Raw genomic sequence first — 72,089 nt, forward strand, 5'->3', positions numbered from 1 at the left:
CTGTCTGTTTGTTCCGGCTAATCACTGGAACCGCTGGACCGATTTTGACAGGACTTTCACTGGCACATAGCTGAGTAATAAGGAGTTTCTTAACAATAACTTTTTGTTAAATTCAAACGCGCACGAAGTAGCGGGCACAGCTTGTATGAACTAATAAATGTATAAACATTATCAAATTAATAATTAAATATTTCCTTACAAAAAAATACACACGAAGAAGAAACGATCTTTTCCTGGTTATTTCTTTGTTATATTATTACAATAAACCAGTTGAGTTTCTACTATCTATAAATAAATGTAATGTTTTTTATATGAAAAGTTTGTTTGAATCTGTATACTTGTTTATCCTAAATAAACGTATTCTTATTCTTATATAAAAGATATGTCTTGATAATAAAAAACCTCACCTATAACATTGAGACGGATTTGGAAATTTCTTGTAGGAGAGTTCTTAAAATCCACTCGGCATCGGTACACTCCTTCATCGTCTAGTTGTACAGCGTCCACAGTGAGTGAAGAAGGTCGAGACATTGTTACGAAGTGCGCTCGCTTCCCAAAGGCCAAAGGGTCGGACCAATGTAAGGCTTTGTTGAAACTGCGACCGCGGACATCGAAGCTGCGAGAAAAAAATATGTCATTAAAATATTGTAAAGGTGATAAGGGTCAGCTCGTTAAATCACGCATTATACTGTGATACAAGGATAATGTACTACGGCACCTTACCTTATATCACAATGAATTATAGTTGCAATAATTTTATTAAAAAAATTATTCACCATTTTGAATGATTAGAATATCAAGTTTTGATGAATCGAAATTTTACCTGTAATACTGAAAGCTTTTGGACCAGTTTAGGGTCCATTTACCAGATACAATAGAAGGTAAACCTAATATACTTTGGATAAAGATGTAAAAAATTGCCTCCTGACACATGCGGGCCAACATTCACCACGAATTTTTCCTTCACCACATGAGAATTCAGCGGTACTGGGTCACTGACCTGAGTTACAGTTTACATCCGAAAACCTTGGAGTTTTTGTGCAAAAGAAATATGGAGTATTAATCAGCTGTATTAAATGTTGCTATTAGATATGTTTATACCTAAAAATTCGGAAATGTGATTCAATGAAAAAAATTTTGTTAGCGAAATGGTTTACACGCCGCCTAGTGATGTAAGTTTCTTGTTCGATTCTAACCCCTTTAGCTATTGTTGTCCCCAATCCTAGCATAAATTTTAGGTTCAATGAGAGAGGTAAATAGTTATATTAGTAATTCCTTAAAATGGGGCATTATTACAATCATTTTAAAAGAAAACAAAAAAAAACTTAATTAATTCTGGATACATAATAAATTCCCTCAACCATGAGATATTTCAATCGTCCGACTTTTATTGATTCCTTAATAATTTAATCTATTTTATTAAAGGCACTAATTAAAAAATAATTATTTTTTAATTAGTGCCAGGGATGTTATGGATATAAAATTACGAATCCGGATATATGAATAATAGTTTACCATTTTCAGATACAGTTATTTACATACGGATATGAAATTATTACGGATTTTCGATTGTTTCGCATTTTTCAGTACCGGATAATATATTGTTTAAGATTTCGAAAAAGGGGAAATACAAATAATTCTTAGTATTAATTATTTTAACAATTTGCCTTTATCTCTAGGTTACATGACTTCATACTTGTTGGTTAGACTGTGACAATACCGTATGGGTCTACCATATACATATAAATTTCTACCGTCAAACAGCAATATATAGTATTTTTGTGTTCCGGTTTGAGGGCTGAGTGAGCCAGTGCAGATGTAAATAATGCTATTCGATTCACTTGTTTAATATTGATATAATATTTTCGTGTGAATTTTGATAATGAAATATTCGGGTATGTTGTAATTAAAGGCCTATAATTAATTAATTTTATTATAACAAGTCTATATCATTATTTTTCAAATAATTGAACCTACCTACGAAATGAGTAAATTTTGTTTTTTAATGCCTTAATAAAAAACTGCTAAGCCAATTTGTATAAAACTTTTGAAGATGCATCGCGTTCAGGAGAAGGTTTTATAATATATAACATTATTGAACAATGTTGTGCTTTGCAGTTTCATTCGCTTTAAAATTTGTCTATTGACGTGACAACGCTGAATTTTATCTCATATTAGCTATACACATAGGCTGACTACTTACTAATGACTAGATTCAAGGTCCTTGGTTAAGATCCAGGGTCGAGCCGATATAAAGATTTTGGGTTTTTCTGTAGAAAAAATCACAATAAGAGCTCGGTGTCTGGAAGGTGTGAGCGTGAAGCCGTTTCAGTTTCGTGCACCTCTTTCCGGTTGTGTCAGATTTTCCATTCCATTGGATTATGGGAGTGACTATGTGCACCGGTTTCTGCGCACACATGTGCAGTTTTAATTACATAAATATGAAATAACATTATTAACATTACTTAAAATATCAAAAATTATTATGAAGCTATAGGCTACATTTTTTTCTATATTAGTTTTCAGGCGCAGCCTTGCCCACGTGTGAGATTTTATCTATAATAAGTAGCTTATGTCCTTAGGTTTTGGTTTTACTTCGTACCAAATTTCACCAAATTCGCTAAGACAGTGGTTAACGTATATGGTTCAATGGTTTAACCGCAGTACTTTAGCAGTAAAAGCCTTATTAATAGACAAACAGACAAAGTTACTTTCGCATTTAATAGTATATACATAATTTGTAATTTTGTTTGGGTAGAGGTACCGTCAACATAAAAAATATACGATTTTTTAAGAATATAAACTCATACACAAATAACTTTCAAGTTTGTCTTTTATAAAGTGAGTTTTGTTTATTTTAAGGATTCACACAAAAAACTTTAGAATTATATAGTTATGGAACTCCATTATGATATGTTTAAATTTGAAAAGAAAACTGAATTACATTTTTGTTCTTTTATAATAGTTAAATATTTAAAATATGACTAAGCTGAAGATTAGCTAGAACTCTCCTGAATCGAAGATTCCGGGTTCAAGGCCGGGGTAACTGAAACGAATTTCGCGTAGAAGAAAATTGAGACAAATCGTATGAAATTCTGCCACACGTGTATCCACTAATATGCGTTGGTGTAACGTGATGTAATTACCTGGCCGAGAAGTGGACACTTATCCCGCTCTGGGACATTTTAAGTGTGTTAAATTTTTCATTTACTTGTCATCGTTCAGTAACCAAGTATTTTAATTTATAGCAAATATTTAATTCCAAATTAGCACAATATATTGTCTAATAACACAAACATAACATATCATTAACAGCCTGTAAATTTCACCCTGCTGGGCTAAGGCCTCCTCTCCTTTTCAGGAGAAGGTTTGGACCACATTCCACCACGCTGCTCCAATGCGGGTTGCAGAACACATGCAGGTTTCCTCATTATGTTTTCCTTCAATGCTGAGCACGAGATAAATTATAAACACAAATTAAGCACATGAAAATTCAGTGGTGCTTGCCTGGGTTTGAACCCGAAATCATCGGTTAAGATGCACGCGTTCTAACCACTGGGCCATCTCGGCATTGTCTAATACCTACTCTTAATTACATTCATACTTACAACGATATTTGTTGTGTACATTTAAAATCGAGAACAACAAATACCTTCATAATATTTTCCTTATAAATTGTGAACATTTCGCATGTAAGTGAATAGTTTGCATTTTTGAGAAACAAAAATGTCCATAAAGCTATTTTTTCACTGAATTTCTTGCTTGGTTCTCCATTGAATTTTCATCAACCAGCAGAAGGGTACATTAAAAATATATAAAATACCGACACAAAATAGTTTGTTGGATTCTACTTAAATATGTGACTAAGTGACTTGCTATTATACTTAAACTAGGTCATAGGAACTAATTGAAAAATACCGCCGTAGAGGTTCACGATGAAAGAATTTGCGAAGTCTTGATATTAACGATATTGTACTGCAAATATCAACGTATCACTTAACTTACTAATATCAAATGAAAACAATGTGAACGTACATCCCAAAAAAATATTAACCAATCAGGTCACACTAAATAAAATTAATACGAATAATGTTGATTAATTAATAGCCGGTAATTATTATTTACTAGCTGTGCCCGAGACTTCGTGCGCGTTTGAATTTTAAAAAAAAGGTTATTGTTGTAACCTAAGTTACTCCTTATTACATCAGCTATCTGCCAGTAAAAGTCCCGTCAAAATCGGTCCAGCCGTTCCAGAGATTAGCCGAAACAAACAGACAGACAAAAATTTAAAAAAATGTTTTTTTTGTTTATGTACCGTGTATATAAGTTACATATGGATTAGGTAAAAGTAGCTATTTCAATATTACAAACAGACACTCCAATTTTATTATATGTATAGATAATATTTATTTATGTAATGGAAATTCAATAAATAATAAAAGTAAAATTTAAATAATAATAAATTAATTTTAATATCACAACTAATACTACGACTACATTTATATACTACTCTAAAACTTTAGAACAGTGGTTTATAAATGTGCAATCTAATTTAGTCTAGCCCAGTCTGTTTACTTGGTGGCAGGGCTTTGTGCAAGCCCGTCTGGGTAGGTACCACCCACACATCAGATATTTTACCTCCAAATAACAGTACTCAGTATTGTTGTATTCCGATTTAAAGGGTGAGTGAGCCAGTGTAACTAGAGGCACATGTGATATAACATTTTAGTTCCCAAGGTTGGTGGCGCATTGGCGATTAAAGGAATTGTTAATATATCTTACAGCGTTATTGTCTATCGACGGTGTAGACTTACCATCAGTTAGCTTATATGCTCATCCGCCAACCATAAAAAAGATTATATTAAAGATTTCATTAGAAGTATAATATCATTGTATTAGTTGACTTTAAATAAACATAAAGTTTTTATTTCCCCACGCTTAGGAGTTACGAATATATTTATAACATTTCGTCGAATTTTACCCTCAAAACGTCAAACGTAAATCATATGGCAACACTTAATGTAAGCGAAAGATGTTTTGAATTAAGTATTACTTAAGTTGTACAATATCCGATACGCTGAAACTAAGTTAACAATTCAATTTTGTTCTTTAGTTAATTTACTATTCTTTACTTAATAGCTGTGTTAAGTTGGAATAGAGATAACTACTTTGATTATTAATAAAATTATTGACTGTCATGTTGTTCGAGTGGATGCTTGGTATAGCTGTGGTTTACAGGTTGGATATATCTTTACCAGAATTACGAAATAAAGGTATGTCTTTTATAATTTATTTAAAATTTGTAACGATACTAAACTGAAAGCTTAAAGTAATTACACTAGTTTCCTATAAGTTAAACTAAAGGTTAAAGGGAAGAATTATAGAACTGGAACGTTCTTTAGTAAGACAAATAAGAAATAATTCAACTTAAAAGTTTTATTGACGAGGCCGGTAATAAAAAATTCACTGCCTAATTTGAGCAAATTTTCCTCCAGCATGCGCCCTGATTGAGCAAACATTGTTTTCAAACGACAAAATAAAAAAATATTTTGATTCAATCGCGTGTAGGGTTGCCATACTTTTTTTGTAATGATAAATAGGAAAATTTTATTTTCATACTCATAATGATAAATTGTCTATTTAGTATAGTAGTTGCTTATATTACTTTCAATCCCGAGATCCTGGGTTAAATACCGGGTTAGCCATTAAAAAGATTTTCTTTTTCCTGATAAAGGTAAAAGGCTTTGTGTCGAATCACCTGCCAATAGAAATATGATCCTAGGGAAATAAAGTATGCGTCTGTCTTCATGCATATAAAATTACTCTGAAAATGTCATTTTAAAATCATTTTACTGACTTTATATATGATAGTAAAAGTGTCTTATATGGAATGCGCTTGACAAAAAGATTCATATTCACTCTTAGTTCAGTTCTTTGTTTCAACCTGGTGTTCAGCTTGATCCTTACCTAAAATCAATGCTATACTGCATACATGAACAGACCTAAGCGTATTGTTAACAGTGACCTAAAAGAGTAAAACTACAGGTCTGAAGTTTGAAGAAACTCTTTCCTGATTTAAGGATAATTTGTCACAAAATAAGAAACTGTAATACGTCAATAATGATGATAACTTTGATATCAGACGTGCTTTGGAAAATATACCGATGATAAAATATCGCATGGTCAACCTAGCCGTACTTTTTCGTGGTTTAAGGAATAATTGTCACAAAATAAGAAACTATAATACGTCAATAATGATAAAATTTTGATATCAGACGTGCTTTGGAAAATATACCGATGATAAAATATCGCATGGTCAACCTAGCCGTGATCCGAATATTTCCCTCAAACAAACGTCAGCACCTTTCGGTAAAACGGAATGCCAGATTTCAACATACTGCCTGATATCGCATAAAACTTTTGCTCGTCTTCGACAATTATTCCAAAATTCGAGGAAAAATTGCAAAATTGAGTTAATTATTGGTGGAGGCTGTATAAAATTGTCCATAACCTTGTTGAGTCCTCAATAATGTATATTTTAAATGTCCTCGCGTCTACGCGATAAGCCAATCATTGTTTTTGTACGCCTTGTAATGTGGTTATTCAAACAATGTGTTGGTACATGCATGTAAAAATTATGACATACATAGTAAAGAATTAAAGAATTTGGTGTATTAAATTAAATTTCTATACGTTCTGTTTTTATTTTTAATATTATTTTAAGTTGTCATTATTTGTATCACTTTTAAGTGGTAACTTGGTTGATTCATGTTTTTCATTGTTTTTTTTTTATTATTAGTGATGTCAATTAAATAAAAAGATAAGTAATATGAAAATATTTTAAATATAGACTTCAGGAAAACAGTTTAGAACTTCTAGAAGTTTATTTCAATCGAGTTATCGATGAAGAAAGATTTTAAACTATCAATTCGTTAAATATTTGATATATTTATTGAGGATTGTTCCGTAATTACAATTCGTCCGATTGAGAATTAAAGGTAACAGGTGAGCTGTCAAAATGTCCGCAATCAAAATTGATATTGACAACGATATCTTGTAAGTTTGTACTTCGATTGACATTGACAGCTGTTAAGCGTAGGGTTGTCATATCGAAAAATCATTTATCCCTAGCTACAGCTTATTATCGAAGGGAATTAATCCAATCTTACTTACCATTTTGGCATTTCATTTGAATGACTAATGAGTTGTGAAATTAAAAAAAATATATGTTGAATTTGTCAGTAATTGTAATTCGCCAGTTTTGTCAGTTCTGTATATTTTCTATTCTGGACCAGCGGTCGATTTTAAGACTATCAATGAATAAGAATTAGTGACTCCGATAAAGCTTAACAAAAACATTTTTTTTTTATTGGCGGACGAGCATTTGGGCCACCTGATGGTAAGTGGTCACCACCGCCCATAAGACAAAGGCGCTGTAAGAAATATTAACCATTGCTTACACCACCTATGCGCAACCAACCCTGGGAACCAAGATGTTATGTCCCTTGTGCCTGTGATTACATTGGCTCACAATGCTATAATTGTTATTTATTATATATGTAACGAAAGAGAATTTATCATCAGGATTTCTGTGCTTAGGTATAATCTTCCTAGTGACGTTAGATAACCGTAATAACACACAGCTGTAGCATCGGTTGTAATTACATTTTCACTTAAGAAACGCGTTGATCTCAGCAGAAGGTAATAGCTGTACGACCGCTCAAACTGTTCCGCTTTCCAAATCGACTCACATTCATTCAACTCACTCACATCAAGCCGCATTTAACATACACTTCATTTGTTGTTTCTCTGCTGACTTTAGCCAATTGCTTTGAACTACCCTTTATCAATTTCTTCGGAATGTTAACTTAAGTTGCTTAACGAATAACATCTTTTCTTAAAGATATTGTTTAGAAGGTGATTTGTTAAAAAATGCCGTGTCATCATAATAGCAAGATTGGAATCTATGTAAGTAATCAACGTTAAAAAAATATATTAGTTTCCTTCGGCTTCGTTCACGTGTAAGGGTGGGCTTTGTGTTGGCTGAAGGTATTAGGTTTATTTTTCAGACTAATTTCTGTGCCAATATTTATTTAGAATTTTAGCTGTTAGTTTATTCAAACTTTCGCATTTAAAATATCAGTAAGATTCTATAACTAAACAAATCATAAATAATTTAGTAATTCTACAACCATCTCTGTCATATCTGTACGAAAAGACAAAGACAAAATAGTTCAACATCTTTTTCTCCTCTGTTTGTAATCCGATTTTTTTTGTGTATATAACTGACGAGTTATAGTCTTATAAATAAAAAAAAAAACCACGAGCGAGCCTTACAGTCTCACGTATGATGTAACCTCTGACATCACACCGTGGGAATAAGCAAAATTAACATCTGGCTTCCTGTTACACAATTCCGTCCCTTTTCACGAGGTCACTTCCACAAATTGCAGGAAAGCGACAGGATGTTATACGAATATTTCCTCAAAATTAGTTTATAATAATGATATGCTTGTATTAACAATAGTATCAATACATATAATAAAATTGGAGTGTCTGTTTGTAATATATAACCCCGTTTTACTAAATGCATGTGTATGTATACACGGTACATATACCTAAATAACATTTTTTACAATTTTTGTGTGTTTGTCTGTCTGTCTATCTGTATGTTCAAGCTAATATCTGGAACGGCTGGACCGATTTTGATGGGACTTTCGCTGGCAGATAGCTGATGTAATAAGGAGTAACTGAGGCTACTTTTATTTTAGAATTATATGTAAATTAAATAATAAAGTCACGTTTTTTATATATATATAAATTCAAACGCGCACGAAGTCTCGGGCACAGCTAGCATAAAATAATTTTGTTACCGACTACATTGACATAAAACTTTCAAGTACTAAAGGAATCCCAAATTTGAAGTGCAAGAATTTCTTTTTAATTTTCACACTACAAACCTCTTGAAAGATATTAAAATAAATTTTGAGAATTAATTTTGTCAATAAAGTTTTCTTTTAATTTATCTAAGCGAGATTACATTACGTGTTTACGTGGAAAACGTTCTTTTTTTGAAATCCATTTTATTCTAATTCGTTTGAGATAAGGAAACAGTTCAAGTACACATAAAACAGTAACGGTATGTAATTAATTAAATACTACAGACAAATTCTACTTGGATAGAATTCTTTGCTTTTGTCTATACATTTTATAGCCCAATGTTTTAAATATAATGTTCTTGCGACCCGTCCCGGCATTGCACGAGTGCAATGCTGATACTAAATGTACTACAGAATGTCTTACAAGGTTCACAGCTTTTTGTCATTAGACAATACAAGCCGTACGTCTCTGCATTTTAAATCTGTAATATCTTCGAAAATATTCATTTAAATTACATGCTGTAAAGGGCCATATTGATCTACATTAAATGCACAATGTACTTAAGTTACTTAATTGGATAAGGATTGATGCTGTATTGCTTTAAATTGCTTCGAAAATAAGGTATCATTTCTCGTAAAAAGTAAAGGATAAAAATGGTTATTGTTGGTTATCCCTAAGATAGACATATACCATTACATTATTTTGATCTCTCGTAGGGTTCAGTCAGCGCTTGCAATGTAAGCGCAAAAAATGTGGTTATTTACGACATCACTTCAGAATCGTCTAAAATGATCAGTGTATCTCTGCTATATTGTGCATGTATTATACATATAAACCTTCCTCTTGAATCAACTTCTCAACTTATTGTATTAATTGTGGTTTTGGTTTGGGTTTATAAAGAAAACGTCTTCTCATATATTAGCACATACAGTCAGATTTTGACTTCGATCATACTTTTTTGTTATTTTACCCGACGTCCTGATATTAAACATTGGCAACTCAGATGTTATTATAGTTACACTGGCTCACTCACTATTTAAACTGAAACACAACAATACGAAATATTCCTGTTTAACGATTGTGAGTGGATGGTACTGAGATGGTCTTGCACATAGGCCTACTAAGTAAATCAATTGTGTTAGATAGGCCATATTTTCTGTATGTGTATCTTAGTAATATTTGTATTAGTAAGAACTGAAATGGCCCAGTGGTTAGAATGCGTGCATCTTAATCGACGATTGCGGGTTGAAACCCAGGCAAGCATCACTGAATTTTCATGTGCTTAATTTGTGTTTATAATTCATCTTGTGCTCAGCGGTAACGGAAAATGTCGTGAGAAAACCGTGCATGACGTGTCTAATTTCAACGAAATTTTGCCACATGTGTATTCCACCAACTCGCATTGGAGCAGCATGTTGGAATAAGCTGCAAACCTTATCCTCAAAGGAAGAGGAGGCCTTAGCCCAACAGTGGGAAATTACCAAGCTGAAAATTAATTAAGCTGGTAGTGTAATATTATTATTATTTTTTGTCGGTTTTCACTTAAGATTAAGACAAGATTATGTTAATCAAAAAAATAAAGAGGAGACCTCTTCTGGAATCGAATCTATACCCTCAAAACGGTAAAGTGTTAAGCCAGTGTGGTGTTGTTTGAACTATGTGCGCCAAATATCACGGAACTATTATTTGTACTTGCTTCATTAAGCCACGTAGCAATTTAATCCACTGGAGCATAATTACTTAGAAACGTACATGTTCTATTTAAACCGTGATTAAACAATTCTTAGATATTAATTAAATGGATATAATACTGCCAAATTAGGACTTAAGCTTAGAGATAACATTTTCTAGTATATTGCGTGTGTATATAACTTTGTGGGTTTTTAACAGTGAACCGAGAAATATGTATTATAAAAGCTTGTTTGCTTAATAAGCGCTTTATATCGCGGTTTAAGTCGTGTTTGAATTGTACATCTTAAAAGCTTTCGTTACGAGAATGTTTTGTTTATTATATAGTATGTTTGTTTTAATTTTATGGTCTTTTTTTCAATGATAAGTAGGTGTCTGGTGAAGGTTAACATTGTTCAGAGTTATTTGTACTGTTAATTAATGATTACTGGAATGATTAATATTCCTTTTTTTTTCGCCAAGATTTGGTGCAACAATCTTGAGAATTGATATTATAGCCACACTGGTTCATTCATCCCTTCAAGCCGGGACACAAATATATTAAATATTGATTTTTGGCGGTAGAATTATAATGAGTAGGTAATGCTAATGTCTTTGAGCAGTGGTGACCATTAACTATCAGGTGGTAGCCTTAGCCTATCTTTGATATATATATAAAAAAAAATATGAAAGTTAACCTGACTGTATTCCTAATTCACTTACACGACAACGCCACCGTTTATATATACGAACCTATGATCATTACGACGCGTTTTTTTTTTTTATAATATAAAGAATGTCTTACATGTGACTTTGGTCTTAGTGCGATTTTAAAACGAACGGAAGATGGAAACCGCGGAACATTATAGAGATGGATTAAAAACGAATACAAATTCCCGGAAGCGTCTACGAATTTTTTAGTTGATACGTATTCTTCTATCAACCTTTTAGCTTATAAAAGAGTCTCTTGTAATACTAAATATTGACGTATTAAATCGTTTATTAGTCCACACACTACCGGGAAGCGCTCGCTTTTTATTGCTTTTCTGTAATGTTCCGCTTACGAAAAGCCTTTTGTATTATAATCTGTGGTGTCTAAGATTAAGCTATAGCAAAATATCTCTGGTTTACCTATAGGTTATTAAAAATCTGTACAGAAAAGTGACAATGTATGGGGCTCAAAAAAAAAACCATCCGGGATCACATTCAAGTAATTCATTTTGTAGTCATTAAAAAGTTCGTCTATCCATCCTGACCTCATCATCAAATCAGCTCAATGTCGACCATTTATACTACCATAAACGTATATCGCCATCGAAATTACGAGGATATACATGCACATGCAAAGTTTCAGATCGATACGCCAATTAGAAGTAGGTCAAAATCGTCTTCCTAGATATACTGACATATCGGCCGATAGTTAATAAACAAAAGAGGGAGAAAAATTAGAAACATCCGTAATTAGTACTGTTGTGTTCTAGTATGATGGGTGAGTACCAGTATAATTAAAGGCACTTAGAGAATTTAAGAGATGGTTGCTTTTCCTGATAGTGCCGATGTCTTTCAGTAGGTGTGAATTCTTACCCAGGTGGCTCATTTTCATACTGATTATATATATACAAGTAGCAACCCGCCCCGACTTCGTACGGGTGCATGCTGATACCAATATATACTACAGAATGTCTTACAGCTTTTTTGTCATTAGACAATACAAACCGCTATGTCCCTGTATTTTAAATCTGTAATATCTTCGAAAATATTCAATTAAATTACATGCTGTAAAGGGCCATGTTAATTTATATTAAATGCACAATGTATTTTAGATTCTTAATAGGATAAGGATTGATGATGTATTGCTTAAAATCGCTTTGAAAATAAGCCATTATTTCTCGTAAAAAGAAAAGGACAAAAAATGTTTGTTGTAGGTTATCCCTAAGAGTTAGTCATATACCATCGCGGACTTTTGTGAAGACCTTTTTAAGGTGTACAATACTGCGGTACATTATTTTGCAACAGCGTTTGCAATGTAAGAAAAAAAAAATGTGTTTATTTTTTACGACATCACTTTTTCCTTCCTCTTGAATCAATCTATCTATTAAAAAAACCGCATCAAAATCCGTTGTGTAATTTTAAAGGTCTAACTATACATAGGCACAGACAGCGGTAAGCGACTTTGTTTTATACTACGTAATGATAAAAAAGATCATCAATCTGTGTGTAACGGGATGTTATATAGTATATTTAGTCAGAATAGGATTGTAGTGTGACTTCTGGTCATATAACGTTCTTGGGTAACTTACAAAATGAGACAACTTTTCGACAAGGTCACTGTATTCAAAATCAAAAATCATTAAATCACAAATCACTTTAACTTTGAGCAGTTCCTAGATAGGTAGTGTCTCGTCAACGTTTGCTTAGGCAAGTGTACTAAAAGCACGCAAACAACTCACCACAGTGACTGCTCAGCGCCACCTGGTGATAATATATAGAGGACGCTTTACAATATCCGTATTAATGACAATTTATCCAAGAATTTTATAAATCAAAAAAACCCTCGAGAACAATTCCATATTGCAAATATACTTTACGAAAAAGAGCATATTCTCTGTGAGAGCGAATCTTAGCTCACTTTATATCATGATAATATTTGAGAATACCACTTTTAACTGAAGTCCATGATAAAGGACGTGCTTAGTGGCAGGGAAAAATCTTTAATGCTTTCTGGTATCATTTATAAAATGTTGCTAGTTTTATTTTCATTGAAAATACGGACGTGAGACGTCTGCTTTGTTGAGCGAATGCTCCTTTGATTTTTATTTCATAACAATTGATTGGCAAAGTTTTCAAAGTAACTTTCTTCTGCTTTAACTATCAAGAGTTCTGTGTGCAATGTATCCTTAATAATATTATTGTAAATTTGTTTATTTTTTGTTACGCTTTCACGTCTATATCCTCGACTAATCATCATAAAAATTTGCGCGTTGTAAGGGATACAAAAAAGGACGTACCCACACCTTTCCGTCCTCACACGCGAGCAACTAGTATTTGTGTAAGAGCGTATATGGGCATTTATTAAGACATTTTTTTCGCTGCTGTATTACAAAAATGGGTAGATACATAGTACATACGTAATGCTACCGCCGGTTCGGAATGTAGATTCTACCGAGAAGAACCGGCAAGAAACTCAGTAGTTACTCTTTTTCAATATCTAAAAATACAGTCAAGTTAGTTAAATACAATTATATTTGTATGTAATGTCTCCTGCCTGGAAGTCAACAAGCATTAACTCCACGCTTTTTTATCATCAATATAATCTTGTATCGAATAATATGACTTCTTTACCAGGTATTTTTTACAAATGACTTGAATCTATGAAACGGCAAAGTTAAAAATGTCTGCGGAATTTTATTACAGAAATATGAATATAATTTTGGTATACTTACTAAATTACGTTAACGCTAGAATACATAGGTAGATACATTAAATCAAAAGAAATTATATATAGTTATATAGCTATTTAAATACTACATTATATTTATCTTATAACTTGTGGCACACGAAAGACAACGAAGCGTGCGGTAACCGTCTAGCAAACGTTCAAATATTTCACGTAGCGTTTCATGTCACACAGATTGTACTTTCAAATACTGACAGAATAAGTAGCATTACATATTTGTAATGCTACTTATTCTGTATATTCTTTTAGTAGTATTCTACTAAATATCGAGAGGTCGAAATAAATCTAAAATGCGTCAATAGTACAATGGCAACAAGCCGCCTAGCGATGTAACATATCGTAGGTTCAATCCTGACCCTTGGGCTATTGTCGTCCACACTCGCAACACAAGTTGTAAGCTTATAATGGAAGGGATAAGTAGGAATATTACTAATTATTTAACATGGAGTATAGCTAATTTTTTTTTTTTTTAATTCAGTAGCAACATATAGACCTCTACCCACCAGGGTTCAAAATTGCTTGTAAAATTGAAGATTACTTGAAGGAACTTTGATTTTTGAATGTAAATTCTTCAGTTGATCGATAAACCTTTATAAGGATGTTTGGAACATATTACGTCATTCCCTTTTAAATATAGTAAATATGCTTTTTTTAGTTAGAACACCGGAAATTTGTTTAACATAGTACTTTGCCTGATCACAAAATTAATACAGGTAAAATTTAGATACATTTGAAGCGTGTTTAAACACATATTTACTTATTTAAATAACAGTGAATTTATGTTTTAATGATTTACAGTTTATTTATGTTGTAATAAACCAAATATATTCCGTATGATTTTTGTTATGTTAAACAAAATATATTTTTTTTTGTGGTAGAGCCTTGTGCAGGACCGTTTAGGTTAACCATCAGAACATCTGATGAGTGGGTTCATCAGATTTTCTACTACCAAACAGCAGTACTTAGTATTGTTAAGTTTCGGTTCGAAGGCTGAGTGAGCCAGTGTACAGGCACAAGGGATATATGATATCTTTGTTCCAAAGGTTGGTTGCGCATGGATGATGTAAGGAATGATCAAGATTTCTTATAGTATTGTTTGTAGAGGTCAGTGGTTCTTTGAATTTTTTAAAATAGGATCATTCGTTCCGTAAATTGCCCTAATACATCACCTCTTTAGAATATTAGTGTAATTTCACATAACCTACCGTCTATAAATCTACACTCAAATCAAAGAGCACTCTACTGAGTTTCTTTGTTCGTCTCAGTAAAATGACGAATCAAAAGAGCCTACTTGAAAAAAGTATTATATTATGTTTATGACTTGGTGGTAGGGCTTTGTGCAAGCCCGTCTGGGTAGGTACCACCCACTCATTAGATATTCTACCACCAAATAACACAACAATACAGTGTGTATTGTTGTGTTCCGGTTAGAAGGGTGAGTGAGCCAAAGTAATCACAGGCACAAGGGACATAACATCTTAGTTCCCAAGGTTGGTGGCGCATAGGTGATGTAAGGAATGGTTAATATTTCTTACAGCGCCTTTGTCTATGGGCGGTGGTGACCACTTACCATCAGGTGGCCCATATACTCGTCCGCCAACCAAAGTCATAAAAAAAAAACTTATTAAATCAGACAGTTTATAAAAAAATATATTACATAATGTATAATTTTATGCAAAAACGTCTTCTCTTTTCTATTTAAAAAAATATTTTAAGACTTTTTGTTAGTAATATATAACGAATAATTATATAATTGCATTATTACAAATATATATATTAATATATCAAGAGATTTTTAGCTCTAATTGCATAACGTAAAGTTTTAGCAGCCTGTAAATTTTCCCACTGCTGGGCTAAAGGCCTCCTCTCACTTTGAGGAGAAGGTTTGGAGCATATTCCACCACGCTGCTCCAATGCGGGTTGGCGGAATACACATGTGGCAGAATTTCGTTGAAATTAGACACATGCAGGTTTCCTCACGATGTTTTCCTTCACCGCCGAGCACGAGATGAATTATAAACACAAATTAAGCACATGAAAATTCAGTGGTGCCTGCCTGGGTTTGAACCCGAAGTCATCGGTTAAGATGCACGCGTTCTAACCACTGGGCCATCTCGGCTCTCATTCATAACAGTAGTACAATATTATTTATTACAGAAGTAGTTCGACCCAAAACGAATTTTAGCTCAACTGTTTGTACACATTTATAATATTCATTACATAATAACTTAAAATTAGATGACAATATTATTTTTAGAACATCACACAACGAGCTGATTGGTTAAAACTGTCGAATGGCATTTGCTAAAATAATTGTGATTGGTTAAAATTGTCGAATGGCATTTGCTAAAATCATTGTGATTCGTTAAAACTGTCGAATGTCATTTGCTTATAGCTTGGACCTCAAGTGAATCTAACGAAGCGGTAAGACACTCGAGTCTTCTGCTTGAATGCTATTTCAATATAGGCAATATTGTTCCGCTGCTATGTGGGAAGAAATTGAATTGTCTTATATACTAAACTTTTTATCAGACAACGGCTTAGTTAATGCTACGTTCTTTGTTTGAATTGTTCGCGTGTTACGATTCAAATTACGGTTTGAAAATCGAACATATTCTGATAAAAAAGCAGATTTAGTCGACTTTTATTTACCCTGTGACATACCTACAAATCAAATTATAGTATACTTTAATAAAGTCATTTTACATTTAGCCTTAGCAGCCTGTAAATTTCCCACTGCTGGGCTAAAGTGCTCCTCTCCCTTGAGGAGAAGGTTTGGAGCATATTCCACCACGCTGCTCCAATGCGAATATACATGTGACAGAATTTCGTTGAAATTAGACACATGCAGGTTTCCTCACGATGTTTTTCTACACGTAAATTTCTATCTACCACAGGTTCGGAATGTAGATTACTTAGTGAGTTACTCTTTTGTGACAATCAGTTCCAGAGATTATTAAACAACAACAATTGTATTATTACGCATCAAACATCAACGAGTACTACCTCCACACTTATCGTTATTAATCAAAGTTTTCTTAACATGTGACTTATATTTATTATTAACCAAAGCTAGAAATTTTTGTGAAATTCAATGATAGAAGCGAACACAAGGAAGGATACAAATGATTCTTAACGTGTTTTTATGGCATAGGTTGACGGGCATATGGGCCACCTGATGGTAGACCACCACCGCCCATAGCCATTAGTGCTGTAAGAAATATTAAACGTTCCTTACATTCATAAACATTCTCATGCGTAACCCATCTTGGGAAATAAGACATTATGTCCTCTATGCCTTTAGTTAAGCTGGCCTTTCGAACTCGAAAACAACAATACTTTAAACTCAAACTTAAATTCCTTTATTCAATATAGAAGCATTACACTTTCTTATTGATTGTCAAATTAAACACTACCACCGGTTCGGAAAAAGGAACACTGACCTGAGAAGAACCGGCGAAAGAAGCGGCCTTTTTTTTTCGTCAAATTAATTATATACATAATTGTATATGAATAGAAACAGCCAGGATCGTTTCATTCCCAAGGTATGCTATCAAACATAAACTCACTAATGTATAGTAACCTTTCGCACACAAGCGTTCCTTAACAAATTTTTTAAATTTGGCAAGAGACTGTTGTAGATTACGATGATACAAATACATACAGCCTATTACAAACGAAGGATAAACAAACCTTAGGCTGCGATTTCCTAATACATCTGCTGCTTACGCACTACAAACAGTCAATTAATACATCTTAATTTATATTACAACACCAGCCATTAACTACTTAAGTCCAATTTCAATTTTACTTCCGAATTCCGATAGCAGTTTGGTCAATGGTTCGCAAATCAATTTCTGTCCCAGTGATTATGGGGCGATAGCTGCACATAAAAAACCGGTTATGGTCTCATTTTGAAGAGCACCATCCATAGATGTGCAGAGAGAGGATTCTTGATGGCATTTTACTGAATTGTTACGAATTAACAAAGAATTTCTTTTGAAAAAAGTTACTGCCCGGTTAGAGAGCGGTGCTAAGAAAAAAATAGAAAAACATAAACAAAATTAAAGTAAATTGTTTTCGACAAACTCCAATTCTAACTGAACTAATGTATACTATTTGATATTAAAAAAAGAAATTAAAAACGAGGTTTCATAATTTTGGCTTTAAATGTAGAAAAACAAAACATGTCATAATTTTTTTTACGAAATTCCTGAAAAATCCTTTGAATAAACGACAAGTTACGCAGACCCACTAGTAGGTACTCTTATTACCAACCGACTGGTAGAGCAAATCGTATCGCGTCAATGCGATGTCGAATGTCATTTATTTATCTTTATTTCTCCTGTGGTTGTGATATACAGACATTACTCTAATAGTCTCCAATAATGACATTTCGCTGTCAATCGAACCCCTTCACTGAATTTTGATATGCAAGTGAATTACGATTTGTGTTTATAATTTATATCGTGCGTGGCGTAAACAAACATTCTAAGGAAACCTGCCTGTAATTTTTGGCGGGACATTGAAACCACAAGTCTAAATTATAATTTAGACTTGTGGTTTCAATGTCCCGTATATTCAAGTATATACGGTATATATACTTTAAATATAATTAGTCGTTGTCAAAACTTTTAATGAAGGAATTAAAAAAAAAAACACCTATTTTAGAATTGAATTCGAAATAACGTTAAACGTTTAATCAAAAGAAAATATAATTAACAGAAATCTCGTTACGTTTCTACCGAGATTGTCAACGCGTGTAAAGGTTGTCGCGCACTTAACCGCTCAACTTAAAATATTTCTGATAATTTAATTTTTATTGTACAGCTTATACATTAATGTATATTAGACAGTTATTTATTCACTAACTAAATTATGTGGTTAATTTAAAATTAATGATTATAACTGCGGTTGTACAATTACTGTTATATGTTGGTATTAAATGAATGAGAGGCACTTGACTTTATTGTACTAATATATTTTATTAGTTTACGATTCTTTGCAAATGATAACGAAACTATTTAATTTTATAATAATAAGTTAAGGGACTACAGCTTTATCATAAATGATTTTTATCCCGGTTTAGATATCAAGGGTAAAAAAAAATCAGAGCAGTTACGGATTTTAATTTGAATGAGCTCATTTAATTGACTTTTTTTTATGATATAGGGGGCAAACGAGCAGGAGGCTCATCTGATGGAAAGTGATTACCACCGCCCATAGACATCTGCATCACCAGGGGGGTTACAGGTGCGTTGCCGGCCTTTTGCCGGCTTTTGCTTTTTTTTTTGCCGACATCGTATTTAATTAATAAAAATAATACAATTAAAAATATTTGTTAAGTAAAAATTAATGTAAATGACTCATATTATCATATCACATAATATATTACATATGAAACCTGTATGTAAAATACTTATGCCAGAATATGTAGTTCGTTTCGGAGCAAGTTGTTGTATCTTATAGAATATTTTTTAGTTTTAATATTATTATTTAATGATTCGTAGTTCGCTCGCTTTAAATTTAAACTATTGACGTGACAAACGTGAATTTCATATTATTGTATAAAATAAAAAGTAAAGTGCGCGAAAACCTTTACCGATTGGTTCCCCAGAGCGCGGTGAACGAAATAACATTCTTATAATACGCCCCACGGGAACATTTCCTTAATCGTGACTTTTGTTTAGATACCGCTTCTCATTACTCCTCCGCCATCTTACTTTCATGTTTTTTATCGTTTCGCTTGTGAAAAAGTTCAAATTAATTTTGACTTCTTGACGTAAATGCGTCTAGAAAAACACGCAAAATACTAAAACAATCGTAACTAATATAATAAATGCGAAAGCGAGTTTTTTTTTCTTAAATACACATCTGATGATCATGAAAATTTGCAAACAGCCTGTTAGGAGAACAGAAACGGACATAACAACTGTCACACGCGGGAATAGACCAATGGCGGAAACGAGATTTAATAAATCCTTAAGAAAAATATAATAATGTTACTGTACTCCACTTGATAGCAAAATGTTAAATATATTTTATTATTTTGGTACTAGTTTTCGCTCGCGACTTAGCCCGCTTGCTTGGAAAGATGTAAGTATAAAAAATTAAGTCTTCTTCTTTGGGGTTCAAACTCGCTTCATACGAAATTTTATCGAGTTTAATTCAGTGCTTTAGCCGTTAAATAGTTACATACAGACAGACAGACAGAATTACTTTACATTACATTCATAAATTAACAGCCTGTAAATTTCCCACTGCTGGGCAAAGGCCTCCCTTTAAGGAGAAGGTTTGGAGTATATTCCACCACACTGCTCCAATGCGGGTCGATGGATGTGACAGAATTTCATTGAAATTTAACACATGCAGGTTTCCTCGCGATGTTACCCTTCACCGCCGATCACGAGATGAATTATAAACACAAATTAAGCACATGAAAATTCAGCGGTTTTTGCCTGGGTTTCAACCTGCAATCATCGGTTAAAATACATGCGTTCTAACCATTGGGCCATCTCGGCTCGAGAGTTACTTTAGCATTCGTATAAGTAAACATTATACAGTTACTATTTTTCCTTATACTCGTATCATTTTAATATTAGAATCGTTTTAGTCTAAAGCATGTAGAGCCGTTAGTGCTCCGCCGGAACTCTTTCCGGTCGTGTCGGCTTACCGTTCCCTCGGATTATGAGAGAGGGAGCAGAGAGTGCACCTGAATATATCATGTTCAGCTCTACATTGATAAGCACAACAATTGCCGACATCTCTCAGTGTCTATCTAAGTCAAATATCATAATATATTTTATTCAAGTAAACTTTACAATAAATCATTTTCGAATCATCAATATTTCTGATCTGCCACCGTTTCGGAAAGCAGTCTTCAGCGAGAAGAAACGGCAAGAAATTCGCATATTTGCTCTTTTAAATGAACAGATTTACAATTCACAATAATTGTTAAATCAGTCATTTTAACTATCATACTAAATCGCATACATTTCCAGTTCTCGTAAATATTAATACCCTGAAGATTTTGGGCGTATTGACAGTGACCTTGAATCTGCTAATAGCGGAGCGTTTATTCCAGCTAATTTATAGCTGAACCTGCGGCTTTGCCCGCGTGAAATTAATAGAACTTCACCCATAGCAAACAAACCGTGGACCCCTATTTTACCCCCTCGAGGGGTGAATTAAAAATGTAGCCTGTTACTAAATTAAGCAGATATACGGACGCTTCATTACTTGGTAAAAATTATAAATATGAATCTACAAAACATTTTTACGCCGATAAAGTTATGGTGCAAGATAGTGCTATTTATAAAATTAGTTTTTCACATTACACTAATAATCTGTAAATGTTCCAGTGCAGGATATAGCATCCTTCCCTCTTTCCGAAGAAAGAAGTACAAAGATTTTCCAACACTCTATTTCAATGCCTCATAGCAGATACACATGTGGTATATTTCACCATTCATTCATGCGAAAAATGGCTTACAAGCACTATGTTCCTACACCGTCGAGCACGTGAAATACCAGTAGCGTTTGCCCATTTTTACCCACAATTTCGGTTAAGGTTCACGTTTTCTAGCCACTCGGCCACCTCAGCTCTATGTCAAATTAGTAGAATTTAAGTAAAACCACATTAAATTGATTGGCATAATGACAGATGTCAACGAGAATTCCATGATAGGGTGCATTGAACGTGTATTTCCGATCCATTACATGAACGACGACATATTTGTGGAGGAAAGCAATTTAGTATCCACTAATATGCACCGTGTCAATCATTTGTGGCACGGGTATGGATAATCTACTTTATAACACGCTTCGTTAGCCACAGGGCTGATACTGTGCTGTATTTCGGACTTATTTCCATAAGCAGAAATATTTATATGTTTAAAAAGTTGTACTGAAACACTAATTGCTAATCTGGTGTCGTTCCAGTTTTAGTATATATGCTATGGACTTGTGATAAGAGGTATCTTTGCGCAAGATATATCAATGCCAGTACAACAGTCTATTTCTCACTCTCACTGAGAATGGGAAGACAAATCCGACTTAACTAGAAAGAGTACAGATGCGCTTTGAAAAAAATGGCCGACTTGTATCTGCATATAAATTGTTACATGAACCTGGACCTTTGCATTACGTAACTTGTACCCATAATAGCAGATGCTTTTACGATTTTCAATTTTAATTGAGGTCAAAACACTTCAAACAGCCGCTAATTTTCATGTCAATCATATGTCAGTAATCCACTTTGGTGCACGCTTGGTTAGCTACTGGAGGAAATTTTATTAATGGCTTCAACTTTTATGAGCTTCCGATAATTTTAGCTATTACCATATAATATGTACGCTGGGGCTCGATAAAATAAATATTGAAGTTTTTTTTTTTTAAATTCATTCCATATTTTAAGTATCACGATGATCTATTCTACAATTATGATAATGGCGTCTTCTTCTCCTGTCTGATGTCAGAAACAGTGGGTATTCTTAAAGCAAGGTTACCCAGCTCCATAGCCTCATATTAGCCAATGACTCCGGGACCACAAATCACTCTCTATCCCTTTAGTTTCAACTCAACAGCACTGGAGAAAGTTCGAAGACTGTCCGTCTTTTCCGAGGCATGAAAATGTAAACACTGGGAACTTTATATCTCCGGTCTGCTACTGAGAACTGTTTGACCTGAGAATTCAGCCCCAAACCGATTGTAGCTTTAGAAGCTGGGTAATAAATTAAGAGCTATATACAAGACCATGGACTACAAGTAATACTAAGGCTTGGAGTGGGGTCTTAATTATTAATAACATTTATTAAAAAAAAAATACTCGAACGTTTTTTATTTCCTCATAAGGCTTTTAGTGTTGATTTTCTAGTGCATGCGGTACGAGTTTTAAACGTAAACTATTACGTTTGCGTTAATAAAATATGCATTATGCTATAGAGGAAAGTGCAGCGTCCCACGCGGATAATTTTGAAGTTACTCCATTTAACTTTTTAACGCATACGTTTTCGTTCAAAGCTTGGACTAGTATTAGCGAACGGAAAATATAGACAATTGATGTGTATTTATGTTTTAAGTTTTGTTTTTACCGTTATATCTTTGGACAATGAATATTTTTGAACCAATCTAACTACAAGCACGCTTGTAGTTAGTACTTAGATCTCAAAGGGCGCATTGAAGATGTAAGGAATGATTAAAATTTCTGACGGCGCCAGTGTCTATAGACGGTGAAGGCCACTTACCATTAGACGGTCCATTTGCCCTTCCGCCTGCTTATTTCGTAGAACGTAAACGCTGTCTAAGCTTCCATAATAATATTTCTCTCGTTTTCCATTTATAATAACATAAAATCGAATTCAAAATTAATTTAACCTATATTTTCAAAATTATAATAAAAGTTACCAATTTTTATTCACAGTGTTCAATATAAATTCGAAACATTTTATAAGTATGACAGTTTTCGTAACATAATATAAGTTATTATTGATGGCTTTTAACGCTAAATCTTACCAAGTAACATTCAGGGAATAATGTCCGCTAAATTGGTACAAGCAAATGCTATTAAGCAAAGAAACGAATTGGATTAAATAGTCTATGACAATCGGGACAGTTTTAGCTTTGAAACCTCTTTTTTTGTCGTAATTTTTAATCTGTAGGCTTGGAAATTTATTATTTTTATTATTTAGTTTATCTTTAACTCTTTTATGCAGTTTTTTTTTAATCAAAGTACAAATTTAAAAACTTTTTCGAGATAGAAACGTCTCGTTATAGACAAATATAAGAGCCGAGATGGCCCAATGGTTACAACGTGCATCTTAACCGATTATTTCGGGTTCAAACTCAGGTAAGCACCACTGAGTTTGCATGTGCTTAATTTGTGCTTAATTATAAGCGATGTTTTCCTTCACCGGTGAAGGAAAACATCGTGAGGAAACATGCATGTGTCTAATTTCAACGAAATTCTGCCACGTGTGTATTCCAAAAACACGTATTGGGGCAGCGTGGTGGAAAATGCCTTCTCCTCAGAGGGAGAGGAGGCCTTAGCCTCAGCCTTCAGCAGTGGGAACTTTACAGGCTGCTAATGAGATTAATATACGTATTTATGATACAATTTGTCACTTAACTACGTATAAACACTTTAATTTTACTTCCAAAATACCGAACAACTTCTAATATGTAAATAATGTTACATCATAGATTTTACAAGACCTCGATCAATTCACACGAAATCACGTTAATTTAATGTCCAATTTGTTTATTTGTCTCTATTCCATCTACGATTGAAAAAGGCTATAAAAGGTTGTAAGAAATTTAACAACTATACACCACAACATGTATAAACTTTGTATTTCGTAATATCTCGCTAAGGTTCTTTGTGAGATACACTTTTTTAAATTCAAAAATGAAAAAGGTCCAATATCGATTCGATGAATGTCAGCCCTGGCGACGTTAACGAGGTGTGCAGAGACAACGTTGCCTGAACGCCTTCCGCAAACTCGAATATTCGCCACATCAAAGGCGGCCTTTTATTTTTTCATATACCAGGTCATTGCACCCGATTTTTAATTAATATATAACATTCATGACTTAAGGCTAATTATTCTACTGGAATCGCATGTGAATTGAATAAATCGTCGTTTCATTATTTGCTTGCCATAATCCCATTTATTTGGTGAGCTCAGTGCGCAAATTGCATGAAAAACGAATATGGCATATTTTCGCAGATGGCTGCTTGTCTGACAGCAAACATAGATCAATGACCTCAACGATAATGCCTTTGATGGACTGATATTTCGTCAACAGCGTCCTAAATCGTTTCTTACGCTATCTGTGATATTAGATGAAAACCTCTCCATGAATTCATCTATTTTGACAGAACTACACTTCACTATGTACGGGTTCAAAGCCGGCGAACGACAACTTAATTTTATGTGGTTGAAACGAAAATGTCATGAGAAGATATTCTTCCAACAAACGGCAATGCTTAGTGTTGCCAGTGTAACTACAGGCACAAGAGACATAAATATTATAGACATAGACATTGTTCCCAAGATTAGTGGTCCTTTTGGCAGAGTAATGAATGGTTTATATTTTTGACAGCACCAATGTCTATGACCGGTTGTGACCACTTACCATTAGGTGACACAAACACTGAACCTATTCCGATTAAGGAGTTTCATTGTCAATAACTTTCTAAAAAGATCACGTCAATATAATTTCGAACAAAAATATAATGAAATAAATAATATCAAGTATGGTAATACATCTTCAAATTCACAGAATCAAAGAATTTAGCGTTTAATAAGAACGATTTCGAGCAAATTCAATCTTCGGAAAAAATGTTTCATGGCTTAGCATCTGTAACACAATATCTTATTATACAAATATTATAAAGGGGAATAATTTGTTTGAAGGGGATGATCTCCGGAATTATTCATCCAATTAAAATATTTTTCTTTCACTGTTAAAAAGCTGTAGTACTCCTGAGTTGTTTGAGGTGCCAATTATATGATTATCTTTATTAATATATTACGCCCATGCAAAGCCAGGACAGGTCGCTAATATTATACTCAAAAAGCTGTTGAACCTCAAATTACAGATTAGATTTTAGTTTATTTTAACACTGAACAATCTGTTTCGGTTTACAGGAATATCGGTTAGAGAAGCCGTTGGCTTTTCGGTCAGCTAGTCTAAATATAGGTACAATGTACGCCTTATTTCTTACGACTCAAAATAAAATTACGAAAAATTGTCATGTAATTATTGACAAATACACATACATACAAACCTACGTTAGAGGTAAATAATCTTTCCTTGTTTTAAATTGGTGAAAGTAGGTATTTAAGACTGAACAGTTTTCTTAAATATTTATAATAAAAGCATAATTTGTTATTACAAAAACAAAAAACCAACACCATATTTTATAATACTGAAGAAATCTTTTAGCGTCCGTTGTTCCAACTCAGTCTATGTATACGTCATTCTTATTGAAAAACTGACATAATTATAAAACATACCAGCCCGCAGCTAATCCAACAGACAGTGAAAACTAAGCGTTTGTTCTCTTTACACAAAAGCATAAAACAAAATATCTTGCCTTAAAACTAAATGAAGAAATATGCATGACATTTAAATTTGTTCTTATAAAAGATATCATTAAATAGCAATGGATGATAGAACTGAATTAATAAATTAACATGATGTAATAACCCTATAAAATAAATTAATACGTACCTTTGTTATCAAATCTGCTATTTCTTTTGACTTTTATGAAATAAATATATTAAGATTGTTAATAATGCGATTTGACGTTGATAGTTTGATTTTATCGATACAAAGGCCTTTTTTAGATTTAGCATATAAAACCAACAGTCTTTTATTATATATTCATAATTTTTTGTTTACTGATAGACGATCTTCTCAGAGTCAATGGTGGACTATATTATAACCATTACGTAGACTAATTTCTGATAAGTCTGATATCGATATCAGTGTAAGTATGACATAGATTTTCGACCTAATGTGAATCAGGTCCAGGACTATTGAGACTTATTTAAGTCCATAACAAACTCGTAAATATAAAAGGTAAAGCCACAGACGTTAAGTGCTAGATCTGGGTCAAAGGTGGTAATAGAAATGCATGGAACTTATTTCAGCAAGTAGCTTCACTAGATATACTTGTGGCAAAATTTCATATAAGCAGTTAAAAATAACTTCGCGATACTTTTTTTTCTATTGCATCAAGCACGAGATGAAAAACAGTGGTATATTATGACGTATTATGTCCCAAGATGGTCTGTCAAGGTCACATCATCTGTATAAATTTAAGGAGCAAAAAAACATAACATTTTCTAATACACTGTAATTACTCTTACTTATAAAAATTAAAAGAAAAAATGACAACTGGTTCCGAAGAAAATAGAAGACGAGAAGAACTAGCGGCAGAAAGAAAGCGGATATTACGTGTTGGTTTTCCATAATACAAGAGGTTAGCCTATAAAGTATATTTTGTCATTTAGCTCCATCTAAATAATTAGTATAATAAATCAAATTTACAATAACAGTTGCGGCATGATAATGTAACTATACTGAGCGTCCTCTCCATTTTGAGAAGAAGGTTTGAAACATGGCAGATTCTTATCCACCGGTTTTCTCACGATATTTTCCCTTACCGCTGAACACGAGAAGAATTACAAACACCAATTACATTAGCAGCCCGTAAATTTCTTACTGCTGAGCTAAAGTCTCCTCTCCCTTTGAGGAGAAGGTTTGGAGCATATTCCACCACGCTGCTCCAATGCGGGTTGGTGGAATACACATGTGGCAGAATTTCATTGAAATAAGACTCCTCACGAAGTTTTCCTTCACCGCCGAGCACAAGATGAAATATAAACACAAATTAAGCACGTGAAAATTCAGTGGTGCTTACCTGGGCTTGAACTCGAAATTAAGATAAGTTAAGATGCACGCGTTCTAACCACTGGGCCATTTCGGCTTCAATTAAACTCATGGATTAAGTAGTGCTTTGAGGCCAAGATAAATGGAGTAAAAGAGTAACCGTTTGGTATCCTAGAGAAGGTAAGCGAACGAGAGGTAGACCTCAGAAAAGATGGGATGATGACATCAAACAAGTGGCAGGAGTGACGTGGAGTAGAGTGGCTCAGGAACGAGCCGAATGGAAAAGGTTGGAAGAGGCCTTTGCCAATTGGCAGACGGATCTGCAAACGATAAATAAACGGGAAATATTGGAAAATATCTAGTTCAACATTTTGTTGTTTATTTGTCTACTGATTATCAAGTAATTTCTAGAATAATATTATTTTTATGTAATGCTTTTTGTAGTTTAAGTTTGATATGTTGTTTTTTATTATCCGAAAAAAGGGCTATATTATTATTATTATTATTTATAAGTGGTGCTTGCCCATTATCATCACGGTTCTATCGAATTTACGGAGGAAAATTTTGTATTAACTCCGAAAAACCCAGCAATAAATCGTATTCAATTAATAGCCAAACTGTAATCATTCGGGCACATAACAATGAATCATTATAGCATATTTTGTCGATTACGTCATTAATTTGACGATAAACGGATATTGCTTTGAATGATTTAAATACAACAACATTTGCCATAATTAATGGCGTGTATCCTCTAGAACTGTGCTCCATAATAAATAATATATAACACGTAAAGCGGATATAGTTATTAGTTGATACGTTTCGCTTCGGATCATTAGCCATTTATTAATTATTATTACGCCAAACATAAGATTAGTTTTTGGTAAGGCAATATCATTACTTTTCTCGTGTGCTTAATTTGTATTTGTAAAATTGTGTTTGGCGTTAATGGCAAACAACGTGACAAGTGAATTGGACTAAAACTTTCTGCTAAAGAGGAACGGAGGCCCATTCCCAGCAGTTGGACTTTTTTTATATAAAACTCATTTTTATATAAAATCAATAGTCCTCGTCAAAATTTAAACTCGTGTTTTTCTATTAAATTTTAAATATTATATCCATTGGGTCATTTGGTCTCTTACAGTATTACACCAATAATAATAATTTCATGGAAGAAACTTTAAAAGAAGAAAAGAAAGAATGGACTTGAAATCATAAAACTACCACGATTTTAAATATTAAGATTACTGTTTTAGTCATTTTCTAGATATAATTATCGTTGGACTCCTCACGGTTCAAATAATAATTTTAGAATTATGCAACGAAACATTAGCACTAGGTGAAACTGCCACTAGTTCGTAATATGGCTTCTAAGAAGAACCAACAAGGAACTCACATTTACAAGTACACCACATGCACGCACACATCGACGTATGTGAATATACACTTACATCTACATCGAAAGTTCACACGTATACGGTAAGAGCTTGAAACCAGATACCTTATAAATACTTCGTACATTCATAAAAACAGCGCTAGAGGCACACGACTGAAATATGAATCTATTCTATCGGTATATAAGTTATTATAACACTGGCAGATATTACCCTCACAGACATAACATATAATAGGCAATCAAACTTATTCATGAATGTCTGAAACTATGTAGATTTATTTCTTTACGTATTTTTTTTTTCAGTAATATTTACAATACAAAGTCAATCTCACCGGCGTCGTAACGTCATGAGTAGATAAATCTATATTATATAAAGAGCATTTTATACTGCACTTAAAATAGAAGCCTGCGTCTTTCGTAATAGAATTTGATGACGTACCTACATATAATATATACTAAGAATCTAATCTAGCTAAACTTAGCCCAGGCTTAGAATCAAGATAATATACATAAGTAACATAACTAGAGAGCTATTCTCTTTGAACAAACTGAAAACTCACCATGAATCACGATCGTTAAATAACACAAGGTGATATTTGAAGTTGTTTTATATTATAACACTCGCTGCGCCCGCGACTACGCACACGTTTGAATTTAACACTTGAAAACTTTAAATAATAACTTTATTATTATTTTGTATATAATTCTAAAATAAAAGAAGCCCAAGTTATTACATCAGCTATCTGCCAGTGATAGTTCCGTCAAAATCGGTCCAGCCGTTGCAGAGATTAGCCGGAACAAACAAACATACAGACAGACGGACAGACAAAAATTGTTATTTTGGTATATGTACCGTGTATACATATACATACATTTAATAAAATACGTTTATTTTAATATTACAAACAGACACTCCAATTTTATTATATGTATATAGAAGATTTAAAAGATACTTTCATTGAGTGTTTCTTTTACGGGTCATCAGATGGTGGTCACCATAGCCTATATATATATTGGGGTTGTACGAAATATTAACCATTCCTTAGAAATCCAATATGCCAGCAACCTTAGGAATTAAGATCCCTTGTGCCTGTAGTAATACTCACACTTCAAACCGGAACACATTAATACAAATTTATTGCTGTTTAGTGTATTATTTTGAATATTATCTAGAAATTAAGGATATTTTTCATTAGATACCCAACAAATTATATTTTTTTTTATACTTTATGTCCCCCACTGGGCGCCAAATTGAAACAAATGTGGCTTTCCATAGCCTATATCTGGTGGACAATCAAGATCGTGCATCTTAACCGATGATTACGCGTTCAAACCCAGGCACTTAATTTTCATGCGCTTAATTTGTGTTTATAATTCATCTCATGCTCGGCGATGAAGGAAAACATCCTGAGGAAACCTGCATGTGTCTAATTTCAATGAAATTCAGCCACATATGTATCCACCAATCCGCATTGGAGCAGCGTGTTCCATTAGCCTAGCAGATGATGAGTGATGTGATGATGATGTTTTGATGATATGCAAGAAAATATAAACACAGTTGCTGATATCAAACATAAAATAGAATCTAAATATTTCAATGTTTTTATCAAATGTCAATAGAAATTCTACATTAGGTACTTCAGTAATGTGATTACAACTGATCACGGGGATTACAATAAGATTATTAAAGGATTAACCGGTTAATGGACGCGATCTGCGCTACTTTTTAGAAAATACATTGTCTGTAACGTTTTATATTCTTTGAATAATTCAACGTAATCATAGTTTAAAGCCAATTAAAGTAGATGGTCATTGGCCTACCTTTTTACTTTTAACAATTTCTATTATGCCAGTAATTATATTAACTCACTCACGACTTAACTGAATTCATGGTTGTAGAACTTTATGAAAGTGTGTTTGGATACCACCCGCCTATCACATGTTCTATCGCGGAACACAATATTTAGTACCGGTTTAAGAAGTAAGTGTTCTAGTGTAACTTCGGTCACAAGGAATGTGACTTATTTCCTTTGTGGCGCAGGTATGGCTAATATTTCTTAGACAAACAACGTATATAGATATCGGAGAAAACTTGTCATCGAGTGGCCTATTCGTTCATCTGTTTATAAAAAGAGATGAATAATATATATTACTATTGATCACTACATAAAGATGAGTTGATGCCTAACAAAATGGGTTTACAGAGTATCAGTAAATATACTTCTGAAGAAACATTTGGAAATAAAATTAGCTAGAATCAGTAACCAACGATTTGGAAAAAAACAAGTACTTATCGACATGAGTTGGCTTCAAACATCATGTGAAAATCCATAATAAAACTCGACTAGTGTGAGAACAAGGATCAGCTCACCAGATCCCTTGCTATTCTCACAACTATATCCTAATAGCTTAGGCCAAAACCAATAACTGTTGACGTTAAAATGTTCAAACAATTTTAACGTCATGTCAAAACTATAACCGTCGCATTCTGGCAATGACAGAATACGGAAGCGAAGAGGAAGATAAATATAAGTTTGATTGTCTTACCTGTAAAGCGGCTTGCCTCCCGCGTGTCTGAACCAGAGCACCATGTAGACTCTGTCTTCGTTGGAATCGGGTTCAATGTCGCAAGGCAGGGTGGCGGTACGTCCCACCACCGCCTCGACGTCCACAGTCGATACTGGAACAAAGTCGACTAAATTTTAATTGATTTGAGTACTTTATGAAACATTACTTGCTATGCGTAATAATATTTATGCGTATTTTCCCATTCATGGTATTTTTTTATTTTATTATTATTATTACATTTTTAATTAAAACTTTTTTTTTTTTTGTAGTCTTCTTGATACTTTTAATAAGTAGCGAATAAAACGAGTCAGTAATTATTTTTAATAAAACCAGAGTAGTACCTCTTTACTTGTAGTTTCTTTGCTTTTCTAGCAATTACATTTCAATAGAATTTTAAATGCTCGTTTTCTATTTCTCAACCGACTTCATACAAATTCTCATAAAAAAAATACTATTTAACCGCCTGCCAGTTTTATCATGGCAATATATATTTTTGATTAACTTATTACTTTTGGGTTTAAAAGAGCGATAGAAAGATATCTACCATGCTTATATGGTTGACACTAAACTTAAAGAAAGAAGCTTTATTCTCACATCATAATGATATAATAATGAAGTTGAAAGCATGAGAAGAGACTTTGTTAATTCATGTATAATAAACCTTTTAAACTAAAGCGTATCAAAAAGAACCCATCCTTAACTGACAGAAACATTAACGTACTCAAAAATTGCTTTTAACTAGGTATATTGTACTTTATAAATATATATTTTTTATTAAGTAACTATTGCAATATAATTTTCATTTAACATTTATCACAAGCAAAATATTACAGCGTACAACACCAGCGGTAGGGCTCTGTGACATGCACACGTCTGGGTAGGTACTACCCTCTCATCAGATATTCTCCTGTCAAATAGCATAACTTAGTATTGTTGTGTTCTCATTTGTAGTGTAAGTTCCAACCTTTAGAACCCCGTATTATATGAATCATAAAAAAATATATTAATAAATATCCACACACAAACAAAGATTAAACATAAAATCTAGAAACTTTAAATATAAAATAAAAGTGGTCTCTTTTAGACAACATACATACATTAGCAGCCTGTAAATCCCACTGCTGGGCTAAGGCCTCCTCTCCCTTTGAGGTGAGGGTTTGGAGCATATTCCACAACGCTGCTCCAATGCGGGTTTGTGTAATACAAATGTGACAGAATTTCGTTAAAATTAGACACATGCAGGTTTTCTCACGACGTTTTCCTACACCGCCGAACACGAGATGAATTATAAACACAAATTAAGCACATGAAAATTCAGTGGTGCCTACCTGAGTTTGATACCGAAATCATCGGTTAAGATGCACGCTTTCAAACCACTGGGCCATCGCGGCTCAACAGACAACAATAACTGGTAAAATATTAACGAATATCTCCTGTAATATATAATTTTAGACAGCCTCTTTTGCAGCCTAAAATTCTAGATATTTTTACGAGATTCACTGCAATGCTACAGCGTGGCATATAATAATTTATTGCCGACGATCACCAATAATCGATTCGTGGATACTCATATTTCTTAGTCAGCTTACCCTATTTTTATCATTGGCAATTCAATGTAGCGACGCTGGCAACTAATTTGTGGAATTTATATTCTTGATCTACATATTTACCCCTAAGAGGTGGTAAGGTTTTTAAAAGACACAAATAAGGATTCGTATTATTTTATAAAGTACCTTTTTGTCTTTGTTTTGAAAGACTGCATGCATTATGAAAAATTTGCCAAATTTTAAGTCTTGGATGTCTCATATTATGAAAATAGAAATCGATATATATTTATTTATATTTAAGAACTTATAAGCATTTTATTGTAATTTTAGAATAATATACAATTCTTTCTTTTTTTTGTATAGGCGGACGATCAGGTGGACATGATGGTAAGTGGTCACCACTGCCCATAGGCTATGGCGCTGTAAGAAATATTAATCATTCTTTACATCACCAATGACCCACCAACATTAAGAACTAGGATGTTACATCCCTTGTGTCTGTTGTTACACTGGCTCACTCACCCTTCAAACCAGAACACAACAATACTGAGTACTGCTGTTTGGCGATAGGAATTGTAATTTTCAATAAGGTTTACCTAGGAGGGGTAGGATTCTTATCCACTTAAACCACCGCGGTGGCCATTTTTGACATGAATCAAAAAGCGTTGGTCAATATAAGAGACCTCCTGAGGCTCGGAGGAGCTCTATTCAGGGGGCAAAGGTTATCTCAACTAAGCCGCTTCATCGCTTCGAGCGCTCTTAGTAAGGGCATGATTACGCCGTTCTGACGAAGGTCTGCTGATAGTCTCTCGCGTGCGTATCCACCAGAACATCTCCGCTGCGATAGATCTTAGTCAACAATTATTTATTATATCGTGACAATTCAAAATAACTTATCTATAGTCTACTCGAATCACAAGAGAACAAAAGACAAATAAACAAAATTTGACATCGAATCGACGCGATATCATTAGTCGAAGGCATGAATAAAATCTATGATATTCATTATGTATTAGCGAAAAAATTGCGTTTTGTTAAAAAGCTTTTATCGTTGGAAGAAAAATTAAAGTAGATATAAGTAGTGATGTGGAAAAGTGTTTTATTATAAATAAAGAAAAAATCATCAAAAACCATTAGTAGTGTACAATTCAACTGAGCTATGTTGCTGAGCTTGAGCTTCGATAATTGTTTAACTGTTTGAAGATCGCCATCTCTTTTCTAGTTGGTGACGGGGCCTTAGACGCTTCTAATGATCTGATTGATTAAAAATAGAGTATTCTTATTGTTATTATTAGAATGATATTTCAATAATTCAGTAATCCTGACTTAAGGCTACAGTATAATTTAGAATCAGCAGGTTAAACAGTTTATAATTGGAATTTTATTGAGACGAGGATTTTTAAAAAAATTTTTATTTACTCACAAAATTAAATAAATCTTCAATGTTAATTGGAAGTTTATTGAGAGCCGATAGATTAGATAGATTGTAGACAGTACTGAAAATATAAGAAAAAAAAATATCAGGCTGAATATGTCCTGTCCCTGTTAGACAAGAAAGTTTGGAGATTATTCCACCAGCTCAAATGTGGGTTGGTGGATAGGTACGAATGTGGCAAATTTTCATCCGCTACTTGCAGGTTTTCTCACGATGTTTTTCTCAATCAACACGAGACGAATTATAAGCACAAATTAAGCACATGAAAATTCAGCGGCGGGCTTGTCTGGGTCGTAACCTGCAATCATTGGTTACCCGCAAACATTAACGTGGTCCAAGTGGATTTGCTCAGCTCATTTATTTCAATTCTTTCGTGTATTTTTGTTTTAATTGCTAGCTTTTCTCTGATATATTCCTTCAATGAATCGACTTCAATAAACTCAATTATTTTACTTATAAGTCTGTCAATACATATGTACATATATTTGACAGATAATTTTATAAATGCCTAACATAATACTGTATTGTGACTTTGCTTATGTTTTCCATTTTGTGCTCAATGGTGAAGCAAAATGTAAAGCTACCACCGACCTACATAGGAATAGTGTAGTGGAAAACATTCAAACCTAAATTACTAGTGGTGAGAAAGATAGAACTTTGATGGTTCAGCGGTTAGAAGACATGACTCTTAAACAATGGTTCTAAGTCCAAATCCCGACAAGCACCACTGAATTTCCTGTGCTCGACGATAAAATCTTCATGAAGAGACCTTCATGTGGCGTATGTTAATGTGTATCGACCAATCCGCATTGGAGTTGCATGGTGGTGTAAGCTTCAAACCTGCTCAAAAAGAAGAGAATACCTTAACACAGGAGTAGGACATACACTGGCTGCTACGGAGGAGGCTTTTGCGCAGGTATAAAACATTTACAGACGTTTAGAATATAAGAATTCGTATTCTCTTCTAGCAAAAATATCAAATCTTTTAGTCCATTATTACGTAACTTAAAAAGGTCTGTAATTTATTTTATTTTATTCGCAAAATTACGTACAAATGGAAGTCATTTGGTATGTAGGAAACCTCGAGTAGAGTGTTTAATGAAAATAAAAAGTATATTAACAGAACATTACCCAAGTGCTACGTATACATTCGTATGAAGTATTTTCCGATACATTAAAAACTATTATTATTAGCGAGGCAGCTGATGAAGATTCACTGATATTTTTATACTTGCCACGACTCGCCACAGCAAAACGTGTATATGCAATAAAATCTGTAGTGAATTTTTAAATATTAATAATTCCTTTTATAACCAATGCACCACCAAACTTGGTAACCAAGACAAAACGAAGTATTGCTGCTTTGCGGTATAATATAATGAGTGCTTTGTTCTTACGCAGTTAAGAAAAAAAGCTTGCAAAAAGCTCAAATGTTAATTACATTATTTAAGTTTATTATAATAATATATCTTATTGAACGTTTTAATATAAAAAGGAATATAAAAATCGGCCAAGCGTGAGTCTGACTCGCGTGCAAAGTAACAATATCTATAAAAACGGCAAAAAAAAATATAATAAGATATTTACTTTTTTCTGTTTTTTAGTATTTATTGTTACAGCGACAACAGAAATACATCATCTGTTAAAATTTTAACTATCACGGTTAATGAGATACAGTTTGATGACAGACGAACAGACAGACGGAGGGACAGTGGAGTCTTAGTAAGAGGGTCCCATTTTACCCTTTGGGAACGGAACTACTAATTTAAAGTAACTTATTTTAATTTAAGGCGATATCAATAAATCAAATTTTACGTGTTTTTGTTGCACGGCAGTGTATTACTGCCAATATAATCATAGCTCGTAGCAGTACTAAGAATTTGAAAGACTAACTCAATCACTTATACATCCGACAGCAGCATCAGCTACTAAACCAAAGCGACAATTACATACATAATATCTTCTTAATAAACGAATGTCTTTTTTTTATGTAAATGGAAGATGGATTGTCAAATGGACCACCTGATGTTAATTAACCACCATAGACATTGATACTGTCAAAAATATCAACCATTGCTTACATCACCATTGCGCCACCAATCTTGTGAACGAAGATGTTATGTCTCCTGTGACTTTAGCTACACCGACTCACACACCCTTCAAACTGGAACACAAAATTAATAAGTATTGTTCTATGGTGGCAGAATACCTGATCAGATTATGATGAAACTTTGTCAAGGTGCTCTGCGTATACCTGACAATATAAACATACTTCAATGTAAATTTTAAGTAGACCCTTAACCTACCTGCAGCTGTGACGGTTGTCGGTTGTTGGCTAGTCTATTTGTTATGAATTTATAATTATATACATAAATTTGAACTTTGATTCCGTTATTAAATAATACTATTTTATGTAAAGCCTATTACTCCGTATGAAAGTATATCTGATAAAAATGCATGGAATATACGATTACTCTTCGTATAAATAAACTAGGCGTACATATTTTTTTTTAAATAATTCTACTGAACCAGCCAGTTGTTTTCGGTACAATCGAATTTCAAAATGACTTTTAAAAGCCTATTCCAGTAAATTAATTTGATTTTATTTGACGAACCTTACGTGGAAGTTTCCAGGTAGCGGTTTATTTAACGTTTGAAGTACCTCGGGGCATTAATATTGCCATTAATTAGTATGTTCAAAGTAATGTTAGTGATGTTCCAAGAAATTGAACTCATAGTGTTCCAAGGTTAGACTATAACCAGCTCCGTATAAAACTAAACGAAAATTTTATTTTTATATAATAAATAATGGGACGCGGAAATAGGCCACTCTATGGCAAGTGGTCACCATGGACCACAGACATTCCACACATCACCATGCGCCACTCACTTTGGGAAACAAGATGGTTGCCTTTACTTGTAGTTACACTGGCTAGCATTTCTAGCAAATCATAAGAATTCATAGCAATGATTTTTGGCGGTAGATTATCTGATGACTGGTACTTACCCAGATGGCTTGGAAAAAGCCACACCACCAAGATACATACAAATATTTGTTTTCAAATTTTATCCGTGTCATATAAAAAATACAAAACAGATAAGGTTAGTAAATATACTATAAAGTTGCATCCATATACAAGATACATTGTACAACATTTTTTTTTTACACATTCTTAAAGAGTATAGCTTAGTTTTATGACGCCACTTTCCCACTGAATCTGATACAATAATATGTAAAGGATTATTGAAAATCAATTAATACATTTATAGCCGATACCTTAAAAGGAAGCATTACTAATTTTCTCTTTAACAAAAATAATAATAATCTGTGGTATTTGTAATGGATTCGCGCAAATGACCCATAGAATGTCGACGAAGTTGCTTTCGGAACATATCGGAAAATTAGAGATATATTAGTACAGAACTAGTGGAAAACGTAAATCAAGTTTGTATACCTTAACACCTCCTGCCATTGAAATGCGACAAAAAAATCTAAATTTAAATCGTAATGCAGCCTGGTAATAAAAACAATGCAAGGCGGTCAACCTTCCCAAAAAAATGAATAAAAATTAAAGATACTCCAAAGGCACGGAAAACGTCTCTGTTAGGATAGAAATATAACAATAAAAACCTCAAATAAAACAACCTTTTTTATATTTCAAATTAAGAAGATTTTACCACAAAAAAATGGACACGCTGGAATTACAAGTTAAAAACTGGCTAACAGTTTTTCCCCTAAAATAAAAACCGTTGAGAAGGAAAGTATTTAGCAAATTCATTTTAAAATTACAACGGAATTAATAAAATGATCCGCTTTCAAACAAACAACCGCCTTTAAATCCGCTTCCGTAGTTTTAAAAGTCATTCGCTTATTCATAATGAATTCTTTGTAAAGCTGAATTTTATATCTATCGAAATGAAGATTTAAAATTGATGGAAATATCAGTTTGTTTAAAGAAAGCCAATCACTTAGTATACATAAAATGAATTATATTATAAAGTTGTACAAGACTTATAATTAATATCATAAATTACTGTATACTAAATTTAAACGATTTCAAAAATAGAAGGAGGTTATCAAATCCGTTGTATTGTTTTTGTGTTTGTTACCTCAGAACTCCGTCATTTATGAACCGATTCGGAAAATTCCTTCTTTATTGTTTGAGAGGTATATTTGCCGTTTGGTTCCATTTAAATTTGAAGTCGGTATACTTTTTTTAATTTATAGTTTTTAATAATAGCCTATTGCGTAAAGACTATTACGCTACGGCCAATTGGGGTGGAGTGTCAATAAAAAACGTTGCTAAAACACGGGAATATTATTCTTATTGAGAGCTTCCGTTGCGTGCGACGCGTAAACGTTTAAAAGCTTGATATAGTCAATCAAATCCGGGGCTAGTAATTTTATATTTAGTTTAGCGCCATGTTTCAGCCTGCGTTGAATTTAGTTGGTTGACGTTAATGATTACTGAAATTAATTAAAATTTCATTTGTTTACTCGAGAATCATTACCATTGAGGGATAAATTAGGCATATATAAAACTAAATTAGAAACAGCTATTGTATAAAATATGAACGCTTGAAATTAATGCTAGCTATACTGTAATTCCAATTTTCTATACCAAAAAAATTTCAAACTCTCCAGCCTTACACTATAAATATTAATTGGTTCTGTATTTTAAAAAGAATATTCTAAAGACAATTAGTGAATTGCGTCTTAATTTAAACAAATTTAATTATTGCTTAATCAATCTATTTAATAAATAAATTTAATATGAATGTCATCGATATAATTTTCTTAGAATTAGCCTTCTGATGTTCGTAACGAAGTTTATTTTTAACTCCGAAATTTCTATAAATATGTATATATAATATTTATTTAAGGAAAATTGTCGATTATGGGAGAACAGGATAGAAAATTAGTTCCTAAATTATAAGTACACACCACACGTTACCATTATTGACCGATCACTGTGATCTCTAGGATGTTATGCTCTATATGTTTGTAATAACACCGACCACTCACTTGTCAAATTATATAGATATATATCGCGGTGTAATAAATGATGCTTGGGGTATAATAAACTATATACCTAATCAGGTAGGTATATGCAAGAAGTTCTAAAACTCAATACTCAATGGGAAAAAGGAGCGTGAAATATAGGACGATATGTGACATTGACGAAGATTATTATGACATTTATATGATACGTGTATCAAAATGGCGTATTTTCTCAAGCAGATTGACAACATTTCACGATTATGATATGAAGTGAATTCTTACAGAATCATGCTGCAGAAATACATTCACGTTAAAACAGTTTGAAGGATTGCATTCGGCCTTGAAAGTAAGGTTTACTTGGGCTTTGTGCAAGCACGTCTAGGTAGGTACCACCCACACATAAGATAAGGTTTGAAGCGTGAGTGAGTCAGTGTAACAGGCACAAGGGACATATCGTTTTAGCTCCCAAAGTTGATGGCGCATTGGTGTAATGTAAGGAATGGTTACTATGTCTTACAGCGTCAATGTCTATGGGCGGTGGTGACCACTTACCACTACGTTGCCCAATTATCCATCCGCTTACCTATTACATAAAAAAAAAGTTTCCGAATAACTAAAATGTACTTTTTTCAAGTTGTTTCTTACGGCAGTTTTAAATGTAATATTAAATTGACAGCTCCCAATGGTTAGGTGATTATGTCCTGATTGATTTTGGCTACGGCGGCCGATCTCAAGGGAGACGACACGCAGGACGTATTATAGTGCACAGATATAGACGTCATCTCCATTTCCTACGTCATCTACATCAAAGCCGACACTACAAAAAAGAGTCCGGGCGCTGGACTAACGGATTTTCGTGCTTTCGGATTTTTTGATAAACATGTGGCAGAATTTCAATGAAATTAGACACACATAGGAGACATCAAAGTGACCAAGTGCTCATATTATAAAAAACTGCATGATTATCAACGAAGCCAAATTCAACGCTTTCTTATCTACGAGTGAAAGGATCTCTGAATAAGTCCGCCATTGTATATTTTTTTATAAGTTATGTTTACTTCTTCTGTGATAAATATTAACAACAAAAAATATAACTATTATTTACTAAATAGACATTAATAGAATAGAATCGAATATAACTTTGTTTATTTTAATGCAATGTCTATTTATAAGTTTTAAGACTTCCGAACTTATGTGTTCCAAGTCATATAATGTTCAATAAAATATGTAAAGGCAGTTCTGAAGGCTTTATCGAATGGTAGCTCGTTTGGACGCTGGTGGTCGTTACATTTTACGATAAATGAAAATACCTTCACAGAATAGATACTCGTAGAAATGATATCGAGAATAAGTACGATGCGCTACGGACAAATATAAATGTTTGATAAGATTTTTAAAGTGGAATTATTTACGCCTGCGTATTATTATTAAGTATCCTTATGTCCTTTTTTGACAAGATGTATGCAACATCTCATAATAATCGATTTCCCAATTACTCGATTTATCAGGGTTTTTAATTTGTGAACAGACTTGACATCGATATTCACAACCAAATTTTTTATACCTTTAAGAAATCATTATTATACTCGTAAGTTATTTTTTTATTTTATAGGTGGCTAGCGAGCATGAGGGTCACCTGATGGAAAGTGACTACCGCCGGCCTGCGCATCTGCAACACCGGGGGCACTTGGAGGTGAGTTCGGCTTTCGTAAATGTGTACGCTCTTTTATTGAAGGTTCCCAAGTTGTATCGCCTCGGATAAACCGCCGGTGACCGTCTTTCCTTAAAGCGGTTGTGCGAGGCAGAAAATGCCTTAAAAATCGAGCTCTTGTGGATTTTCGGATATATATTCCCTTGTGTGTGTAGTTACACTGACCCACTCACTCTTCAAACCGGAACACAATAATGTTGAGTTAGCCAGTGTAACTACAAGAACATGGAACATAACATCTTTGTTTTCAAGGTTGCTGGCCCATAGGCCATGAGCGGTTGGATCAGATGGCAGTGAGAGACGATAGACCTGTTTTTTTTTACTGTACCAATGTATACGTTGTAATAACACAATGGTCATTGATAAGTCTGCCTACATAATTAATATATGTTTAATCTGACTGACTATTCGTGTCACTTCCATCATAATCCCTGTTTTGAGGATACCGCAGACGTTCGAACATTTTGTTGGTAACTACGGCCTTTATGCTGTCGTAACTCAGATATTTCAGTAGTAATTCATTCGTGAATGTTGATACATCTTTGTTAATTAATACCGCATGAACGACAACTCGTTGTAAGTTTCGTATTCATTCAATTAGTCGGTCCACATATTTCCAAAGATTTTAGACCAACTATTTGATTACTGGTTTAAACATTTGGTCATTCAGACCAAGACTGATCTATAGCTCATGATTACTTTAATTATTATTAATGAACGAGGTTTGAATTTACAAATAATTATTAAAAAAATCTAAATTAAAAAAATATATATCATAAAGAAAGAAAACAAAAGAATACACATCTCAAAAAAAAAAACCAAAAAAAAATTGGTTCCAATAAAATTTAAAAACAAAAATAGTATTTCTCATATTTTATCTCAAACGTAATAGCGGGAATCGTTTATTATCAGCATCGTCACATTAATATTATATACAAACATTTATTTTCCTTCATTTTCATTCACCATTCACTCATTCTTTTCATTCTACAAGAATCTACAGTCCTTTATACATTTTTAACGAATGAACTTTACGAATGTTCGTTCCATACTGACGATATAATCGCAGTAATGGATTATAAATATCAATTACATCAAAATTATACTATGCTAAAATTATTGCTCAACAAATTCAAATTAAAAACGTCAATAATTTTCTTGACCAAAAAATCCCAAAAAACTTAATCCTGCCTCTGATTGCCAAATAAAAAAAAAATTAAACAAAATTCTACGTGCCAAAGCTAATTAAATTAGTGACTTCATTTCAATATATTCGAATGATTTAAGATATTCTTATCTCACTATTACACTAGGAAAACTGGTGTGTAAGTCAAGAAGTACTTTTTCAATTCGAAATACGTTACTACACGTAAAGATGTTGATATCATAGCGTATTTGAATAAACAACCCCAGGGGAGTCATTTCCCTCACCGCCACATTCGCGTTTAGGCGTCAATTTTGCGCCGGATTTCCGTTCAGTGTCTTGGGATTCTAAATCAACATTAGCAGATGGCCCTTGTGACTTGTGTCTTTAGTGAAAATTTAATCTACAATTTTGTCTTCGAGACTGAGGAAGTCTAGATGATTACGTTTTGTTATGTATGAGTTTGCAGTAATAGTGGTTATTATTTAATGGGTTTTGATCTAGTGCCTAGTTAAATTGGCTGCAAATTCCAGGGACTTGTAATTGGTTTAGGCCAATAAATAGTTTTTGGGATTGTCAAGAAACTCTTCATAGCAGCTCTTGGTTTGGATGTTGGCATTGTGATATACAATGTTGGTGGGCATTGTATATTGGCCACTTAGATGAGGTCGCAGCCCGAAGCCCTGGGTGCAAACCCAGCTCAATGCGATAAAACGTTATTAGGATTTTCTGACGACAATTCTCTATAGCATTCAGGAGCCCGGGAGTAGAAAGTGTGTGTAATCCCATGATTCAGAAAGCACGTACAGCCGTTGGTGCCGCACCTGGAATCTTTTCCGTCTTGTTGGATTTGCCGTCCCATCGGATTACATGAATGAGACAAATGTAATTGTAATATGGCCTGCGTAGTTTGGTATTCTCCCTTGAGATAAGGCGCTGTGACCGAAAACTGTCAGAAGGACATCATTATCATCATCATATCATTCGTGCATCGGAGAGCACGTAAATCCCTTGGCTTTGAGTATGATTCTCTTGATTAGATTAGATCGCTGTCACATTGGCTCCCCACTCCCCCCACCTCAATAGGCGTCGCAGGGACTAGGGGGGGACTCAGTACCCCGAAAACCCTCTCTAGGTGTTGGAGGCCCGCATAGGCGGGCCGACCGACAGGGCGTCACGGTAGCAAGCGTAAGCGATCCCGTGGCGCCCGCCGAAAGACAGAGAGGGTACTGCAGGTTTTTTAGTGGGTATTCCGGTGTGCCTGGGCGCACTTGGCGTCCAGGGCACCGGCGAGTCCCACAAACGCCCCACTTCCATCACGTGGGGAAAGCGCGTAACGCGTTTTTCCAGAGAGAAAAAAGAAGTTACAGGGGACATCTTAGCTCCCAAGTTCGTGTTGGCGTTTTGGTGATTTACGAAATAGTTAATATTTATTAAAGCACCAATATATATATGGTGGTGACCACTTACAATTAGCTAATATATTGTATGAATTCAGTCAACATTAATTTCTAGTAATTCTCTATATATGCCGCATGCATATAAATATGGTCATGTTGATTCCGAAGATGTTCACACATCGTGTGTTAAATGTGTTAATCACCACTGATTAATGCACATATCCCGACCTGAATGTACACAACTTAATCCCTAGACCGTTTAAGGTACTGTATTGTAGCTTACACACAAGCACTTTACTACATTAAGAATTAAGCTGGCAGCTAAAGTAATAATCAAAAACATCAAAATATACTTTATTCAAGTAGGCTTTTACAAGCACTTTTGAATCGTCATTTAACAAAATATTTTTAAAGAAGACGTGTATCACATATTAACGGAGTGTGTCCGAATTGAGGTGCCAGACAGATCGTTGGGATTCGAAAACATCGTTTTGACTAATCCAACATCCGCAGCAGCAAAAAGGATGTATAAGATGGTGCGCAATCATATGAATCGTAGCCCATATAATAATATATATCGTAATAATATCGTAGTTTTATATAAGATAGCCTTGCGAAAACTACATAGTCATCATATTGACTCAGTTCTTAAAATGAGAAAAAAAAACCAAACTATATTAAGTAAAGCTACCACCGGTTCGAAATGTAGAATCTAACGAGAAGAACTGGCACGAAAATCGGTAGTTACTCTTTTTCAACATCTAAAAATACAGTCATGTTAGTTAAATATAATTATATATGTATGTTATATATCCGCCTGGAAGTCGACAAGCATTAACTCCACGCTTTTTTATCATCTATATAATCTTGTATCGAATAATATGGCCTCTTCACCAATGGATTTGAAATTATGAAACGGAAAAGTTAATAAGTAAATTAAGCAAAACAAATAAACAAAAAATATATTGAAGGATAGTACAGAGTGCATTTTTCGTAAGAACTTCACAGACTTTTTTGTCAGAGAAAACACATGAATTAATGTTAATTTTTTTGTGTTTTCAATTAAACGTCGTTAAAAGCCAAGCATGAATTAATCACATGGAAACTCAATGGCGTGTTTTTGTTCCACGTGTCCCACCAATGGACCAACTCAGCACAACCAATACCCCAAATCAAATTTATTTGAAAAGACAGGCAAGTTTATGTTCGATACATGTACGTATGACTTATAAAAATTCAATCAAACCAAACTATTCATATTATGATATACAATAAAGTCGCTTGGATCTTAAATTATATTAGAAAATTCACACTTTCCAGTTTCTTTATGCCCATATTTTCCAACGAGACTTGGGTATTGGAGCGGTAATACATACCAATCGGGGAAGCAACGTTGGTTACGGTGCCGGCGACTTCCGCCCCTGTTCCGTACACGATAAGAACGATAACAGCGTGCTTTATTAGCCGTGGCACAGATTCCGCCACCGGCAATTTTCGTCCATATATCGTTCGAAATACGGTCGATTATGGCATAATAATTGAAAATTGTATGAAGTTACTTATTTTTCTAGTTTACATTTTTAAGCTTCCTGATTGAGTCAATTATGTAACCCGTGTTATTATTGAGGGTAGTTACAAATTTTGCGTAAAACGTGCTAACGAATTGTTCAAGTTGACATTTTCGTTGTTTCAAGAACGAATTGGACTCTTTGAGTTGTTGCCAAGTTGAATTCTGTACATGTTTATTTGGATCGTGACTTTTTGAGACAGAAAATAAATTCCTAAGATTTTCTCAAATTTTCCGTGGGAAAGAAATATTTTAAGAGAAATAAAATACAGAGTCATCGTTCACTGATATTCAATCTTCTGTCACGTAATGTTCTCATACAGGGAAATTTAAACATGACCTCGAATAAAATCCAATGCATTGAAATGCATGCGTTACGTACAATACTTTTTTTTTTACAAAGAGGAAATATCTAATTTATAGTCGACAGTATCTGAAGACAGAAAAAGTTCATGATATTGAAGAATTGTAAAATCCTTGCACTTTTTTTCTACATTTACATTTTTTTGTCTTATAGATACGTGGCAAATCGGCCATCAGATGGTAAGTGATTTTTCGTCCATAATTATTGGCGCTTAAAAAAATAGTAACCACTCCTAACAATACCAAAGCGCCACCAACATAAAGTCCCTTGTGACTCTAGTTACACTAGCTCATCCCTCAAACCAAACCACAGGAGTGACTGGTTCTACTTTAATTCAGAAAATTGTGTAAATTGTATAGCAGACATTATTAATTTTGTTTGGTAAATACTTATATTAATTATTTAGATAATACTTAATGATGTAAAGACAAATAAATTGACTTAAACTTATTTCCAAGGTTGGTGCCGCAATGGCGCAAGAGATGGGTCATATTTCTTATAGTAGGTACCAATATTTATAGGTAGATTCAGATACCCATTGGTCCACTAGCATTAAAAAAAGATACCGTAAATCACGCATACATTCAAGTCATAAGTCAGAATTAGATAAGTATGCACTTAAGTCAAGTCATAGTATAATTTAACGAAATACACTTAATTGTATCAGTAGTCACAAATTCCAACGAGGAGACCCCACAAAATGATACAGCACTTGAAGCCATGAGATAATTTAAATATAAGAATGTTATTGGATATAAAATGTCAGAGTCGTACGCCATTTCTCGAAGTCATAACATATTTTTGCTCAGCGTGTGTAAGATATGAGTGATTTTAAAATATCACGATAGCCTTCACAGCTATTTTCCATAGAATAATAATTTGGCAGGACATATTATATAATATAAAACGATAAAGCCGAGATAGCCCTGTCGTTAGAACGCGTGCATCTTAACCGATGATTTCGGGTTCAAGCCCAGGCAGGCTCCACACGTGGCAGAATTTCGTTGAAATAAGACACATGCAGGTTTCCTCGCGATGTTTTCCTTCACCGCCGAGCACGAGATGAATTATAATCAAAGATGAAATCATCGGTTAAGATGCACGCATTCTAACCACCGACCATCTCGGCTCCAATGAGATTTAGACGTAGACAATTTTACTACTTTTTCAAATGTTATATTCCTAACAGAATTGTTAATAAAAAATTAAAATCAATCTACTAATCTCGATTAGTCGCGTTTCATTAGTTTAATACAATTCGGATTGAGGACACCCGATTACATTATTCCGCGTTAATTCTTCGATAAGTTTAATTAAATAATTCACATATAATTACTGACGGCTTATTATTCCGACTAGTTAGACATGGAATTTATTATAAATAATAGATTATTCATCGTACACGCCTGGGTAGCTTTCACTCGCATAACACATGTTCTACTAAGAAACAAAAATTCCTAATTTTTTTATGTTGAAGCTGAATGTTTGAAGCGAGAATGAGCCAGTGTAACTAAGGTCATAAGGGACACGTTACATTGTTGTTTTAGGATCGGTTAATATATTTAACATTGCCAATTGTATAGTCAGTGGTGACCACTTATCACCAGGTACAACTGTTCAGTACTTTTATGGTATACCGTTCTTTGCAGAAGTAGAATATTATGAGATCCCTTTAGCCAAAGAAAATAATTCCTCATTTTCAAATTTCCTTTGTTTTTTTTTTTTCAGCTGTGAAGTACCAGTCATATTAATTTAACAACAAATTGTAGGCGATCGGGAATTAAATAGAATTATTTTTTCCATCCGGACGAAGTCGGGACGGGTAGCCAATATTCAATATAGGTTATTAATGTAGATTCTACCGAGAATAATTGACGACCTCCGTGGTCGAGTAGTGTGTACACTGGTTTTTATGGGTACGCCACTCCGAGGTCCAAGGTTCGATCGTCCCAGCCGAGTCTAGAAAAAGTTTATTAGTTTTATGTTGTCTTGGGTCTGGGTGTTTGCGGTACCGTCGTTACTTCTGATTTTCCATAACACAAGTGCTTTAGCTACTTACATTGGGATCAGAGTAATGTATGTGATGTAGTCCAATATTTTATAATCGACAAGAAACTGTTTCCTTCCAATCAAATGACATATCAAGGCTGACCATCAAGTAATACTTTCTCCAAGTTAACTATAATATAATACGTCTCAGTGAATAATGTTTTTTAACTTAGCATTTATTAATTGGAAAAGTTAATAATTCCATTAGAATTTTATTATGGAAAGGAATACATTTTCCAGAACGCAATTAATCAATTAAATTCAAATGAACGAGGTGTATTATTTTGAATTGGTATTTAATGGAATACAAAATTTATTTATGAAAATGCACTTTATAACTATGAATAGTAACGAAGAAGGAATAAATGTTAACAAACCTTAGATTTACGTATTTCATGCGATTTGATAATAGCGTAGTTATATTGCGCACTACTAACTTTTTTTTTATGATATCGGTAGGCGTAGCAAATGGGCTACCTGATGATAATTGGTCACCACCGCCCATAGACAATGGCGCTTTAAGAAATATAAACCATTCATTACATCACCAATGCGCCATCAACCTTGGGAACTAAGATGTTATCTCCCTTGTGCCTATAGTTACACTGGCTCACTCATCCTTCAAACCAGAACACAACATTACTGAGTACTGCAGTAATGTAGTACTGAGTGCTTGGCGGTAGAATATTTGATGAGTGGGTGGTACCTACCCAGACGGCTTGCACAAAGCCCTACCACCAACTGTTCCACCTACTTTCATTTTATATCTAAAATTCTGATAACCGCTGTGTTTGTTAACATTCAAAACGCCATTTTTCTCAAGTCCATAAAGATTTTCATAGATTCATCAAGCTCACCAATGACGTCTGATCAAATGTCAAATGTTTTTTATTTGGCCGTAGTGGTTTGAAAAGACTATAAGTAGGTACATTCACAATAAACCTTTTCTTAAAATAAAATTATAAAAAAAAAAAAAAACAATTTCGAAAATGGAATAAAATACGTCAAAGTTAAAACATATTTTTGTATTCATATAAAATAGAGAATTTGATCAAATACTTTTCGTATTATATTCACACAAATTTATTGAAGTAATTTTTTTTATCTTGAATGAGTTCGTGTATTAAGGGTCGATTCATACCATTAAGTGTATTGATCACAGTCTGGCTTTCTGGTCATATCGATTAGTAAATATTTCTTTAAGACTAATCATTACTAGAATGTGAATTTACTTAGTAAAAGACCTGAGTAATACCACCCACTCACTATTCTATCATTTTTTCTAAACAGCTATGTTATATATTAATAGCGTAAGCCGATTTTTGTCGCAGTGATCATGGGACGGTAGCTGCACGTAAAATCGATTATGGTATCATTTTGAAGAGCTTCAGTCGTAGATGTGCAGAAAATTAAAGACGATTCTTGATTATAATTTACTAAATTGTTACAAATTAACAAAGAATTATATTTAAGAGAGCGGAAATTAGTTTAGCCGTTAGGGAGCGGTACTACGGCTGTATAAGGAAGGAGTATAGTATAATTAATGACTTACAGTTTACAATGAAATCAATACATAACCTGGTATACGTTCCGAAATTCCTAAAAATATTTTGAATAAATGTTTCGCGGGAGAGCTTCCAACCTGAACACGAGAATACTAAGTACTAGTGACTTAGTATTCTCGTGTTCAGGTTTGAAGGGTTTGTGAGCCAGTGTGACTACAGGCAGAAATTACGTAACATCCTATTTCCCAAGGGTTTTGTCGCATTGGCGATGTTATGAATGGTTAATTCAGGGCTGTAGGTCGTACACATACCTAAATCAAAAAAAATATAACAATTCATCAGAACTCGTAAGGTTATATATTATAGGTAAAATGTAAATTAGTTATTAATAAGGTACTAGTACGACAACGAATTGAGCGAATAGCTTTTAGCTAAACAAAAATATAATTATTATAACACCAATAATTCAGAGCCATTTCAGCGAACGAAGCGTAGCCTTACAAAGGGGAAAAGATGGCAGTATTTTTTGGACTTTATCTTATAAGTGGCATATTTTTTTTAAATGGCAATTTTTTTTTAACTATGTTTCCATATATTTATATATATATTTATGTTTATATATATATATTTATGTTTGTATGTCTGTTTTTTTTTTCAAATCACTGAGCGGAAATTGATGAAATTTCTTATGAAACCATTGCAGGTAAAGGTTGCTCCATATAGACTACTTACGTGACGCGACTGAAGCCGCGGGCGTCAAATAGTTCAACATACTTTTTTTTTTAATACCTTATTATGAGAATCTATGAACGATTTATTTTTTAAACATGTCCAAACTCGTCAGTGTACTGGTGTAAATATATATTAATATAAGTAGTAATATACATATATACTATGATAGCATAAACAATAATCTGATTATCGTACAAATATACTTTCCCGTACACAAAAACACGTGTAGAAAACCGAGAACAGGAAATACAGAAAAATAATGCTGTAACAGGCAGACATATCAGTAAAAGGACGATTTCATTTATACAGCCTTTGAGTAGATGACATTACATAATAAAGTTAAGCTAGAAGGCTTACAGATGTTAAGCAATAAAAAGATAGAGGTGTCGCGGGACACTCGCTTGAGACGAAGTTGCTTACTCTATATTATATATTAAATGGCAATTCAAATTCTTATTAAAAACTCGTGTGAATTAAAACAATAACGAAAAAAATAGTTGAAATAATATTATATAATAGCAAGAGAGAAAGAGAGGGAAGGTCATCTGGGGGGATAACAGTTTTTCCTTACGTGACGGTTTCTGCCAGTTCACTCGTATATGTTCACACATGTTTATTTTTTCACATAACTGTACGTATCCTTTGGAACAAAGTATTTTATACATATATTTATATACTAGATGCCTGTTCCGGTTTGACGGTTGAGTGAGCCAGTATCACTACAGGCACAGGGGACATCGTCATAGTTCCCAAGGTTGGTGGCGCATTGGCGATGTAAGGAATAATGGTCTTTATTTCTTACAGCGCCATTGTCTATAGGTGGTGGTGACCACTTATCAGCAGGTGGTCCATTTTCTGGTACGCCAAAATGTACCATAAAAAAATCTAAGATCACCCAATAATATAAAAAAATCGGTCGGTTAACAAGAATTAAGTATAACATAGGTAATAATGTAAGATGGAAAGGCCTATAAGCGTTCAAGTGCTGAGCTAATGCCTCCTCTTCTAAGGATGAGAAGATTAGAGCTTATCCCACCACGCAATACCAAAGCGCGTTGGTGGATTCACGTGTAGATAAAAAGAGAGGTTTTCTTTTCTCAAAATATTTTACTTCACCAAAGATGAATCGTACACACAAATTACGCACATAAATATTTAATATGATGGGTGATTCCCGGTTTACGCAAAAAATCAGTTAAGATGCACGTTCTAACAACTAAGCAATCTCGACCATGATTATATTTAGCAGGCGGATCGAGGTGTGAAAAGGTCGTGTAATACATTTCAAGTGAGAAACCCTAAAAAGGGTAATTTCACACATTTCCTCATTCCTTACATAAAATAAGGAATGACCTTGACACGACGGTATCTAAACGCGTGATATACCTTGTAAGTATACCTACATTACATTATTGTTCGGTTTCTTTTGTTATTGTTTAATGTTGGGGTTTATGAACATCATAATATACTTTATTAATTTTTCATGATTAAATCATATGTAAAGTTACTACCGGTTAGAACCGGTAACAACGGCAACGCATCTACAAGCACCCCGGTGTTGTAGATGTCCATGGGCGGTGGTAGTCACTTCCCATCAGGTGAGCCTCCTGCTCGTTTGCCATCTATGACATAAAAAAAAGAAACTCGAAGAAGTAGTTACTCTTACAAGCAAACAGTTGAAATTCATTTTGAAAATGATGGTTATCGATGATTTACGTAAATAAATACGAAGAGCCAAATGGCTTAAAGAACAGAATTCGGATATGAGCTAAATATTGTGGTTTTGAAATCCAAGATCGCAAATGAGTTTTTATATTTCTTATTTAGTTTTTTTAATAATTTTTTCAGATGTAGGATAACATCGCCAGGAAACCTGCATGTATAACCTGATGATATTTGTAACCGACTTCAAAAAAGAAAGGGGTCAAAAGTTCTGTTGTATTTGATTGTGTGTAATCTCAGAACTTCTGTATTTATAAACCGATTTGGATATTTTTTTTTGGGATAGTCCCATTTGGTCCCATTTAATATGAAGTCTGTTTTTTTGTCAAAATTGTTTGTATTTTGTTTATCCACTATATCACACTGGAGAGTCGTGGTGGAATAAGCTCCAAACTCTGTCTCTGAGGTGATGGGTTCTTAGTCCAGGGGGATGTTATTTTAAAGTTTATTTACACATAAATAGTGTGAAATTCTTTTTTGTAAAATTTTATTTATAACTTATGTGTTCTGGTTTTTTATTATGTCTGGATTTTCTAAGGTGTCAATTTCAAAGAAGACTATGCACATTATAGTGTACAAATGTGTGCGCAAAGACAGGTTCACCCTCTAATACCTATATTTTAGGCGTAGGACCAACGGTTTAACGTACTTTCTTTGACACATAGTACACTTCCAACTTCCAGGCTCCAGGCTGGTAATGAAATTTTTTGACAACTTTTTCGGCCTGAACTGGTGTTTAAAGTACCATATATCGAGATCATATATCAGACCACTGGACCAACGAGGCAGTATAAAGATTTTTCATATAATCCATTATTTCGTAACCGATATATGTCAAGTAAAAAAAAAAAAATTGAAACAAATGATCCGAAAAAAACCCCTACCACTAAGGTTTTATACATAATGGCGGACACAAAAGGTTCTGAACCCCTGTAAATGATTTCGGACGAAATAGCGTATTGAAGCAAATTGCATGCATGATCGCTTGTAAGAACTATAAAAAACTCTATTCTGCTTAAAAAGCACTATTTTTAAGTAGTATAGACTTTTTAGTACAGAAACTCCTTTTAAAAAAAAAAATAAACTTATTTTCAGGTAACAACAACATTTTTTCATGTATAATACATTAACTGTGTACGTTTGTATTTGTATATTTGTATTACTTTCCTTCAAAATTTTTTCATTGAAATATTTAAAATAAATAGATCAGTTTAATTTACCAATACGAATACATATTATACAATTATAAAAAGGTACGTTATGTTTGTTTGTCATACATATCAATATATCTTTATGACATAGGTAGAGGGACGTAGAGGGAGTAATCGGTTCAGTCGTTTTCGTAGTGAACACTGCTAATAATTTACATTATGTATATACTAATTAATGGGATTTTTTTTTTGTAATGTCTGTTATAGAAAAACAAGAGCTAAAGATACTTATGCCTCAACAACCCGTGTATATAAATAATAATAAATATTGGACAACATCACATACATTTCTCTGATCCCAATAATTAGCTAAAGCACTTGTGTTATGGAAGATCAGAAGTAACGACGGTACCACAAACACCCAGACCCAAGAAAACATAGAAAACTGCTGAACTTTTTATACATCGACTCGGCCGGGAATCGGACCCAGGACACACTAGTCGACCACGGAGGTCGTCAATCATTATGTGCCTGTGTAACTACACGCACAAGGGACATAACATCTTAGTTTTCAAGGTTGGTGGCGCATTGGCCTTATAAGGGATGATTAATATTTCTTACAGCGTCATTGTCTATGGGCGGTGGTAACCAATTAACATCAGATAGCCATTTGTTCGTGCTCCACCTAATTAAATTATAATATATATATATATTTCAAACCAAAACCTTATGGCACTAATGAACGACGCAGTTTACTGAAATCACCACGCGACAGTTTCAGGGATTAAAACAAGTCAAATCGCAACATAATGGCGGACAGACACGTATTCCTTACATAAAGATAACGCGCCTCAAAACAGACACCTAGCTATTATTTATTCTTAGGCCTACAATTCATAAGCGATAGCGATTTTAAATATTAATTAGATGCCTGAGTGAAATTTTCCATACTATATCACTCTTAACATTTTTTGACAATATACATAGATGATATATTTGTTTAACATTTATTGTTTTGAAGCTATACTTCTTTGGTGCGTTATGAAAAAAATGTGAGTGAATTTATATGACAGGGTGGCACAGGCACAGGCACAGGGTGATTCAAAAACTACCTGATGAAGTTACTCGTTAAGTTGCTATTATTGTCAATTCGCTCGAAATAGAAAACTTCACGCCTTATTTAGAAATTAAATTGTGAATGTTTAAATTTGTGAGTTATTGTTAAATAGCAGTGGTAAAAAAAGTATGAAAACATTTATTACATTATTTTATTGGAATTAATTTAAAAACTATTTTGATTATTAATATCCAAATTCATTTTAATTTATTGAAACCCTCTTCTCATGAAAATATAAGAATCTAAGAATATAAGAATCGTGTTGGTAGGGCTTTGTGTAAGCACGTCTGGGTAGGTACCACCCACTCATCAGATATTCTACCGCCTAATAACAGTACACTGTATTATTGTGTTCCGGTTAGAAGGGTGAGTGAGCCAGTGTAATCACAGGCACAAGCCAAGGGACATAACATCTTAGTTCCCAAGGTTGGTGGCGCATAGGTGATGTAAGGAATGGTTAAAATTTCTTACAGCGCCTTTGTCTATGGGCGGTGGTGACCACATACCATCAGGTGGCCCATATGCTCGTCCGCCAACCAATGCCATACAAAAAAACTTAATAAAACAATCACAATATGATAATAATTTGTAAATATATTACTTGTTTCTCTCTGTCATCAAAGGGACAAGTTACGTTAAGTTATTATTTAACGAGTTAATTTTATTTATTGCTTGGCGCACCTTGTGATAGGTTTAAGACCAACAGTGGTTGACAACTGCCTGGTGACGAGTCATGGGACTCAAAACTTCAGGATTCCATTGAGTGTTTAATGACGGAAAACCCCTAAGCATATCGAAATTATGCAACTAAGGCGAAATAAATGCCATCGCTTAAATCCTCTAACTTGTAACCGATGGGTCGAAAAAGTGAGGCGTTTGTTAAATTCGAGGGAATATTTTACGCTTAATGTGCACTTCATCAGACATGTCTTATTCTTGTTTAAGAGTAATTGTATTATATCGTATGAAAGGTAATTTTTATGATCGTTCTGTTAAATTAAGTATCTTATTAAGACCATTATGGGCTCCCTTTTAAACAGAAAATCCTTAAAAACATAACATTGGCCCGTCATCTTTTCAACGCACAGTAAATATCGAATCTATCTATTTTTATATCAAGTAATTATTTAATTTCATACCAGTTTTTCTCGATAGAATTTACATTCCGTATCGTTTAATGCTTGACGATTCTGTATTTGTGACTGTCCATTCTTGAACCATTTAAAAAAAAATGGCTATCAATTCGTTCATATTGTTTTTAATATTTTTTACGTCATAGCTCCACTATTTATAAAACAATTTGGAAAGATTTTCTTTTGTTTGAGGAGCTATACTTCCTGTTTCAATTTGAATCTGGTTACAGATTTGTTAGTATTTTATATTGTTACCAAAATATTTTAAATTTATTTAATAAAAGCTTTGTTTCTTAATATTAACCCGGGGACAAACACCATGTAAATTAACAAAGAATTACTTCATACTCGGAATTTATTCTGAAGAAAAAATAATTAACCTACGAATTATATTAAACGAAAAAAGTAATATTAATTGAGAACTAATATCTAATTAAAGTCTTATTATATCTAAAATATTTTAAGCTTAATATTACAATAAAAAGAATCTCATTTAATTTCGAAAAAGTACTTCTTACATGACTAGAAATTAATTATATTTGTGAAAAGAAGTCATAAACGATAACTATATAAGTGTGCCAGGTTCCTAACATTGTACAGGTAAAACGCAAGGACATTTGTAATACGTTGAAGATTCAAAAAAACATTTTCATATCGCATCCTTCGCCACTACGTGTTATCAAGTCATCCAGCCACGTCTGTACGCGATAAACTCAAAAACTACCAAACGGATTTCATCCTGCTTTCATTGATAGACCTCGTCCTTGTATTAATAAAGGTGTAAGTATAATTCATTATGATGTTGTGAAAATTAGCTTAACTTTGATGATTGTTGAAATATAATTGGAAAGTATGTGAGTGTGTCTACACGTGTGTGTGTGTGTGTGTGTGTGTGTGTGTGTGTGTGTGTGTGTGTGTGTGTGTGTGTGTGTGTGTGTGTGGTGTTGGGTACGTATTAAGTTATAAAATAAATAAATATTCCAAATTTCATACTTAGAAGTTATGGCTCATCTAGATAGGAAAAGATTTTAGGAATAGAGTATAGGATAAGAAATCAGACTATTAGTCGTCTTACATAATAAATTCGCAATTAACTGCTTTTTCAGAGCTTATAACGTAGCTATAAAGATCATGTCCCGGCTTAACCTGCGAGCTCGCTATAAACGTGTCGCATATTATATCTGCATGAAAATTTATGATCAGTATTATACAGAGTAGATATGAACACGTGTATATCATATATTTTTGATATTATTGCGAGTTTAAATCGTTTTACGCGTTTCGATTTTCGTGACTTGACTTATAATATATATTTTAGTTATTCTGTGTTACTTTCAGTAAATTATAATTACTAACAGAATATCAACAGTGACCAGTGACCCATTGACCTTGATACGTCCATTGAAACTTGCATGTCCAGTAATAGACGTATGCGCTCAAAATGATTAAATGTAAGAAAAATACTTTCGTTTTTATGTAACTTGTATCATTATCAATTAACTCGCATTCATTATAACACCATTACTCATGGTCTGATAATAAGATCTAAACAGATGTTAAAAATATATATATAAATACCGCTCGCGTAGAATATAGTTTGTCAAGTTTGTCAAAAACTTTACAATCTGCCATTGTGACATATTAAAATTATAATTAAACTATTCGAACTTTCTTCGTTCTAAGTTTCATCAAAATAGGTTCAGTTGCTTAGCTGTGATAATGTAACAGATAAGCAGATGAAGTTACTTTCGCAATGATAATATAGAACATTCGATGAGTGGGTGGTACGTATCCAAACAGGCTTGCATAAGTCCTACACTAAGGTAATGAAATTCCGAGAATTCCAAAAATTGTTGGATCCTTTGGAGGTTTTACTATGATCGAATAAAACACTTTATGAAAATATTGTATATACTGAATGCATACACTACTCTACCTATCTATAAAAGTGGCGCGCATAACATCTGCATGAAAATTTACGACCACTGATTAGTGGAACATAGAGTAGTTTGAAACAGAGGCAATTTTTTACATTTTATATGAAACGTTATTTATGTGATTTAATATTTTTAGAAAATTACGTTTGCAAATTTTATTTAAATATATTTTTTTATATTACTGTAGTTGCTCAAATTCTTATATCTATAATCTAACGGAGACGTATTGGAATTCCACCAAACTGCTCCAATGAGCAAACGGTTAAGAGTCACGTTGTTTAGCTGTCAGCAGCAATCGGTAGATATTATAAATTAATTATTCGTATCTATATTACGCGGATAAATTATTATTAATTAATTACCTTAATGAATAATAGACGTTTACGTCCTACAGCTAAGGACTCCGAGTCAACGAAGCTCAACCAAAAGAAGATAGAATTAAAAATCTCAATCCTTTTAGTCAGAATGCAAATCAATTCAATAGTGTAATTCTATGTTTGGTAACTGTATGTGTGTGTGTGTGTGTGTGTGTGTAAATAAACGTGTATTGGCGTTTCATTTAACGGGATTAAAAAACCTTTTATTTACTAGTGTTTAATAATAATAAAAGATTCGTTGAGTAAAAACAATTAATCGGAGTTCTGTAATAGCATTTTTTCTATTGAGTCAATTCAAATCAAATCAAATAAATTTTATTCGAGTAAATTTTACAACGAAGCGTTTTTGAATCGTCGATATTAAAATACTACCACCGTTTCGGACAGCAGCCTCCAGCGAGAAGAAACCGCAAGAAACTCGCATAGTTGCTCTTTTCAAATAAAGAGATTTACAATGCTGTTTTTTTACAATAATTAGTATCCTATGATGGAACCCGAGTCTAAATCCAGGCGTTTTTTTAATAAGACATATTTATTAATTTAGTCTTAATAAACTTTTTAAATTTTGTAAATGGTAAATTGGTTACATTTCGCCTGGTATACTTAAATAGAATTTCAGGAATAATTGACTGATCCTAATGTACTCATGGTATCCATGTGTTTGAACGATGATAATCAAAAGCATAATTATTATTTCACTGTCTTTATATGCTTGAGGATAGGATGACTGGGTTATGTGGGATTCTTACCCACTTAAACATATGCAATGGGCGTCTTCGACCCAGATCAGTCAGCGCGGGATCGTGTCAATTTAAAGCATTCGTGCTCCTCCCGTGCTTTACCTTATTCGGGGCTCGGCAGAGTTCTCCTCAAAGGGCGGAGGAAGGATCGCCCCCTCCCCACATGCCTCGTTAGGCAGTTGTAAAATATAAGAGAACTATTTTCCTTTTCAAGGTAGGATGAGGATCATATACGGTAATAAAGATTTAAAGGCTATTCATCTTCTTGCAGGTGATCGTAAAACTGTCGCGCGTTATTTTACAAAACGCTTTAAATTTGAATCAGAGCAACGTAGCTTCAGGCTTATTTTTTGAACAAATTGCTGTATGTATGTTATATTAAAAAATCTAATCTAAGTTTTAATTCCGTGTGGTTCGTGACTGGGTATAATAAATACACCTTATATAAACTCATACACGTCGTGGGACTCAGTTAAGGGATCTTTTGCACATCTTATCAGTGCTATTAGCTCTAACTCTACTAGTCAGGGGGAAACTAATTCACCAAAAAAACAAAAAGGTAGGTTAATAGGAACAGGAGGCTCATCTGATGGAAAGTAACTGCTACTGCCGATGAACATTGGTGAAAAGGAAAAACTTTATATGCGTTACCGGCCTTAAAGGAATAAGTAGGATCTTTTCTTGTAGGTGCCTAAATCATATCAGTTCAGAAAACCATGGGTGGAAACTGGTTCCACAGAATTAAATTTGGAATGGATGTCCGAAGATGAAATTCTGCGGCGGGATTAATCTAAACAATCCAGACCCGTATCCCTGAAAAATATGAGAGATGACGCAGAGTGATTCAATATTACTGCGCAAAGCCAAAGGATCAAACAGGTCAGAAAGAGCTTGAACGCCGAAAATTCGAGCTACTCTACGATGAATACGGATAAATGGAAGTACCTGGTACTAGGAAGCTCCGATGTGAGAGAATTACTCTGTGTGAGACCGAATTTAGGCTTTGTAGTTTTAGGCAATGGGCCGACATAAAGCACTGTCTCGCCTTGCCCACGTTTTTAGATGCCAATTTGGCTTTACCTTCTAATTGACAAAACAAGTTTATGATAGTCAAAAGACAACAAGAAAGTCGACGCGGTTTTAACGTTACGTAAATTTACATAAATCTTTTTAAAAAAGATGCAATACAACGCACATAAAATTGTTCAAGCATTTAAATTATATCCTGGTATAGAGCGCAGATTGTCAAATCATTTATACTAATATTATAAATGCGAAAGTAACTCTGTCTGTTACCTCTTTACGCTTAGACCGCTTAAACAATTAAAATTGATATATCTTGAGTCTCGAGAATGGACTTAGGCTACATTTTTAATTCACCCCTTGAGGGTGTAAAATTTGGAGTGACGTTTTGTGTGCTATATGTAAAATTTATAAAGTAAAGCCGTAGGTTCGGCTAGTAATTAATAAAATTAGTAATTGTTTGTCGGATTATTATTGAACATTCTTATAACTATATTTATAGGAAAATTATTTGTATGAAGTATTAAGAATAAGAATAATAAAACATTTATTTAGGACAAACATACATTGCATAATATAGATTACGTAATTATACATAAATCTAGAAAAACGTTTAATATTATTATTTTAAAAAACAATTATCATATTATCAAATACTATTATGTACGTTGTACACATTTATGTATAGATATACCGTATTTTGTGTACTGTGGTAATAAATCAACTCTTTTTTACACCGACGGCATTTTAGTACCCACTAGCTCGTAACGATGTATTCACACATTAACACTTTTAGAAAATATATAAAACATATTCAAGTAAAAAAGAGCGATTTATGAAACAAAAAAAGAATCAAAAATTTAGTTCCTTTTTTATTTAAAAAATGTTTTCAAGGCTGGAAAATTGGCACCTCATAAATGGCCCATACATATTGGCACCGTTAGAAATGTTAACAATCCGCCAATACATCGCCAATGCGCCACCAACCTTGGCCACTACCAAGTAAATATTTAATAATTAATATCCTTGCCTTCGCATTTGGATAAAATGAACTGTAATCTACATTTGAATAGTCGACTCGATTCAACATATTTCATAGGAGGGATAAAGATATCTTAGGTAGGTTGACTGACTTAAATGTGTCATTTTATTTTAGTATAAAACCGAGATCTACATGCCAGATATCCATTTTCTAGAGTAGTTATCACAGAGTAAATATTTTAATATGATATCCTTTTCAAGGCGCTTCCTACACAAACTTTATAAAAAAATAATAATTGAATTGGCTAAATTTCAACCATCACTGCTGTTTTCATCTAAGGAGTATATCCTTAGAAGAGCTAAACACGCAGTATTCGTATATTTATCGCGTACTCGTAGATAGGTGTAAGAAAACACAGAGACTCTTTCATATTCCAAAAGGATTGTTTTCTAGCAATTTCGGAGAGATCTGACACATAACTAACTCAAGGCAGTAAACTTAAACACGACCACAGACCATAAAACAACCTACATAATCTACACGGCATTAGTATATAGCTTGTGTGAACTTTTAATTTTTATTAGTCTTTTATTTATTCTCTGCTTTGTAAGTAATCTGTACTTTAAAATTATTCTGGTCGCGTAAACACACTGCAGACATACCAATATTATCCCCGATTGTCTCCTCTTCCTCTCTTTCTCGTAAAAAAAAAAAAAACATTTTTATTTCTGTTATATTACATACGTGGCATATACGCTATGTTATAATTCACCGTGAAATGTATAACTAATGACGATAGATGATTTTAATTGAATCGAACAAATTATTCAATTAAACAAATGACATTTCCAGTATGATGTAATTATTTTAATGAATTCCTTGATACCATCTAATAACACAATTAAATCGTGTTAGCTTCGTTAATGATGAGAGGTTCAAGATAGATCAATATACATTAAGACCAGCCCCGACGTCTAGAACTAAAATATCGGGTGTTACTCTTGGATCATGGATGCATTGGTTCCTTGCGCGTTCTGTTTCAGACGGCAGCTGGGATGGCCTCGTGCTGCTGTACGTACTTCCAAGTTCATGGCTAAAATCTTTTTTTTCTCGCTGGAAAAACGTATTACGCGTTTTCCCCACGTGAAAGTGGGGGGGGGCGTATGTGGGAAACGCCGGTACCATGGACGCTGAGTGCGCCCCGGTACAAAAATATATCCCGCTGAGTGTCTTTCGCCGGTTCTTCTCAGGTCCGAGGTGCTAAATTCCGAAACTGTGGTAGATTTTTGACAATCAATAAGCAAGTGTAAACACTTCTATATTGAATAAAGATTTTTGACTTTGACTTTGACTACACCGGAATACCTACTAAAAAACCAACAGTACCCTCTCCGTCTTTTCGGCGGGTGCAAAGAGATCGTTTTCGCATGCTACCGTGATGCTCTGACCATCCCCTAGAGAGGGTTCTCGGGGAGGGCTAAGATCACCTTCAACCCCTGACATGAGCTCAACCCACTCACGAGCGGATCAAGAATCCTTCATCATGTAGCCCCTGGGGCTAAGATTTGTGGTCTCCAAAGCGTGGATAAAAAAAAGTATACATTTAAACGGATTGGAACACTACCAGTCTATGCTGGAAGGGTCCTCCGTGTGGGAAGTTGAATAGGACTTTTGAGTTCTTTTTCACTTTTAAATACTTTTTTTTTTAATTTTTTCATGATCATCAGATGTTTTATGTATTATTATCAGTGTTAAAAAAAATATAATTTATAATTTGAATAATCATGAAAACATGCAACTCAAAAAATATATCTTAGAAGTTTAAACTAAAAGAGATTTCAGCTTCTAAGTCCGTTAAAAACTGTTACAAACGATCTTCCTGTCCATACCATGGTCGCCATCTTGTTTTGACGCGAGTATAAATGAACTGAATGAACAACTACAGTTAGCTGAATTTATTCGAAGTTTTCTACTTTTCATATATATTTTTTCAATAAAAATAATATATTGATGAATGTTTTGAATACTATTGACGAAGTCCATTTTCTTATGTATCTCTATGTCTTTGTATGAGTCATTCTAACTAATTTTATAAATACGGAAGTAAGTTTTTTTCTTTGCTTCCACAATTACACGTCTCAACTAATAACCACACATATTCATAGGAAACCCAAGAGTGGTTAGATTATACTGATTTGATTTTAGTAAAAGTCGTTAAAACGTAGAATGCTCTTTTGATTTGTATCTTATAACTCTTTTTTTATTTTATTGGATGTTTCGTTTTATATATGATGATTTACGACTTTATAAACGTTTAGCCAGTTTTTTAAATTAATTTTTGTCGGTCATCCTTCCTCGGGAAGAGGTTTAATTCTATCGCCACACAATACACACATTGTTGTGTTCCGGCTTAAAGGGTAAGTGAGCCCATGTAACTGTCTGTAAGGAATAGTTATTATTTCCAATAGCAATTTATGGTCCTGTAGCGTATTTAGGTGTATGCGTACGTTGAAACGTCTATGTTTTGTCTATGGAATGATTTTGACGTATGACGTACTTCTTTTCTCTCTTCCCTTCTGGTGTGAGCCGCGGTAACGTGTGTTATGTGAGTGCGCCGCGCTTTTGAAATTAGCTTGTGTAACGGACTTATCCTTCTCCTATAATATCACCCATCCCTTTGGCTGTGTTCTTCGAGTGTATGAAGACCAAGGGAGCGCTCCCAAGAAGAACGTGTCTTCACCGAGCCCAGAGTTTTGAGGTAACACCCTTTTATACCAAAAATACAGTCCACTTTTCTCTCGCGCGTACATTTTGGTCCTTCGTAGCCAAATTTGAGATTTAAAATTTAGTGTAAATCGGCGATTTTGTGTGTTTTAAATCGCGTGTTAATACTTCAAAATCATTCCATGGAGAAACGGATAATACTTTCGTTAGGAGCTAATGTGTAATTTAAAATAGTGTTAATTTTTATTTCGCTTTACAACATTAAGTAATTTATATTAATTGCGTATTATTTGCATTGTAGAAAAGTGTAATTTTACATAAAAATAATTTAGTCGATTATTTTTCGAAGTACCTTCATATTTTGTGATATTGTCGGTCGATGCGCAACCGCACAATATAGACCGGACGCGTCGTGTTATAACGCAGTCGAGTTAAAAGGTTTAGTATTATATTATTTAGTGTCATAATAATTGTGTTTCTTTACTTAGGACAACTTGTTTTTTAGTTTGAATTGAATATAAATCTTATTCCTTAGCTAGTCTCGTGTTTTTTAAAATAATAATTGTATTGTGTTAAATATGGATTTAAATCAATTATTATTTCATAGAAAATTTCTCGTTAAGCAATTAGACCGTATGTTGCATTACGAAAGTTCGGATTTAGTTGATGAGTTCGACGCGAGTTATGGTGATTTAGACTTACTTCGTTCTCAGTTTGAAGAAACACAGACTAAAATCGAATCAACTTTAATATCTCAAAAATTATTTGTAGAATCCGAACAGGAGGAAATCCGTGATAATTTTATGGACAAAGTGATCGATATTCGTGCGAAATATAATAAATTCTTAAAGCGTAAGTCAATTATTGAGCGTAGTGATAGTGATAATAATTCTGAGCGTAAATCTGATTGTGGAAAGTGTAGTGCTCCGAATACAAGTGTTAGGTTACCTAAGCTGCCGTTGTTAACGTTTTCCGGTGAGTATTCAGAATGGTGTAGTTATTTTGATTTCTTTAATTCAACCATAATCGGTAATAATAGTTTATCGGACATACAAAAGTTTCAATATTTACGTGGAAGTTTAAAAGGTGAAGCATACAATTTAATTAAATGTTTATCATTAACATCCGATAATTTTTCTGTAGCCTGGAATTCCCTTGTAGAAAGATACTCCGATAAACGTCGTATCGCAAATAAATATATGGATGAATTGTTGAATTTAACTTCGTTGCGTAGTGACATAGACGTCGAAGGTATGAAACGTTTAAGAAATCATTTGGTAGAAAATTTAAGTGCATTGAAGGCTTTAGGTTTTCCTACCGGTGAATGGAGTTTTTTGTTGCTTCACTTAGTGTTAAAAAAATTAGATAGTGAGTCGAGACGTCGCTTTGAATTGTCCTTAGAAAATGATCGCGAATATCCGACATATGTTCAACTTCTAGATTTTTTAGATAAGCAAATACGTGCTTGTGAAGCGTCGAGTCAAGGATCGATGCGTAGGGTGTTGAGTGTTAAGAGTGCTAGCGGGAATAAGTATGTTTCTTCTTTTACAACCGGATTTAAAAATAATAATGAGTGTGTAATGTGTTATTCTAATCATGAGTTGTATAAATGTCCTAAGTTTTTACATCTGTCTCCGTATAATAGATCGAAAGTGGTAAAGCGAAATAAATTGTGTTTTTTGTGTTTATCAGGTAATCATGTTGCCTCTGAGTGTAAATCAAACTTTAAATGTGACAAGTGTGTAATGTCACATAATAAACTCTTGCACTTTAAGCAAGATAGTGTGAATGAGAAAGAGTGTTCTCGTGTTCGTGAAAACGAAAGTGGTGTACGGCGAGTGTCTGGCGAGTGTGTGAATGCCAGCGGAGAACAGGCTGTGGTGTCCCTTAAAGGCTCTGTGTGTGCGAGCTCGGGAACAGTTTTGTTGTCCACTGCCGTGGTTCGAGTGAGGCGACGTGACGGCTCCTGCGAGATGGCTCGCGTGTTGTTGGATCCCGGTTCACAGTCGTCGTTCGTAACCTCTAGTTTCATTCGTCGATTAGGCTTACCGATTCGGCAGGTATGTGTGCCAGTGTGTGGTCTCAGTATGTCTAATGTGTGTAAGGCGAATGGTGTCGTGTCGTGTGAGATACTACCTGAGAATAGTGATGATAATTCTCAGATTGTGTCATGTTTAGTGTTAAATAAAATTACGAACTTTATACCTAATGTTTATGTTCCTATTGAACAGTGGGATCATTTAAAACCATTAAAGCTTGCCGATTCAAAATTTAATATTCCATCTAAGGTTGATATTTTGTTGGGCGCTGAGGTGTTTCCCTCTATCATAAGAGACGGTCGTGTCGTAGGTGCGTGTGGAGGTCCCTATGCTATCAACAGTGTGTTTGGTTGGTTGGTTATGGGAGAGGTGAGAAATAAAAATCTAAACAACCTGCAGAAGGTATCTATGTCTAATTTTATATCTGATGAAAACCTCGATTCAATTTTGAAAAGGTTCTGGGAGATTGAATCCGAACCAGTCGTTGATTCTTTTTTAAGCCTGGAGGAGAGGCGCTGTGAAGATCATTTTGTTTCAACTCATACTCGTGAAAAGAATGGGAGATATAGAATTAGACTGCCTTTTAAAACTGGTCGACCGGACTTAGGTAATTCGCGGGATATCGCTTTGCGGCGTTTATTAGCTTTGGAAGGAAGGTTAAATAAAAATGAATTATTGAAAAGGGCATATAGTGACTTTATGAAGGATTATTTGGATTCGGGTCACATGGAATTGGTTAAAATTAATTTGATTGTTCGTTTTAGGCCTAACTACATTCCACATTCATTCATTCCTTCTGTGTTGATTAATATTCCTGAATGTGATAAGGAACTTAGTGTGAATTTTATTGCAGCAGAAGATGAAAGTGTCATCAAGGTGTTGGGTGTGCAATGGAATCCACAAAGTGATGTGTTCCACTATAATGTTAGACTCGATTCGTGTGAGTGTACCAAACGAGCAGTGTTATCTCAAATTGCTAAGTGTTACGATCCCTTAGGATGGTTAAGCCCAGTCACATTGTTTGCTAAGTGTGTGATGCAACAATTGTGGGTGCGTGGTTTATCGTGGGATGAACCTTTACCAGATGATCTTAAAAAAGTGTGGTTACAATATACTAAGGAGTTTTCAGTCTTGTCGAGTGTGAGAATAAATCGATTTGTATCGACGACTGCAGCTTCGATTGAGCTTCATGGGTTCTCAGATAGTTCTGAGCGTGGTTACGCTGCTGTTGTCTACTTTCGGGTTACTGCTGCTAATGGACGCAGTGAGACGTATTTACTTATGTCGAAATCTCGTGTTGCACCTCTTAAAAAGATTAGTATACCACGGTTGGAGTTGTGTGCTGCAGTAATTCTATCTCGTTTGATTAAATATGTTATGAACGTGTTCGAAGATAGAATAAAGATCGATAGAGTTTTTGCGTGGACTGATTCTACTATCGCTTTGTCCTGGATAAAGAGTTCATCTCATCAATATAAAACTTTTGTGGCTAATCGAGCCAGTGAGTGTCAGTGTAATGTTAGTCCTGAAAATTGGTTTCATATTGCTTCGGTTCATAACCCCGCGGACGGTGCTTCACGAGGAATGTTACCCTCAGAGTTACTTTCATACAACCTTTGGTGGCAAGGGCCTCCTTGGTTACGTTTGTCACGGGATCAGTGGCCTGTATCTATGACTAATGACATAGGGGATAGTGAAGTTAATATTATAAATAGTGAAAGGCGTGTTATTAAAGCTTTTGTTTGTGTGAATGACATTGATTTTGATTTGCTACATAAGTACTCAGATCTTTCTAAGCTAGTGTGTGTTACGGCGTGGTGTTATCGGTTTAAAGTTAATTGTTTAAATGTTGAAAAAACTAAGTGTAATTATATTACAGGGTCGGAGTACAATTTAGCGTTATTGAATTTGATTAAGTTAGTTCAAAGAAATGAGTTTAGCGATGTGTTTAATTGTTTATCAAAAAATAGACCGTGTGCAACTGGTATACAAAGGCTAAAACCCTTTATAGATAGGTCTGGCATACTGCGTGTTGGCGGGCGGTTGTCTAGTTCTTCGTTGAATAATGATATAAAAAATCAAATTATCTTACCTAAAAGAAATCATCTTACAAAATTAATTATTGATTATTACCATAAAATCTATTTACATGTTGGTGTACAAACATTACAATATTTATTGCAACAGAAGTATTGGATACTGTCAGCTCGTAGTATTGTTCGACAAAGAGTATTTCAGTGTATTACTTGTTTTAGGAATAAGCCGAAAGCTGTGCAACCGCTTATGGGCGATTTGCCTTCTTTTCGAGTGGATAGGTGTCGTGCTTTTTTACGTGTTGGTATTGATTATTGTGGGCCTTTTATGATAAAACTAGGAACTCATAGAAATGCCAAACTTTATAAGGCCTATGTGTGTTTGTTTGTGTGTATGGTGACTCGTGCAATCCACTTAGAGTTAGTGTCAGAATTAACAGCTGAAGCCTTTATTGCTGCTTTAAAACGATTTTGTAGCCGTCGAGGTGTGTGTACGGATGTGTACTGTGATTGTGGTCGAAACTTTGTGAAAGCGAGTAAAATGTTGTGTGAATATTGTGTCTTGCATAATTCTAGTGATTTTAAAGACAAAGTTTCGAAGGAATGCCTAAAACAAAATATTAATTTTCATTTTAATCCACCATATTCACCACATATGGGTGGTATGTGGGAGATACAAGTACGTAGTTTCAAACATCACCTGAAGCGCGTGATAGGTCAGCAGACGCTTACATATGAGGAATTCTATACTATCGTATGTCAAATAGAGGCCGTGTTGAACTCTCGTCCAATTTGTCCGTTAAGTTCTGACCCTAGTGACCCACAAGGGTTAACACCTGGTCATTTTTTAATAGGTCAACCGCTTGTAGCTATACCTGAACCAAACGTAACAAATGAAAAATTAAATCGTTTGACTCGATGGCAACTTCTAAGTAATATCGTGCAGCATTATTGGCAACGATGGAGTCAAGAGTATCTCCATACGTTACAACAAAGGTCCAAGTGGACAGAGTCACGGAACAATGTTAAGATAGGCTCATTAGTGGTCCTCAAAGAGGACAATTTACCACCCTTGCAATGGCGTCTCGGTGTTATTGAGAATACGCATCCCGGCAAGGATGGTGTGGTTCGAGTGGTTTCTGTGCGTACTGCACAAGGTGTTTGCAAGCGTGCAGTTGTTAAAGTGTGTCCGCTCCCGGACAGTGAATAATATATTTTTGTATTTTAATCAATAATAGTATAGTTTAGTTATAGTGTAGTGTAGAAGCCGTCCGAGTGTTTATATTAGAGTGAGTGACTCTAAGGCGGGCGGTATGTAGCGTATTTAGGTGTATGCGTACGTTGAAACGTCTATGTTTTGTCTATGGAATGATTTTGACGTATGACGTACTTCTTTTCTCTCTTCCCTTCTGGTGTGAGCCGCGGTAACGTGTGTTATGTGAGTGCGCCGCGCTTTTGAAATTAGCTTGTGTAACGGACTTATCCTTCTCCTATAATATCACCCATCCCTTTGGCTGTGTTCTTCGAGTGTATGAAGACCAAGGGAGCGCTCCCAAGAAGAACGTGTCTTCACCGAGCCCAGAGTTTTGAGGTAACACCCTTTTATACCAAAAATACAGTCCACTTTTCTCTCGCGCGTACAGGTCCGTATCGACCGACACTTACCATCAGGTACTTCATTTGCCAGTCTGCATACCTAAATTAACTCCTAAAATACTGGTAATGATACTATAAAAATATAGTATTTGGAAATATATAAATTTATTTAATCACACTTTAAGATAAATAAAAAAAAATCTTTGTAAAAAACGTCCTTACAAGCAAAGTCAAACACGGTATGGATATTAATAATAATTGCAAAAGGTTCGTTTGTAAAATTATACAGCATCTAAATCCATCTTTGTAATCCAACCAATCGGAATTAAAAGTCAATTTATACATTGAAACCTTTTTAAAAGGTTCGACTTCGTATGTTTGTCAATTTGTTCCAAGTCAAATCTTGCTTGAAATAGAACCAGTTATCCAATGCAGTAAATTTTACATGTTGATTCAGTCTGACGTTTATGTATATTTAGCCTGACTATATATATTATGATATAGGTAGGGAAATCGGCCACCCGATGTTAAGTGATCACCACACCCCATAGATATTAGCGCTGTAAGAAATATATTGAGCCGAGATGGCCCAGTGGTTAGAACGCGTCCATCTTAACCGATGATTTCGGGTTCAAGCCCAGGCAAGCACCACTGAATTTTATGTGCCTATTTTTATATATAATTCATCTCATGCTCGGCGGTGAAGGAAAACATTGTGAGGAAACCTGCATGTGTCTAATTTCAACGAAATTCTGCCACATGTGTATTCTGCCAACCCGCATTGGAGCAGCGTGGTGGAATATGCTTCATACCTTCTCCTCAAAGGGAGAGGAGGCATTTAGCCCAGCAGTGGGAAATTTACAGGCTGCTAATGCTAATGACAACTAATATAAAACAATAAGATTGTTTTATGTTTTATGTTTTTTTTATGTATTTATAACATTGGATTGGTATTGAAATTCTTCAAGAAATCAATGAATTAATTTATTTTCTCCATAGAGTAAATAAAATCTTATCAGCTCGGTACTTTATCATATTTAGCGGAGACTGGTGTATAAAAAATGTTGATCCTGTACATCAGGCTACCAAGCCCTCAAACGTAATTTAATATATATATTTACGTGGTGGTAGGGCTTTGTGCAAGCCCGTCTGGGTAGGTACCACCCACTCATCAGATATTCTACCGCCAAACAGCAGTACTTAGTATTGTTGTGTTCCGGTTAGAAGGGTGAGTGAGTCAGTGTAACTACAGGCACATGGGACGTAACATGTTAGTTCCCAAGGTTGGTGGCGCATTGGTGATATAAGGAATGGTTAATATTTCTTAAAACGCCATTGTCTATGGGCGGTGGTGATCACTTACCATCAGGTGGCCCATTTGCTCGTCCGCCTACCGATATCATAAAAAATACAATACTATTGGAACGATCATAGTAAATACTAAAATCACGAGAATCAAGAGTGAAGTTGGCACGCTTGGCCGTCTCGCGAGACGATATATATATATAGTATATTTTGATTTTAATTTTTGGATTGATATCAAAATATTCCAAATATACGTCTCTCAAGGACTCGTGAATCTTAACTGAAGATTGCGGGTTCAATCCTAGGCAAGCAAATCGGTTTGCCTAGGCTTAATTTATGTTCATAATTTATTTCGTGCTTAAGCGATATCGACAAACACACGTTGGAGCAGTGTTTTGGAAAAAGAGGTCCTTGGCTTGCAGTCTACGTGAAATAAAATAAAAAATGATTTGTTGAACATTAATAAAATACTTAAAATCTATATTATACTATTTGTCGCCCGCGGCTTACCTCGCGTGTCAGTGGTTGATCTTCAGGTTTCAGCTATAATAAAGGTCTCCGTATTTCCTTGGGGCTTAAGCGTGCTTCATACCCAATTTCATCAAATTCGATTCAGTGGTTTAACCGTGAAAGACTAACAGACATACATACACACACACACAGAGTCCTTTTCGCATTTACAATATTAGTAAAGATAAATACAAAATACAAATAGAATAAAGAGTATTTATAAATACTAGTTTTATATGTGTAACAAAGGCTTAAAATGTTGCAACGCAAGGCAGTATATCAACGTTTAATACGCGCGATAAAGTTGACCAGTCATAGATTAGTCACAGACTATGCAGATATAGTTTTTAGGGGCAAAAGCGAGCGTCGTCTTGAGCCCAGCTACTAATACACAAAGACAAAACAATACAGTACAATTTTCTCACCCGGACACCCGGTTAAAACGCAGTTTCTTTCACTATTTATTATGTACTAGTCGATTAGCAGGCGAAACTTCTCGTTTATCTAACAGATTACAAATTTCGAATTCTATGACAGGCTTTTTTTTTAATTTCATTGTAAGCTGACGACGTCTGTTCGCGCGATTTTCATTTGTTGTTCTTTTATACAGCCATAGCGCCGCTTTGTACGTGGCCAGTAACATGCCTAATAATTTAATAAATTGCAATCGAGAATTATCTATATTTTTCTGCACATCTACAGCTAGAGCTCTTTAAAATGATAACATAGCCGATTTTTTATGTGCTGCTATCGTCCCATAATCACTCGGACAAAAATCGGCTTACGCTATTAATATATGAGATTAAATAAAAGACACAATTAAATTAATTAACGTTTAAGAATAATTAAATGACGAGAAATAAAATCGTTGATAAAATCTCGTGTGAAATAAAAAACGCTATATATTAGAAAGTTAGAGGGAATGAGAAAGTGTTAAAGAGCGCCTGGAGCGCCCTCCCCTTTTCCTCGCGTGGCAAGTCCTGTCAGTTAACCCAGTGTGTCCCTAAAAAACAAAGTGTTAAAAACATATGAGTTTTTCATAAATGTTATTTAAGATTTTTACCAAACTTTCGACCACTAACCAAAAAATTAATAAAAAAGTAACGACATAAGTCCAGGAATGGTACCTGCTATACTTAAATTCCAAGACAGCCCGTACGCCATTGAACTATTAATCCTTTAGTACTTTTCATATCTATCAGATTTCTGAGTGAACTCTCCATGAAATAAGTCAATTTGACATCACATTCCGAAGGACCCTCAGGTACAAAAGACGCTCACATAAAATGTCAACGAGATTTGAAATAATTCGCTTCGTTACATTTTGCTTACATTCTTTATTCTTATACGTAAAATTATTATAAACTAGCTACCCAACCCGACTCCACCCACGTCTGTAATAAATTAAAATTAAGTCCTTAAATGTATACAAATATAAATTAAAAGTTGTTACTATATAAATCTTGATCACGTAGAAAGGTGACGAATATGATAGCAGCATTTCCCCTTTGAATCGAAGTATAAAATAATGTATACCTATACAAAGAAGTTTTTTAACGCTAAGATTTCATACTATTCGTTATAAAAAATTTAATAAAATCAATATTTAAATATTATAAATTTCACTGGTAATTTTACACGGTTCAATTTTAAATAATGATCTATTTCGAGTGTAGGTTCGACCACAAAAAACAGACAAGAGAATTAGTATAATTATACTCTGTTCCAGCTTAATTACGTATGTTAATTAAATACACTTAAATTATTATACAATCTATATAAAAATCAACGTATATCTTTTTTATCATCTATATAATATTATATCCACAAAATAGCGACACACATGGGTGCAATTTATTAATAACTGCCCCAGC

The sequence above is a fragment of the Vanessa atalanta genome, chromosome 19 (genome assembly GCF_905147765.1).
Source record: "Vanessa atalanta chromosome 19, ilVanAtal1.2, whole genome shotgun sequence".
NCBI classification, from domain to species: Eukaryota; Metazoa; Arthropoda; class Insecta; order Lepidoptera; family Nymphalidae; genus Vanessa; species Vanessa atalanta.